This window comes from Marmota marmota, unplaced genomic scaffold, assembly GCF_001458135.2.
Source record: "Marmota marmota marmota unplaced genomic scaffold, marMar, whole genome shotgun sequence".
Taxonomy (NCBI): Eukaryota; Metazoa; Chordata; class Mammalia; order Rodentia; family Sciuridae; genus Marmota; species Marmota marmota.
In genome coordinates, this window is record NW_026000242.1 from 10,863,026 (window position 1) to 10,924,734 (window position 61,709).

The 61,709-nt window shown below is 43.0% G+C and overlaps 1 protein-coding gene across 5 annotated transcripts; it reads right to left on the reverse strand.

Moving 5' to 3' along the window:
• Positions 1 to 13,642: 13,642 nt before the first annotated feature.
• On the reverse strand, positions 13,643 to 60,540 carry Ttc12 (tetratricopeptide repeat domain 12). Of its 5 annotated transcripts, none has more exons than XM_015489870.2 (22): positions 60,466 to 60,540; positions 58,937 to 59,009; positions 51,135 to 51,298; positions 50,550 to 50,571; positions 49,864 to 49,941; positions 48,560 to 48,681; positions 44,054 to 44,113; positions 39,264 to 39,335; positions 34,690 to 34,750; positions 34,016 to 34,204; positions 32,836 to 32,905; positions 31,989 to 32,077; positions 29,300 to 29,468; positions 23,103 to 23,195; positions 21,743 to 21,803; positions 20,907 to 21,044; positions 20,325 to 20,423; positions 19,808 to 19,876; positions 17,727 to 17,828; positions 16,453 to 16,552; positions 15,440 to 15,665; positions 13,643 to 13,808 (listed from the first exon to the last, which is right to left on the reverse strand). In XM_015489870.2, the coding sequence occupies exons 2-22, from the start codon at positions 58,992 to 58,994 to the stop codon at positions 13,733 to 13,735; spliced, it is 2,118 nt and encodes a 705-aa protein (XP_015345356.1). In that variant the 5' UTR covers positions 58,995 to 59,009; positions 60,466 to 60,540; the 3' UTR covers positions 13,643 to 13,732. The 5 variants fall into 5 exon arrangements, with proteins under 5 accessions (XP_015345356.1, XP_048651582.1, XP_048651583.1 ...); XM_048795625.1 differs by lacking the exon at positions 60,466 to 60,540 and adding an exon at positions 60,137 to 60,421; XM_048795626.1 differs by lacking the exon at positions 20,907 to 21,044.
• Positions 60,541 to 61,709: the final 1,169 nt, after the last annotated feature.

The window sequence follows — 61,709 nt, forward strand, 5'->3', positions numbered from 1 at the left end:
CTGGGCAGATTTTCCTTTGGTTTTCTCCTGCCTGCACCCCAGAGCCTGGAGAGATCCTCAGAGATTCCCATCACCATTACCCTCCTCCAGTCAGATTCCTTATGAACACTGACGATGGTTTGTGCATGTTCACATAATAGTTTCCCAAGCAAAGGACAATTCTGATGAATAAAAAATTGCTGGTGAGGCTTCAGGGACCAAAGCATTGAATAATAGGGCTTGCTGTGCAGTGAGCCTTGACTTTGTGTTGGATTCCATTCACAGTGCTCCACTTCATTTAGTCCCTCTCAACAACCCCCTGACATAGGGTCTACTATCACTGCCATTTCTACAAGTCTAGAGAAGCCTAATTACCCAATACCTGACCACAGCACTTGCAACTGGCTTGCCTCTGGCCAAGTCACATGCTCTTAACATATGGCTGGAACAATCTTGATCAAATTGAATATGACTTCTCTATGAGGCTCATTCAGGGCAATGGTGGGTTGTACACCTCCCGGCTAGGCCTGAGCAATAGGTCATTTTAGGCCCTATGTCATCAGTGGAGATTAATGACACTCCCCTTTCTCCTTCAGCCTGGAAAGAAGGGAAAGAGTTTTGACTGAGAGGATGGTGAACTGATTCTGAACAGGTGGAGCTTTGACTAATATTATGCTCATCCGGACTTTGTCAAAAGATATCTTTGAAACCTTTGGCATGAAAAGGTCAATATTAGCTCAATCACATTTGACTTATGGAGAGACTTCAGCAGAAATGCCTCTTGTTTTTCCTCCTGTTGTGGCCAGAAACAAAGAGTCAGCCCCTAGGACTGCCAAAAGTCGTCTTTACCAGTAAGATGGAAACTACCTAAGTGATGATAAATTTGCACCTGGGTGTGGAAACTTGACACAGATGGTGTTTCAGGCTGGGATAAGAGTGCCCTCTGGATTTCATTCTCTCTCCTTAAGGAGTTCAAAAAAAGATCTAGGAGAGAAAGGAGCCAATGGCTGGCTCAAGGGCAATTCTGGTGAGGGCTCAGAAGACAGGAGGACTAGATAAGGTCTGAATCCTCTAGAACAGTGATGGCCAGAAAGCTGATAGAGATGTGTACAGTAAAGGCCACTGGTGATGAGGTCTTACATGGAAAGAAGATCTTATTGGAAATTAGAAAGAAAGCCATCCTTTTTATTTTTTTTTTTTTAATTGACAAAGAGTTTGGCTGAGTTCTGTCCATGTCCCAGGACTTTGTAGAGGGTCAAACTGAAGAGTGATGAACTAGGATATCAGGCAGAAAAAAATCTAAACAGCAAAGCATTCATACTGCTTCCTGGCTACCTATGACCACATAGGGTGCTATGTGAGAACAAGGGAATGACCTAAAGGCAGAATTTATAATTAAAATGGAAGCAGAGCATTAAAATATGAAAAAGCCAAAGCCTGGCCTTGCAAAGAGTGAAAAGGTGTGCGAGGGTACAGCCAAACAACCACTTACTAAGAGATTAGCCTGGAAAGAAGGGATTCAGGTGCGTCATTAGGACAACCGGGAAGGAGCCTGATGGCATTTCAGAGTTCTTCCAGGCTGTCCTGGGCTCACAATGTCAGAGCCTTAAAGCAAGAAAGGGCTTGCTGCCCAGGGCCACCTTGAACTCTGCTTCCTTGACCTCTCCAGCCATGGTTCAAGCAGCACCTAGTGCAGTTCTTGCCACAGCTCCAGAGATGCAAGCCATTTGCCTTGATACATGCACATGGTGAATGCCTTGATAACATTCTGCAGTCACACAGAACAGAAGCACTGTGGAGGCTTCCTCTGCCTAGATTTCAAGAATACATGTCACATGGGTGGAGTTGCTAAGAACCCTTACTAGGACAACACTGAGTGGAAATGGGGAGTTGGAGCTGCCACAAAGAGGAGTACTCACCAGAGCAATACCTAGTGGAGTTGCAGGGTGAGGCTGCCTTGGTACCCACAACCACAGAGATACCAGCATGAAACAACAGTCTAAAGGAGTTATAATCTTGAGACCCCAGGCTAAGGGAGCTAAAGTATGGACTAATCCCCCCCAAAAAAACATAGGAGCAGGACTATCTGAGATCCCTGGAGCCCAATCCTTCCCCCCAGTGTGTGTGGAGGGCAATACAGGGAGTGAAAGATTATTCTATAGCTTTAAGACTTAATGTCTGCCACTGGGTTCTGAACTTGCTTGGTGACTGTTACCCGTTTTTTTCTGACCTATTTCTCCCTTTTGCAATTGGAATGTCTACTTTATGCCTGTTCTGCAATTGTACTTCTGAAGTAAATAACTTTGATTTTACAAGCTCATAGTTGACTTTGGACTTCCATGTTGGTATTGGAGCAAGATAAGACTTTAGGGTTAGTGGGATGGAATGATCCCATTTTGTGTTGCAGGACATGAGTTTCTGTGTGGAATGCTATGGTTTGAATACAGTTCATTTCCTCTGAAACTCAGGATGAAATCTAATTGCCTTTCTGGTGATGTTGAGAAGTGGGCCCTTTGAGAGTGATCAGGTTGTTAAGAGGGATTAATGTGACTCTCGTGGATCTGGGTAAATCTGGTAATTCACTCTTGCAGGAATGAGTGAATTCTTGCTCTCATGGAGCAATACCTCAGGAGGGGTTATTGTAACACAGGGATGCCACTTGTGTTTGGCCCCCTCTGCATGTGCTTGCTTGCCCTTCCAGTTTTCTACCATGCTATGACACAGCCTGAGGCCCTCAGCAAATGCTGCTTCCCAGTCTTGGACTTCTAGTTTCCAGAACCATGACCTAAAATCTGTCCCTGTTATGATTTAAATATTTGGTGTCCCCAAATCTCATGGGTGAGCCAATGCAAGAATGGCCAGAGGTGAAAGGATTAGATTATGGGAATTATAACCTCATCGTGGATTAATCCACTGATGTGGACTAATTGGGTGGTAATTGCAGGCAGGTAGGGTATGGATGGAGGAAGTAGGTGACTGACGGACTGACTTCATGGTTTATATTTTGTACCTGGTGAGCAGAACTCTCTCTGCTTCCTGGCTGCCATGTTCTGAGCTGCTTTCCTCTGCTGGGCTCTTCTGCTGTGATGTTCTGCCTCACCTTCAGCCCAGAGGAATGGAGTCAGCTGACTGTGGACTGAACCTTTGACACCATGAGCCGAAATAAAATTTTCTTCCTCTAAGTTGTTCTTGTCGGGTCTTTTGGTCACAGTGATGACAAACTGACAATATCTATCCTTTATAAATACGTGGTCTGTGGTATTAGACTCTAGCAACAGGGGACTAAGACCATCAGCTTCACCTGGATTCTGTGGTCTAAACATGAGGGAGACATGATTCCTCAAGAAAAAAGTCACAGCAACATTCCTGGAACAGGAGGAATTCCCTCGCAGACTAGACAAGCAAATACCCAAGTCAGAGAGCTAATCATGTTGACCAGCCCAGTGAGGTCAAATTGGGGCCTCTGACTTTTGGTTCATGCTCGTTCCAGAGTATCTTCAGAAAAGATGGTGGCCCACAGAGGGCTACCTTTCCTAGCTTCCTGCTGTGGAGTAAGCATTTCCTGCCACCCCTGCGGAGAGTGATTTTCTTTCTCAATGAGTTCCATGATAGCAACAAACAGTCCAGTTATTTGAAGTGTCTATATTTCAAAGATACCATCCCTACTTCAATGCCTGACGAGAATTTTGTATGATTCCACTAGTTCTGAGAAACAAGACAAAACAACAACAACAAAACCACCTATTTCCTTTGTTGATCTTTTAATGATCGAGAGCCTCAGATGTGTGGCCTATACATTTGGAAAGGACTATGGGACAAGGGTGCCTAAACGTTAGAACTCAGTAGAGGAGTGTGCCTGAGTCAACCTCTAAAGAAAGATGAGACCAGGTCTCTGTAGCTCTAGTTGTCAGAGGTTATCCATTGATGTTCAAGGTGGTTCCTTTTCTCTTGAGTGGGTAAATACAGCAGGTCAAATTTCTTCTGATGTCTTTCCAACCTCCCTGTGTTAGTTTTCTATTACTATCATAGAATACCTGAGATAGAGTACTTTCTACAGAAAACAGTTCCTTAGCTCCCAGTTCTGGAGGTTCAAGGGCAAGACACGGGTTGGCTCAGTTCTGGGGAGGACCTCATGGTAAATGGCATCACAATGGTAGGAGCACCTGTGAGACAATCACATAGCCAGATAAAATCAGAGAGAGAGACTGGAGTTCCATGAGAACTGCACTAATCTCTTCCAAGGTCATAGCTCCAGTGACTGAATGACCTCTTACAAGTCCTCACCTTCACATGGGAAAAATTTATATCATCAGCCAAGATCCTTTCATTTATGAGCTGCTATAATACTGAGAGCAGATAAATAGAATTCTGAAGACTTAAAAAGTTTCCTTTGCTTGAAGGACTCCAGGCACCCACCTGCACCTGGGCTTTGGAGTAATGGCCCTGCCATCCAAGGGCTGGGTTTAGAGAACCTTCCAGGCCTCCCTCTCATGGGATGTTTCTGTAATACTTGACATGGGTTGCATGAATAGGGGACTCAGGCCTTGGGAGCACCACAGGGAGCTTCTGATTGCTTGTGTCTAATTTGTTTTCACTTTAACACTGCCTCACTATAGCTACAGTAGCAGTGGGTGAGAAAATAGGATTCTTTTTGCCCAAAGTGATGTTGGACATGGTGGGTGCCTGCTGAATATTTAGTGAGTGAATGAATGCAGAGCCTCTTGGGAATATGCTGTCATTTAAGTAACCTGGGCAGAGGTTGATGCACCCGCAGATGCCGAACGCCCCTGTAGGAGAACAGCAATGCCTGGAAATCTGAGCATCTCCATTTTCACAGAGAAAGTGCTGTGACCTCCACAGACTTAAAACCACTCAACACCTCCTCTGGCATGCTGGGCCCCACCAGATGTGAAAGTAATCCTTTGCAATAGGGAGGGTTAAGCTGTTATCTACCAGACTGCTGATGGATTAGCAAGGCTTTCTGATAAAACCTTAAAGGGTTAGAGTTTCATTTTCCCCTTCACGCTCAGGGAATATGGGAAAAGATCAGGCTAGTTGACCACATGGAAATTTAGGATGGAAAACTGATGAGAGGAGGGGCAGGGCCAGACAGTGGGCATTGAGGTTCAAGGTGAAGGCTGGAGGCTGGCACTGGTGTAGCCATTATTTCCTCGGGAGATTGTGGACAAGACACTAACTCCCTGGGCCTCTCTCCCCTTAGCTTCAAATGGGAAATACTAGTACCTGCCTGACAGGGACATTGTGCAGATGAAATGAGATCACTGACATGAAAGGCCTTTTGAAGATGTTAAAAGCACTTCCCTGTGCGAGGCTATTATCACAAAAAGGAGACGCACTGCACTGCAAGGCTGAGTCTTGTCCTGAAGTGCCAAGATTCTCTGAGGCCTTTGAGGGCTGGCCTTTGCCCTCTGTTTGCTCAGAAGCAGCACAAAGGGGACCATCTAGTTCAGGGTCATGTGGATATTGTGAGAGAGAATGGAGGTGGCAGCCACATATGCCTCTGAGGAGTCGGGGTAACTGGGTGTGTGACCCTGGTTTGGAGAGTCAAAGGAGATGGGCTCATGCTGGAAAGGGAAGCCGCTCTCTCCACTGGCAACTAATTCACATGCTCTTGAGGGCAGGGTCAAGGGCAGTGCCAAGCACAGACTCAAGACCCTGCCCTCCAGAATGGGATGGCCTTAGAGTAAGTAAGTTTAATAAAATCAGTCTATGCTTATTTCTTGTATACTTATCTGTAAGACTTCCTTAATAAATTTAAATTCTAGTTGGAGAGAAAAAATAAAAACACAGAAGAGAATTTCATAACAATGAATATTTAAAAGTGCAACATACTGCAGAAATTCAGAGACAGGGAAACCAGTGTGGGCTGGAGAGGGCTTCATGTGGAGAGAGGAGTGCCTGGAGGGACTAGATACAGAGCCAGTATTTAATTTCTCTGTGCCTCAGTTTCCTCATCAGTAAGGGGGAGAATAATAATACTATCCACCTCATTAGACAGAATCTGAAACCTACTAAATATTTAACAAAAGGTACTTGTCACTTTGATTATGCTGGGGCTTTGTGAATGTGTAGAATTTAGAGAGGAAAGGAAAAAGGACTTCTTATGTGGGGGGAACAGCAGGTGCAGAAAGCATGGGGACACATGCAGACCAATACTAGGGAGCCAGTGCAAAAGAAGAGAAAGGCACAGTGGGGGCTGTCACTTAGCACATTACTCAGGCTTCCACGGGATGCCGGAACACCACACGGAACCACAAAGACATGGGACCCAGGCTTGATGGCCTAGATGGGAATCAGAGAACATGACCCTAAGACCAAGATTACTTTATGGTTCAGCAAGGTTCTACTGGGTGGGTTATGTGCAAAAGTCATGTAAAATTTTATAGCTATTATTTGTGAGAAAAAGTAATTTGAGGATTAATAATAGATATGTTGTTTATTTTAAATTATATCTAAAACTTATGAATCAGCTTTTACTCATGTGTAGTGTAAAGACTGCATATATATCATATAGTAGTGTAGGTAAAATAATGAGTGCTTTATCAGTAAAATCTTGTGAAATTAGAATAGTTCTGTAGTGTCTCTCTCTCTCTCTCTCTCTCTCTCTCTCTCTCTCACACACACACACACACACACACACACACACACTCTCTCTCTCTCTCTCTCTCATACACACTCATATACAGCAAGGATATTTGCCTTTTGTGTGTGTGTGTGTGTGTGTGTTTGTGTGTGTGTGTGTGTGGTGCTGCGGATTGAATCCAGGGCCTTATGCATGCAAGGCAAGCACTCTACCAACTGGGCTATATCAGCAGCCCTGCCCTTTATCTTCTAGACAATTGTATAAAGGTGGCTGAGAAGAGGTGCAACATACTGAAATAGTGTTTAAGAGGATTACTCTGAGAGGAAGGAGCTCAGGAGAGGGTTGAGGGGAGGGAAAGGGAGGTGCTGGGGAATGAAATTGATCAAATTATGTTATGTGCATATACGAATGTGTCACAATTAATCGTACTATTATGTATAACCGTAAAGCACCAATAATTAATAAAATAAAAAAGAGGATTATTCTGGCTGCAGTGTGCAAGGTGGCTTTAATCTGGGTGAGGTAGGGAGATCAGTAAGCAGGCTATTGCAATCATTCAAGTGAACCAAATCCAATGCCTGTCTTTCTTACTTTCCCCTGATGTTGACAATGTGGTGCAGTGTTCAGCTACATCTAATACCACTGAATGCTCATTTCAATCCTTCCTTCTCTCCCTGGGCCTGCCCTTCACTCTACCTGCATTCCTACCAACTCTCCTCACCAGCCCAGCTCTCCAATTCTGCAGGCCCATCTAAATCTCGATAACATTGAACCTGGAAGTCCACTCCTCTTTACCCTACCTTTGGAATAGGATTATGTAGGAATGCTCCTGACCCTGATTACAACCCTTATGTTTAAGAGCTCCGGAAAAGAGCACACAGAGATGGCCAGGCAGGGGCCTCTGGGAAAGCAGGGAGGCCGGTATAATGGCAGTAGTACCCTCCCCTTCCTCAGGGCTTACTTTGTGCCAAGCACAGTGCAAAGTTCACAAAATCAACCCCATGAAGTAGGAATCATATTTCTCACCCCATCTATTTTTTTTTTTTTGTACTGGGGGTTGAACCCAGCGGCATTTTACCACTGAAGTACATCCCCAACCCTTTTTTAAATTTATTTATTTTTTGAGACAGGGTCTTACTAAGTTGTTGAGGCTGACCTGGAACATGTGATCCTCCTGCCTCAGCCTCCCGAATAGCTGGGATTATAGGCATGAACCACTGCACTGGGCATGTCCCCCTCTCTTAAAGACAAGGCAATCAAGGGGCAAGCAATTCACTGAGCTTATGAAATTGTAAAGAGTGGTGCTCAGCTTTGTACCTGCAACCTGCTGGAATAGGCTACCTCCCAGGGTTTCTAGGTCTGGAATCCTGCCCTGCTATAAACTGTTAGGTCAAGGGTCCTGGAACAAGGAGAATTGCTCACCTGGTCTTTCTGAGTCCCAGCTTTCTGTTTTGTAAAATGAGGACATTTGGGCTGGATATTTTGAGTCAGTGAATTGTATTAAGCAAATGAAATCAGATGGATTCCAATAAAGCTGATATTGGATATGTGATCCCTGAATAATTTTTAGCTTAGGCATTCTAAGAGCCTTTTTTCTCACCACATATTCCAACAATTCTATCTTGCCACGCCTGTGATCCAACCTAAATCCCTACTGAACACCAGCTTACCCGTTTTCATGTGAAAATTCATCTCCTGGCTGCGGAGAGATGAACTCTTCGTGGGCATGCGTACACGCGACCTGTGGCTGGAGGGGAGATGAAGGATCTAAATGAGCAGATGGAGCTGCTAGAGATTAAAAGTGTAAAAGTGAGGCTGGAGATGGACTTGTGACAATGGAGTGATGCTCAGGCTGAGGTGGACAGGCACATCTGGCAGACAGCCACCGTCACACACAGCAGCTTCCTTAAACTGGCCATGACAAGAGTCTGGCTCCAGAACTGGGGGTGTTTGAGATGCTCGGTGGCAGCACAGTGCTCCTTGTCTTCCAGAGAAGCCTGAGCTAGCCTCAGGGCAGATTCAGACCATAGGACAGAATGTTTCCAGGGAGAACTCATTCTTCATTTTCCCTTTTTGAAATCGAGGACAAATTAGAGATCTTGTTAAAAAGAAACTAATCAACCCACCAGTTTCAGATTCTGAAAGCCCAGTGTTTGGCTGTCAACCAACCACTGCAGGACATGGAGCAGGGGACTAGGTGATGGTTCCTCTGGGCTTGGCTTCCCTGTTCTCAGTGATTTGGCCTGTGGATTGGGCATGCAGCTGTGGGACTTGAGGAGTAAAGAACTAACAATAACCTGATGGATGTGCGGTTGGAGTGATAGTTGATGGAATCTACCATTTTCTTGATTCTAAACTGAGGAAAATTAGCAAGAAACAGAGGGGCATCTGTTTGGAGAGGGGGATTTGAGGCACTGATTCTAATACCTTTTGCCACACATGGTGTCCTGCTAATAGAAATGCAGCCCAGCCCCAGGTCCTGGCAGGGCCCAGTCATTTGGTTCCTGGAGAGAAGCACTGTTCCTGGGCTCAGAATATGCTTAGAACACTATCCTAGCCGGGACTAGAGTTCTCAGAACTTGCTGTTTGGATGTAATATAAGAAATCAGGCTGGCAGCTGAGCTTGGAGGGATCCTCATATATGCTTCTCCAGGCATAAAGAGAAAGGTAAACATGCTTGCCTCCAGTGAACTGGAGATAAGCAGATCTGTGAGCATAAAAGAGTGCCTTGTGGTCATTTCTGATAGAAAAGTAATATTCCGGGCCGGGGCTGTAGCTCAGTGGTAGAGCGCTTGCCTAGCACAGGTGAGGCACTGGTTTCGATCCTCAGCACCCCATAAAAACAAATAAATAAAATAAAAGTTCAATTCTTAAAAAGAAAATAGAAGAAAAAGAAAAGTAATATTCACCATGAAACAAATGTCTTCTACTTGCTAGTCACCTGTCCTAGGTACCTCATGAATATTATATCCAACCAAAGAATGTGAGGTAGGGGTTGTTGCTCTTATTTTACAGAGAGGAAACCGAGGCTAGAGAAGGATAATGACTTCTGCAGGCCGCATTTAGTAAGTAGCAAAATGTTTTCTACAAAAAGAGTTAAAACAACATGGGGTCAAATTCTGACTCCCCTACTTACTGGTTATGGGACCCTAGGTAAGGAAGTATCTATTCTCTCTGAGATTCTGTACTCCTAAAATGAGAATTAAATAAAACAAAACAAAAAACCCTGCCTCACCAGGTCCTTGTGAAGCTTACCCTGGGTGCAGAGCAGGTGCTCAATGCACTGGCGGGGTCTATTTTCTCTCTGTGCAGAGCTACAGGACACCAGCCCACGAAGGCAAGGGCCCTCTCACACTGGGAAAGGGAGTCATTCTGAATGTGTTTTCTTCACCTCCAATTATTTCCTCCTCTTACTGGGCCTGGAGGAGAGCCTGTGATTTCAAGACAGAAAAAGTGATCTATGCCAGGTATGGTGGTACATGCCTGTTATCCCAGAGGCTTGGGAGGCTGAGGCAAGAGGATCCCAAATTCAAAGCCAGCTCTAGCAACTTAGCAAAGTTCTAAGCAACTGAGTGAGAACCTGTCTCAAAAAAAAAAAAAAATTTTTAAAAAAGGGCTTGGGATGTGGCTCAGGGATTAAATGCCCCTGGGATACAAAAATGAAAAGAAAGAAAATGAGATCTATTGCAAAAAAAAAAAAAATTAGGGCTGGGGATGTGGCTCAAGCGGTAGTGCGCTCGCCCGGCATGCGTGCGGCCCGGGTTCGATCCTCAGCACCACATACAAAACAAAGATGTTGTGTCCGCTGAGAACTAAAAAATAAATATTAAAATTCTCTCTCTCTCTCTCTCTTTAAAAAAAAATCATATAGGACTAAACATCTTCTGTCCTTCCTCCAAATTCTCTAAGCCACATCTTCTGTCCTTCCTCCAAATTCTCCAAGCCAAGAGGCTCTTGCTGTAGTCAGGCCTCATAAAAATACTTCCAATAGCAGTCCCCTAGCTGTGGCATCACCTTGTGCCCCTCCTGCTATTTCCTCCTGTTATTTAATTTCAGTGTCACTTGGCTGCCCAGTACAACTGCTGATGTCACATCATCTCTGAAGGCAGGGGACAGCTGTTTAGTCTGTTATCTAGTACCTTTGTTGGGTTTCAGCACAGAGACTGAGCTCCATCTTGGTCACATCCTCTTTAGGATGATCCCAGCCCCTTTGTCCAAGGAAACATCAGACTCTACTTTCCCTGAATAGTCCATACCTTGAGGTGGTATGGTTGGTGCCAGTGGCTGCTGGCCCACAGGACATGCCGTAGGTTTTTTATTTTAAATGCTGCCTGGATCCCTTGCATAGAAATGTGCATTAGGTAACAAGATGGGGAAGGGTAGCTCACCTTGAAGTAGCACCTGTTTATAAGACATCCCTTCCCATCTGTGAGAAGAAGGCATGCCTCAGGTGCAGCAGACCCTCCTCCAAAGTGAGAAAGATTACTGCTCTCACAGGTGCTCTGAAGCACAAATAATAAAATTTGACATTCCCCACTTTTCAGCGATAAGATTACACCTATAATAGCCATGTTCAAGAGCCAGGAAGGAGGAGTGCAGCCAAAGAGCAGGAGAAGGAGGGCCTGAGCTGAATCAGACAAGCCTGTCGGGTGTGCACAGAGGCAGCTCTTTCCATTTTCAAAGCTCCACTGAATTCTCACTGAAAAAGCACATTTTGCAGCCTCTAATTTTCTCTTCTTGCTGTTTAGCATCAAGCCATTCTCCCTTTGCAATTCAGTAGCCTCTTGAAGGGTGTTTGTTTGCATGACAGTATTGAGTGGGCAGGTCCCAGCTTCTCTGAGGCCTGTCTCCTGCCTGCCACTCAGGGACAGTACTATGGCACCAGCACAGTGTACTCCTGGGAGCTCACACCAGCCCCATGTGGTACCCCAACCCCAGAGTGAGGGCCTCTGGGTTAGTGATTCTTCCAACCAGTCCCACCCCCCACCACCAAATACCAAACACCATTTAAGCCAATGACTGCCTCTCCTAGGAAGAATCGTCTCTTTGTGTGTGTTGAGTAAGATCTCTCTGGAGGTTTCTTTTCCTAAGTGTTTCAGAAAACATCCAGCTTTGATTCCTTAAAGGACATAAAATTACCCATTCCCAAACCCTCAAACCTAAATCCACTTACATCATAGTAGCCCCCCCCCCATACACACCCCTCAAGATGGAAATGCTTGGTGATATTTGTGTAGTGCTGTAATTCCCTAACATGCCTTCATGTCTGATGTCAGTGTTGTCACTGTACAAATACGAGTTGATTAGCTTATAAAGAGACCGTGTTTATTTTGGCTCACGTTTTGGAGGTTTAGTCCATAATTGGGTGGACCCGCTGTTTTTAGGCCTCTGGAGGTTGGCCAGCATAAGGCAGGCACATGGCTGCCGAGCACACTGTTCACTTCTTGGTGGGAAGCAAAAGAAAGAAGATGACCAAGGTCCCTTTAACCCCCTCTAAGAGCACGACCTTGTAACCCAAAGCTCTCCCACCTCTTAGAATTTCCACCACCTCCCAAGAGTGCCAAGCTGGGGACCAAGCCTTTAACACATGGGTCTTTGGGGGACACTTCAGATCCAAGCTATATACCTCCAAGCCCTAATTTAACCTTCACAGCAACATGAGAGGTAGGCTGGCCAGGTGCCATTCCAGTTTTCCCAGATGCAGCAGTCTGGGAGATGAGGCAACCTACCCAATCACATAACTGGGAGATAGCAGGGTATACCATTCTTTGGAACTTTGGTATGGGACTCTTGTCACAATTCACTGTGCAGTGTTGTTTTAGTTTTCATTGCTGTGACCAAAAGACCTCACAAAAACAATTTTAAGGAGGAAAAGTTTACTTGGCGCTCATGATATCAGAGGATTCAGTTCATAAGATAGCTGGCTCCATTCCTAGGTGCTTGAGATGAGGCAGAACATCAAGACAGAAGGGTGAGGCAGAGGAAAGCAGCTGAGGACATCACACCAGGAAGCAGAGGGACACAGCGCCACTTTCCAGAGACAAAATATATACCCCAAAGGCATACCCAATGACCCACCTCCTCTAGCCACATCCTGCCTGCCTAGGGTTATCACCCAGTTAATCTCTGGCAGGAAATTAATGCACTGATTAGGCAAAGGCTTTCATAACCCAATCTTTTCACCTCTGAACATTCTTGCATTATCTCACACATGAGCTTTTGGAGGATGTCCTCATATTTAAACTATAACAAAAGTAGATCCTGTCTCCTACTCTAAAATGACCAACTGATTGAACTAAAAAGCCAGAGTAGTCTCACTAGACTTTTCACTTAGGGACTTGGAGTCTACAGGTGGCTATGGTCTAAGGTTTTATGGACATGGGTCAATGAAAAGGGAGCAGTGCCTTTGAGAATGGGATAGAAGCGTAAAGTAGGATAGAGGAATCAATGTATGCAAAAGTCAGGGTTCAGTGCATAAATAGAAGCCCTGTTCTGGCATTTTAAGTAGAGAACAATCTAACACACAGCATGGGTACATAGACACCACTGGATGGGCTGCAGGGTGCCAGGCATGGCATCTGGAAATGACTCCCAAGACTGCACAGAGCTGTCCTGACAGCCAGCCACTCTGACCACTGGGCCCACTGAGTTCAAGAGCACGTGCCATAGCTGTGCTGGGTTTCAGAAAGCTGCCACCACTACTGCCACTTTGTCTATTTCAAGGCACTCAGAGCTGGAAAGCAGATGCCAAAATGTCACTGCCAAGAAACCTGGCATTTCTAGCATGTTGCCAGCAAAAGACGGCAAATGGGGCAGGAAGTGGTCTTAAACTGGCAGGATCTGGTTCCCATCTACAAGTGTTGTTGTAAGGGGTCTGGAAAATGTGGCTTTGTGTTGGCTGGGTTCCAGACTACACAGAATGGGAGGGAAGATTCAGAGGCGGGTACGATGGAGTTGAGCTCGCTGAAGCAGTTTCCACTACAGTCACCACCAATGCCCACTCTCTTCTTACCAGTGAAAACACACAAGACAAACACACTGAAAATAAACATTCAGTTCTAGAGTGGATATCTAAGAGAACTTTATTAGCATATCATCACCCCAGAACATATGGTGTGTGTTTACAAAATAGCACAGACACCACCTCTCTCAAGAATCCTGGATGTATTTCACTGTAGAGTTGAGAATTTCCATCCCATGAAGCTCTCTCAGTTGAGCAGTAAACCTGTTGTAATCAGAACACAAAATCCACGTCAGAAATGTCACATTTCCAAGCCATCCCTACCTCATGTGGCAGCTGGCTGGGAACATTAGCCCATCTCTCTGAGTGGGAAGAGAAGTGGCTGTGGCACTGGTGAGCTGAGCCCAAGAGATCAAAGGGAAAGCTCACAGGGAGACCACAGAATGCTGAAAACACTCTTGCTGTGAATGGCAGGTATGACAGGCTGATCAGATGGGACCATGTTCTCGGGGACTCCCCAGCATGTTGCCACTTTGAGCTTCTCTTAGCTAATGTGCCCTGCTTTCTGTAGAAGAAAGATTTTATCTGTTCCTTCCATTTGATCAACCAGACAGAACTTGAAAGGACCTCAGATGTTATCGAAGCCAGCCCTCTCATTCTACAGAGGCATTAGAGGTGTGTAGCTGTAAGGAGCCTACCTCCCCTCAGCCCCAAAGGCTCCCTGCTTCTATGCTAGGGGAACACCCTCCAGACACACACACACACACACACACACACACACCCCAGGATGTTTAAGCACATCAGAACAAGAGCAGAGCAGAGCAGGAACCTCAGCAAAAAGAAGCAATGCACAGAGTTAAAGCCAAGATTTCCTGAGCTGGCTTGCTGGGTGACGTCAGACATGAGTTCTGAATATCTGCTTCTCCATTCTATTTCCTCCAGTGGAAAAATGCCACCCTTACTGGATATTCCTTTGTTTGTTTAGACCCAGGCAATCAATCAACCAACCAACCAACCAACCAACCAAGTAGGAACCTGTTCCGGAAAAGTAAAGAAAAAGAAAGGAAGTTGCTAAAGTTTGGATTTTGTGTGTGTGTGTGTGTGTGTGTGTGTATGTGTGTGTGTGTGTGTGCTGGAGATTAAACCAGAGCCTTATGCAGGCTGGGAAAGTGCTCTACCAATTGAAGAGCATCCTTAGTCCTACAGCTTGGACCTGATATGTCCCCCAAAGGCCCATGTTCTAAGAGGCTTGGTTCCAGTCTGGTGCTACTGGAGGTGGTGGAATCTTTAGAAAGTGGAGCTAATGGAAGGAAGTTAGGTCACTATGAGGATGCCCTTGAAGGTGACATTGGGACTCCAGTCCCATCCTGTCTATCTTTGCTTCCTCGCCACCATGAGGTAAACAGTCCTTCTCTGCCAAATGTTCCCACTATGATATACTGTGCCACCATGGGCCCAAAGCCACAGGGCCAAGTGAGCAAGAACTGAAACCTCTGAAATTGTGAGCCAAACAAATCTTTACTCATTTTAAGTTGATTTTCTCAGGTATTTTGTCATTGTGATGAAAAGCTGACTTACAGAGAGTGAGAGAGGAGGAGAGATGGTGTGAGAAAGAGAGGAAGAATGGGGGCAAGTAAAGGAGAGAAGGATGGAGAGAATGAGGGGCAAAAAGACAATGGTTATAAGTCTGTGGGACCAATGCCTCTTGAGTTGGAAGCTGAGTATTCCCCAGTTCCTTTGAGGAAGACTTCCTGCAGGGAAGAAACTGCCAGGCCCCACAGAGGCCCAGGCAGAAGGCATGAGGTCCCTTGCAAAACAGTGCTTGGCTTGGCCCACTCTTTCTGAAATGTCACCAGCATTTGGGATGGCCTGGCTCGGTGGTGGCCATAGTGTACCTGGGCTCAGCTGTACACAGCTTCCCCAGAGCAATGCCTGCATTCAGCTGCACCGCTGAATTCTGCGAGTCGCTACCAGCCAGCTTTAATAGGACCAGCACCAGGTCTGTCTTCAGCAGAGAAGACGCAACCTTGGGTACCTCCATGCAGTTGCCAAGGCAGAGGGCAGCATTGCCCACCAGAATCTCGTCGTCCGAGCTGAGCAGCTTCATCAGAATGCTGAGCTCTACAGGGAAAGATGAGAACAAGTAACAAGGAACAAGTTCCTCTGGATCCCCTAAAAGGAGCCTGGCAATGGAACATGGGGAGGGGGGCAGGGAGGCAATGGTGGATGCTGAGCTTCCCCAGAAACCCTGGGAAGAATGGGCTCCCTCACACTCAGAAAATGTCCACTGAGTGCTACAACCTCCTCAACTCCTCCTGGTGTCCCTGTGGTATGTCAGGTGCCTAGAACAGCATCCAGCACAACACAGTTGCTGTGTGAATGAGCTGAGTATGCCAAGCAGGTATGCTTTCTCCAAAGTCCCTCCACGCCCCATAACCGTGACAGTCCCACTTGGCAGCCTGAGCGGGAGGCAATGTGCCCACCTCCTGTATCTTCCCTCTGGGTTCCCATCCCTTCATCAGTCACCTGTGGTGTTAGGCTCAGACTCTGTTACTTCCCTTCATCACTAAAGGTTGAAAATGGTTTGTTTTCATTTCCCCTCCCTCTGTGAAGGAAGAAAGCTGGTGCTGGGTCAGTTTAAGCAGACTTAGAAACCCATTTCAGTTTAACTTGGGCAGAGGAGAAGGTTTCCCAGAATCCACCCTGTTACCTTGGAGTGGTCTTTCAGCTGGGCCTCCTCCCTGGGCACTCTACCTGTGCACAGCCAAGAGGCTAATGAAATTCTTTCCTATTTGGAGGTGAACTGACATCTTGTTACGCCAATATTGCAGATGGCCACAGTTCCCTCTACAGCCTCAAGGTGGAGGAACCTCTGGGATGTGGGTGCCTTGATGAAATCCTCACTTACTTTTATCGAGTCTTATCACTTCTTTCCGCGCTTCGTGATAACTATTTGTGCAGATAGCCAGTGTCTTTATAGCATAATGTGATGCAGTCTGGCCTCCTGTCTAGATTTCAGGATGAAATTAAAAAGTAAAATCAATCTATGATAATTCTTGACCAGAAAGCACAGGAAGAAGTCACAGTAGAGCTAGTGGCCTCCTGAGCTTCTAAGAGAAATTCCACTGAGAATACATGTGCTTCTTGGTGAGCGGGGAGAGACTGTCACTCACATACCCTTCTAATAGCCCATACTTCAGGCAAGAACGTAGGCCTGTCACGTATACCTGACAGCTCTAGAAGGCTTTGAGCAAGTGGCTGAGAGGAGAATGATACAGTTGACAGGCAGATCTACCAAGAAGGAGAGGTAAAGGCCCTCCTGTGTCCTTTCACCTTTTGAGAATGAAGCTGACATTCGTTGTAGAGAACATCATGAACTTGGATCATCATAAGAGGTGACAAATATCAAATCATAACCCTTAAAACTACCTAAGGCAGGGTTTTTAAAATGCATGTGTGCACGTACAATTTGCTGTGTGAACTTGGGATCTGCAGCCTCTGCCGGGCTACAGAGGTTGTTTAGAGGGAATGACATCATCGTCCAAGGGGCAGCCACAACTGAGACCCACCATCCTGCCCTCTCCATACCTCCTGCCCCCTCAGCCTAGAGTTTAGTGTTGCTGTGCTAACGTGCCTGGGCCTCACTGGACACGTGCAGGTGGGATCCAGACACAGCAGCCTAATAATGCACTTTGCCCTTTCAGGTGAACCAGTTGCTTGTTTGGCTCCACTGCACTCATTTCAGAGGGAAATTCCCACATCCTCTGGTCACATGGTGACTCTACAGCCTCCATGTCTCATAAATGGAGTTACATCCAGCAATCTCCAGATAACTATTTAAAGCATCATGAGCCCATGAATAAAATAATTGGCCTGAAAACCTTACAAAAAGCCATTCAAGTTGTCTCATTAAAGGACAGAGGCCACACAATTTGAAGTTAGGCTTGAAGGGTAAGCAGTTTTTTTCTGGATGCATCTGAAGAGCAATTTACTTATTCTTTTGCTGATGTTCAGAGCATTGTCTGGGTGGACAAGCTGAAGAGAATCTCCATTCTGGAAGTTTAAAATCTAGCAGGGATGGCACAGGGGCACATTACTGAACAAAGCCCACCTTCATTCTGCTCCCTGAGTAAAATAACACGCCTGGAAATCTTAGAGGTTGTGACCGTGAGGCCATTTTACCTTCAGGAATTTAATCATTTTCTTCACCACTCCTGTTCTCACAGCCTCCTCGATGATGTTCAGAGAGGAAGAAAGGGTCCGGCTTAGAACACCAGCAGCTCTCTGTGTGAAACAGAAAGAGAATGATTAAATGTCTGTTTCAGAAATGCTGACGACCTTTAAAAGTTAACAAGAAGTTTGGCAAGGCAAAAGCAATCATTAGTATCAGAAGCAGAACACGCACCTGGAGTTTTAAACAATGTAATGGCCAAGTCACGCGTGGCAAGCATGGTTATTGTTAATGAAGCTGCGAGGTAGGCAGTTCAAACACTGCCCCCTGGACCACAGAGGCCCCGCTGACTTCAGCTTTACCCAGGATGGACCAGCTCAACTCTGAGAAGGAAAGCCCTCTCTGGTCCCTCCCAGAGCTCCACACCAGCAGGGCCCTCATTAGGAGAGGTTCTGCTTTCTGGATCGATCCTCTCTTTTGAGTTTTCATTTATCCTTATCTTTCTGAATCTTTGTCTTTTTGTTCTACTTTCTGGGAGATTTAATTTACTTCATTTCCCAGCTCTCGTGGCTTTTTAAAAATAATATCAAGTAGTTATTGTCTTATGGGTATAACCACCTTAAATCTTTCTCAGGATGAAACTGATAGTTACTTCTATTTTCTTCTATTTCCTATATATCTTTCTTTCTCTGGGGTCATTTTTTTCTGTTTATCTTTGTTTTTCTATTTGTGTGTGCTTTTCCTAAAATGTCTGATGACCTTAGATGCCCAATCACATTTATGAAAAAAAGCAATAAAGGTGTGTGTGGGCGTGCTGTGTTCATGAGAAGTTTGTTGACAGGCAGGCAGAGACAGGGCACCCTTCAATACTACAAAGACCTCAGTTTTCTCTGGACTTCCGATTTATTAGAGAAAAAAGTACAAGACTTAAGTTCTAAGGCTTAAAACAGTGGACAATATGCACTATCCAAGGACCAGATTCCCAGGATGAAGCTGCTGCCCTGGGCAGCAAGCTGGGAAGCACCCAACTGGGACATGCATGAATTATAGGAAAATCTGACCCAAGAGCTTCCCTGAGGACACAGACCCAGTTTTAGGTCTGAATCACACAGAAAAGCCCCAGGCACTTGAGAATAGTGGTACTGACCACTTTGAGGCGGGTCATGGGCCTCTTCTGAGGCCCCTCTTATAAAATGTATGTCCCTCTTATAAAAATGCATATACACTTGGAATCTACACAATTTCCCAGGGTCCAGGGAACCTGAAGACCCACCACACTTTCATGGAGTTCAGGTTGCTGCGAGTACTTGCCCTAAACAAAGTAGGTTGGATCTTTGTAGGAGAACCATTTTTAAACCCTGGAGCCATTCACCAGCCTACAATCCTTGAAGGGCTAGTTTCCCAGACTTGCCTTGAGTATGAACCTGACTTTTGCTCTAAGTTTTAGGTCCTGCCCTAACAGGTAGGAAAACAGGGCTGAATCTTCCTAACGTAAGAGAAGAACATGCTCTAGGATGATGGCGAGTACCTCTTAAATCACCTCTTAATATTCTTCTCCTGATGCCCTGTGCTAACATAAGCCTTCTCCATCTTGGCCAAATGGCAGGACACAGAAAGCCTTTCTAGCATGTGTTCCCAAAGGGTCCAAACCATTAAGCATAAACAAACTCTAAGATCTGTGGCTTCAAACATGTTTTTCTCAATGATGGAAGAAAGGGATTGTAAATAAAATCCTTTGGGCCTCTCTGGTCTGCACATGATCTCTTGAAATATGATAAACAGGGTAAGATTATATATATTATCTGGTTAGATTCCAGAATATACAGAAAATGTATACTTATCTTTGGTTCATGGACTACAGGGGGTCTACAGATGCACTCTGAAAGCAGGTCACCAAATATCCCAAACTGTAGGCAAAATTCAGCATTTGTGTGTTTGTGGGCATCATTCAGAGGTGCACATCTACTCCATACCTCAGAGAGGAACCAAATTCTCAAAGGTGGTGACGGCAAGAAGGTTGAGATGCACTGACAGCAAAGTAGAACAAGAACAAGAGCAAGGAAGCCGCTTCTGGACTCCCTGGAGAACTTACTGTTAGGATTCCTCCATCCTGGCAATTCAGTAGAGTCAGGCACCTTCTGCTCACCTCCATAGCCCAAACCTACAAGCACGGTGAGAGGGGAGAAGGAGAGTTGAACACCCTGATCATTGGAATCCTCTGTAGAGTTGCTTCTGAGCAATCAAACAGAAATGACTCCCTTCTCCCCGCCACCACATGCTGTGCAGATGTCCCCCATAATGTCTTTCATTGCTCTTCTTCCTTCCTTAACTCTGGGCAATGCTTTGACAACAGGGGCCATACTTTATTTGAATTTGTATTCTTCTCTGCACCCTGGGCACACAAGAAGCTTTCTGAATGAACGTGTAACTGAGCAATTTATCTTGCCCTCAGCAGAGCAGCGTGACAGCTTCCCTCCAGCCCTCCACATTCCCACTACTAGCATTCAAGTCTGTATGCCTTGGTTGTCTTTGAGAATGTGAATGGTTCTATGCAACAGGATGAGTTTAGGCTGTTCCAGGGCTCAGGGAGGGAGATAAGAAGGCCATACCTCTGAGACAAAGGGGACCTGAAGACACAGGTTCATGATGAGTCCCAAGAGTGTGTATGTGATCTCTCTGAATAGGTCCAGGTCCTCCTCACACCTGGCCTTGGAAACAAAACAAGGTAAACAATGACCTTGCTGCTTGACAGCTTTTCATGGTCATTTCTTCCCATAGACAGAGTCTCAAAGATACTTGAAATTGTCAATGTTATGAATTTAAGTGATGGTGGAAGCCCAGAGACCAGTTCTGTGAGTTCACGTTAATCCAGGAGCTGTGGAAGGTGTCTCTGGTCCTCTGTCAAGGCTCTCTGGCTGGGCCTGTCCCTAGGTTTAAAATGAAGAGTGATTGCTGAAATGAATGATCAAGTCGGTTCTACCAGGAAATCCTACAAATATTGACAGGGTGGCTGAGACTTGATCTGGAGAGGCCTTTAAGTCTAGCAGTCCATAAAATCTATGGTTACAGAGGGACTAATAACTAGTGGCTCCTACACCTTGAGAAACAGAATTTTTGAAAGATAATTAAAAAGGAGATAATGCTCATCTAAAAAGATAAAATTCCAGCTTTGAATAGAAAAGCCAAAATACCAGGAATCCCAAGCAGGCATCCCCAAAGTCTTCACAGGCTGCCATGTGCTTCCGGGTGGCAGGCTCAGCACTGAGGTTCCCCATGATGGCAATGCACTGGCAGAGAGCTGAGGCATTAGTTACCTTGGGATCCCTCTTCTAAAGTAAAGCAAGAGAAAGCGAGGCCTCAGAGAGCAGGCAAATGTCTGCTAGGAGCAGCCCTCACTCAGCAAAAGGCTGGGACTCAGAGCTTAATGCCACACGGGGACATCAATTGGGGTCACCCTGGCAACACAGTGAAGCCTAGAAGGGCTTTGTCCCTCCCATGAACCAGCTGGGAGGACCTGGGCAAATCCCTTCGCTTCTCCATTCCCACAGCTGAAAAACTCTGGGGTAGGATTACACCCCTGGAGGACCCTGAAGCTTCATGACTATCTGGGTACAACTTGCTCTCCATGGTGGACCCTTACTGTCCTCTGCCTGATCAGCTCCAACTGTTACCTTGTCCTCCTGAAAGAGATGATTTCCTTTCAGGGGACAGGTGCAGGTTTTCCTGAAGATAAGACTTTATGCCAGGAGGGGACTGATGAAGACTGACACCCCCCACCACCATTGTTACCTAAGCTGCAGTCCACTTGCAGTTTTTTCTCCTCTGTGACTGACCCTGATCATATGCCACCTCTACCTGTCCAGTCTGAAGTTGTTTTAATAATTGACACTTTTGTATAAATTGCAGCTGGGAATAATGTTTAATCAATCTGAGAGACAGAGTGGTTCCAGGGTGCAAACTGTGTTTAAACAGCTCTGTTCAACTCCTGGGTGCCTGTCATGGAGGCTAGAAATGAGGGTTTGCTCACCAGAACACCTATGAGTGCCAGAAGAGCACCTGGAAGGTTGGCCTGGAACCGGACTTGGAATCTGTTGAGAGAATAGCAGCCAGCATTACTTCTACATGGCATAAGCTATAAAATACAACATTTTGGGTTATCCACTAGGCTCCTGTGATTTATAGCATGCATGAAGAATTCACTCTGAGCCTTGGCCCCCAAAACGGTCACTGAGTATGTAATATGGCTTTAGTTTTTCTAAGTCTAGAGAATTGTCTTTGACGTCAAACACCAGACTTCAGATGGCAGATCTTCTGAGTAGAATTCCCGGGCCTCTGGCGAGTTGACTCTGCACCCTGAGTCTATAGGTCATATGTGTGCTACGCAGATGGGAAATACAATGTAAGCACATTGACTTGTCACAGCCACCAGGAGGGGCCCAGATGCATACATGTGTCTATGTGCTAGAGCACACCACACTCCAGGCCAGGGCCAGATGCCTGGCTTGTCTATAAGCACCAGCAGTTCTCAATCACATGACCATTTCTAGGCAAGATGAGTGATTTTTTTAAAAAAAATCTTAAGAATGAGAAAAATAAGATTTTTACTATTATTCACCCCAAGTGCTAATCAAAAGAAAAATACAAAAAACAGGCAGGAGGAAGAGTTTACTCATAACATCACTGGCAACCCAAGGGGAGGCTGCACCTTACACTCATTCTTGCCTGCTTGCTCATTCATGTTCATTCCATACAAATGTGCTGGGCAGTTACTGTGCACCAGGCACTAAGGGGAAGAAGCTTCCCTGACACTTTGCAGGTGCACTTACTGTGACAGGCACTGTTCTAAGCAGCCACCCTCCTATATCTGTGAGAGATTGGTACCAGGACCCACGTGTATATCAAAATTCAAAGATGCTCAAGTCCCTTATATAAAATGTAGCATATAACCTACACATATTCTCTTGTATTCCTCAAATCATCTTTAGCTTACAGCACCTCATACAATGTGAATGCTGTATAAATAGTTGTTATACTCTATGTTTAGGGAATGACAAGAAGAAAATATGTATATGTTCAGTACAGACGCATGTTTTCCAACATTTCTGATCTCTGGTTCATTGAATCTACAGATGTAGAACTCACAGGTATCAAGGGCCAACTGCATGTTACTTACTGCACCCAAACCCACTGAATACTGACCTTCCCTGAAGAGAGACTGAGATAGGAGCGAAAAACCACAGCCTCTGGAAGGCACTGGCCCTCCTATTCAGCAAACCTTGTGATGCTCGGTCAGACATGGCTAGCCTATCTGTATACTGCACATGGTAAGAAAATGACAGTTCAACACAGGCAGAAGAATTATCAGTTTCTGGAACTAAAAAAGTTACCTTTCATCCAGAGCCAAGTCTGTGAGCAGTCCCATGGCAGTGTTGGCCTTCTTATCTAAGAAATCAAGAAATGACAGCAGGGCTTCCAATAATCTGCAAAAACCCATAAAAAGCCTCAGAGGGGGCTGTCCTCCAACTACCAGCCTTCCCAACAAGGTGACCGGGCAAGGAGTTCAGGAAGGAGTTGGGAGCCTGGTGAGAGAAGCTGAAAAGGTGGCCTAGCCATGCCTCGCCAGGACGCCCAGCTCCAGACCTGCCTGAGAGAGACAGACACTGTCCTTTCCATGGCTCTACCACTTAAAATGAATTCCCTGGGGTTGAATAGTGTTAACTAAAGTTTACAGATCACCAGACACCAGCCTGGGAAGGAGTCTCTGGGGCTCTGCTCTGTGATTCTGGCTCAGTCAAGTTCATTAACTTAGATGACATCTAAATGGCACACTTACTAATATGCTGATGATTAACGTGGGAGGCCCCCTAATAAGGCAGATGATGGAATAAGGATTTAACAAGATCTTGACAGGCTGCTGAACACATCAGATAAAATTTGATAGGATTAAGCTCAGACTCCTCTACTGAGAGCTGGAGATTCTGTGTAGTAACAGCATTGGGAGACCTGCATTATAACTGGTTCACACAGAAAAGGGCTAAGGGATTTTAGTCCACTACAAACACAGTCTGGCCAAGCAGTCTGGAGCAGCTGCCAAAAATGCTACTGAATTCTCACACTGTCCAAATGGCTGTACTGGCACCAGAATAATGGTGCAAACCTGTACTGGGCATCTACACTGTGCTTAGTACTGTGCTCAGCACTGACCTCCGGTTCCCCACAGTGATACACATGCAAATAAATAAGGAAGAGAAGTTGTGTGTTAGAAACAGACACATGTTGAAGACTCAAGAGTCTACCTGGCAGGAGGCGTGGATGATGGCAATGAGGAGGGCCTCAACAGCAAATGACATTTCAGTGTCTCTTGAGAGAGTAGCATTACCTATTCATTCCTTAATCCATTCAGTCAGCAACACTGAATGAGCACTGACCATACCAGGCAATGTGGCAGGTTCTGGGGCCATAACAATAAAACAAGACTGTGACCTGGCTCAGCCCTAGACAGTGTCCAGGGAGCTTGCAGGCCAGCACTGGGCATATGGGGACAAGAAAACAGCATGTCAGGCAAAGTACCCTGAGGCAAGTTTGGGTACTAGTAGAAGCTTCTTATAATTAGTGCTTAGAGTAGGAGGGGAAGACAGGGACAGTGAGGCAAGAGAGCTAGACAGACCCAGATCATGGTGGCCCTCTGTGGTCTGCTGGAAAGTTTTCACAACTCTAGAGGCCTGTGTTCTCCAAAGTAGAGTTGGAAGACATGCTTAGTGTGGTCACAGAGGAGTAGCAAGGATTCCCAGGCCACTCTCAGCCTCTGTGTGGGAGAAGACTCCAGGATGCTGCATTTTTAATCAAGTACTCAGGTGACTCACAATCACTGTATCTTGGGAGTTGAAGAAACAGTCATATAGGCAACAGAGAGTCATTTTGCAGCATTTTAAGTAGGAAAATAACAGGACAGATGTGTGTTTTTTTTGTTGTTGTTTTGTTTTTGGTAACGGGAATGGAACCCAGGGGGAACTTAACCACTAAGCCATATCACTATCCCTTTTTGTATTTTATTTAGAGACAGGGTCTCACTGAGTTGCTTAGGGACTTGCTGAATTGCTGAGGTTAGCTTTGAACTCGCAATCCTCCTGCCTCAGCCTCCTGCTGGGATTATCGGTGTACACCACCCACTCAGCCTGATGTGTATGTTTTTTAAAATAATCCTTTTGTTGACAGGGCAGAAGCCAGATTAGAGCATGTGGGATGGGAAGCAGGGAATCTAACCAGGGAAAACTGATTGTCCAGATAATAAAAGTGAAGAGACCAACTGTCGCAGCTACAGGGGAAGCGGTACCATCAAAAAGGAGGTACTTGTAAAGACTGAGAAGGAATGACTAAGAGATGGAGGAGAAATAGAATGAAAACAGGAGCAAGAATGGAAACATACTGTCTTATGGATGTGGTAAAGGGGGATCCAGTCACCTCCAGGATTCTGGTTTAGGCAACTGGATGGATAGAAGGTCCTCTGCAAAGACAGGAAGTTCAGGCAGAGGTCTGGACTGAAGAACCACACTTTGATTTATTAAGTTTATGGCACTCATGGGCACTGAATTAGAGATATCCAGTGGTAGAAGGGTGTTGTTATCCAGTACTTGAGAGAGGGACTCAGACTGTCTCTTAATCAAGGCCACAGTTGAAATGAGGACCATGGGTAGGATTCTGGAGTCTCTGACTTAGAAGGGAGAGCATAAAGGGACTGATGAAAGAAGACAAGGAGGTGAAGCCAGGAGTGAGCAGGTGGGCCAGGAAGGGGGATGTCCTGACAGTAGTGGTTGTGGAGTTTCGAGAAGGGTAGGGTCAAGAGGATCCGATGGCACAGGGCAGCCAAGTGAGGGAAAGACAGGAAAGAGCCCATGAGAATGGGCAGTTGGGAATGTGGCATCTAGTCACTCACTCTTAGGGTATGAGATCTGCCTACCTAGGAGATCTTCCAGAAGAGGCATGGAAGCCAAATCACATGAGGAAGCCAGGGTGCTTACCCTATAAAAGGCTGGTGTCTTCCTACACCTAAGGCACTGGAAAGCAGAAGGATCTGAAGCCTTCTCTAGGCCTTCCGAGTCTGGACTTGGCTTCAGCCCAGAATGCTACGGGGCAGCAGTTTGTGTTCGGTGTAAGGGAATGACTTCTAGACCTAGGTTGGAAGTGGACAGGCTGCCCTGGGAGGTGAGCTCCACGTCCTCACTAGATGGGGAACGACTTGCAGTCTGTTAGCTGTGTTAGTTCCCATCTCAATCAACTGAAAATGCTGGCTCTTCCCTGGGGATCATGCACAGGTGTGCTGGGATGCCACAGAGGGACATCCAGGCTGGGCAGGTCAGGTTGGTTTGTCACCAAGGTCAAGGGAATGCCAAGCTTCTGCAAATTCCTCACTTCCTCAGGAGTCTACTCCAGTGTTCCTGCTGTCAGATGATTTGTTTTAAAGTTAGGTCAGATTCCTTCTCCACCAATTTAAATCTGTTTTCTTGGTCTTAAAGATGAATGCTGATGAACCTGAACAGCAGAGAGGATGAGACAACAGTCTAAGATCATTTTGGTTTTGTCTTGGGAGATATACACAAGTTGGCGCCCTCACCATGTGACAGAGTTCTCATGCTGAGTGCAGTCATTACTAGAGAAGACAATGTGTCCCCTTCTAGCTCCTCTCATCCCCTCTCGCTCAGAGGCAGATTTTCTGCTCTGTTGATAGGCAGCTGTCCCTGTGGACGCACCACACAGGTCAGAGAAAGGTCTCAAGCAACCTGTAAAGGCACTACCACCTCAGTTTAGGACCCTGAAGAGAAAAAAAAAATGATGACAGAAGTAAGCTGCATCCACGCCAAGTCCAGGCATGATGCTAAAGGCTGTTTGCTCCTAACGCCTCACAGTCCCACTCCCTGCCACTCTGCCTGACCCAACATAGAAGCTGGGGCCATTTTCCCTACCAGGGGTGGCATGTGACAGAATTTTGTTCGAACATACATAAATAAACAGTGCTTTTCTTAATAAAAAGAATGGATCTGGCTGATCTGTTTTAGAAAAGGAAGACAGGCTACAGCAAGTGGGGAGTGCCCAGGGGGAAAGGTTAGAGCACAGAGACTTGGACTTCAACATCTTTAAGTCATATTTTAAGTCACAGGTTACTATGCTTAGTCTTTCCTTGTTTTGTGAGGAAAAAAGTAAGCAAGGCTCTATTTTGTTGAAGCTCTTTTTGGTTGAGCATTCCTTCAATGCTGCAGAAAAAAACTTTAACCAACACAGATATATCATCCCTCTTAAATGTTATTGTAAGTTTCAGTTGCAGATGAGATGCTCTGGCCCATCAGGGCTGAGTAACTTCTCTGGTCATATAATTAGAAAGAGACAAGCAGAAGATTTAAGCTCGGAACTGCTTGAGTCTAAAAACCCAGCCCTGTCTACAAAGTGACAATGACCCTTGGCCAGTTCTCATCAGTGAACATTGACTCCCTCAGCCTCATGTATGAGGGGAAGCATTTTGGGAGGAATGTAATTATGTGTGCCTCGGTGAGAGTCGTGGGACTGTGTGCTGCCCTGTCCTGCTTCTGCCCACTTAATTTCATTGTGGAGAATCCATTGTATCTCCTTCTGGTTTAATTGAAGATGGACATTAGCAAGACTAGTGGGCAAAAAAGTAATAAGCTGAGCTTTCTCAGTCTAAAGAGTGTGGGCAGAACTGCATGAGGTGATTGTAAATGCCACTCTCCAAGACACTGGAAAAATGCAAATTGAGACTCAAGCAATTCAAAGATAGCTTGAGGGAGAAACATTTATGATAACTATAGCTATATTTACTCAAAGAGACAAAAACCAAATGAAAAAAAAAACAACAAAACACGATGAGGGCACCAAGAAAATAACCGCAGATTCATTTGAAAAATAAAATGTGCTTTTGGAGAATTTAATTCCACTGACAGTCCACCCACCAGATGGACTGAGCTTTAGGGGCCACCAAAGCCATGCTGGGGGGCACTGTGGCAGCAACTAGATGATGATGGGGAGACAGAGAGAGCCACAGCTGGGGTTTACTGACCACCCTGTCCTTAGCACACAATGAACCTCCTCAGGATGGGACAGGTGCCAACAAGGCTGCAGATTTGGCTCCTTTTTTCTTCCAATTGGGACCAAAGGGCAGAAACCAGGTGCCAAGGAACAACATATGGAAGAGAGGAGGGTAAGTTTCCCTTGGCACTTGCTGTAGCTTTTCCTGCTCCATCTGTGAAATGGATTAATAACACTGTTGCCTGCATCTCAGGACAGGAGAGATAAAAAGAAATACTAGTGAGAAAACTGGAAGGCTAACTACTAGTTTTAGGTTATATCTGAAATGCTTACAGAGCAGGCTGTAGTCATTGCTACTCTTTCCCTTAGGCTGAGCCACATGATATGGCTGACATGCATCCTTTCTGATATAAAAAATGGCAATTTCCTATGTTTGAATCAACAACCTAAAGATAAATAAATTGAAAATTAATAAAAAATAAATACTCTAATAAAATAAACAAAATGATTAAAGAAAACTGAAAAGTACTGAGCACAGTCACTGTGGTTCAGGTAATTTTTTAGGGAAGTGTTGGAAAAGAGGGACATTCCATTCTTATGTGATTCAACCTTAAAAGCTTTTCTTGGGAAAGCATTTGTTTTATTAATTTATACTCTACCTTCTTTTCAGAAAGGAGTACAAAATGAGGTGGCATTGCTTCAAACAGGAAAGAAAGAGAAAAGGTAAGGGCAAGAACAGGATAGGGCCAGGCCTGAGGTTAAAAGAGCAGAACCAAGTGACCCTTTTCAAAGCAGAGCTCCAGATTTGGCTTTAGAAGTGCCACCACTGACATCATCTACAATATCTGTGAGATGGAGACACATCAGTTGTGTGGGGACAGTGAACTGTTCTCGGTACTTGTTATGGTTTAGATAAGAAGTGTCTCCAGAAGCTCATGTATATGACAATGCAGGAAAGTTTAAAGGTGGAATGATTGGGTTACAGAGCCTTAATCTAATCAGTATATTAATTCCCCAATAGGAATTAACTGAGTGGTAACTGTAGGCAGGTAGGGTGTGGCTAGAGGAGGTGGGTCACTGGGGGTGTGCCCTGGGGGGTTTACATTTAGCTTGTCCATGGTAAGGGGAGCAGTCTCTCTCTGCTTCCTGGTGGCTCTATCCTGGGTTGCTTTCCTTCTTTACACTCTTCCATCATGATGTTCTGCCTCACCTTGGATGCAGAGCTAAGGAGCCGGCCATCTATGGACTAAGACTTCTGTGACTATGAGCACCAAATACTTTACATCCTCTAATTGTTCTCGTTGGGTCTTTTGGTCTCAGGGGTGAAAGAGCTGACTAAAACAGTACTGAATTCAGACAGGAACTTATCCCAGAGCTGCTTGGGACACAGCATTACTTTCAAAGGCTCTTTCTGCTACTGACCCTTCAGGAAGCCTGATAGCAGTCCATACACAACAGCAGCATAAGGAGCTGAGGCAGGCCCCTCTCCATTTGTCTAGTGAGTGGTGACCTGAGATGCCACCATCAAGACCCCTTAGCAGAGTCTTACCGGGTCAGGTCAAGGTGGCTGATGACCAGGCTCCGTCCATTGTCTGTCTGGGCAAGCTGTACCAGTAGTGCCAGGCTCTCCTGTTGGATGGCAAGGACTCTGGATGCCAAGAGGGAGGGCACCAGCCTGGCCCAATCTGGGTGCATCATAAGCAGACGCTGGTTTTCCTCTGCAAAACATAGGGGTTATCTGCTTGGTTCATGCCATGATGGCAGGTAAGCCTGTTTTATCTCCTACCCTCCCAATGGGAAATCAATTCTTATCTATTCATTTGAGAGGCAGGATAATGATGTGTCAGAACAAGCCTCAAGAGCCAGACTGCTGGGTTTGAACGAACAGGGAGCAACCTTAGCCAACTGTCAACTCCTATGTCCCTCAGTTTCCTTATTGATAAGATGAGGGCAATGACTCGCCTCCTAGAGCTGTTAGTAGGATTTAATGAGTCAATATCTGATCAGGCCAGAATGGCACACACTCAATGGCTACCATTATTGTCAAAAGGTTCCTTGGTATATAGTATCTGGAAATGGGAGGCACAGGTAAGACATATGCTTAACTGTGGAATATCATTAGATCATCAATCTTCATATAACAGCCAGAGTAAACATTTGAGTTCTCTCTCAGAAACTGGAATGTCACATAAGTTAATTAATAAAGCATGCCCTCCTCCTAGACTATGAGCTATTTCAGAGTAGTGGCATAGATTTAGCTCCTTACGCTTGACCAGGTATTTGAATTTGTCTGAGTACAGAGAGGAACAGACAGGAGTATGAGACTGAGGTACGAAACAGGGCACAGCAAATTGGATCTCAGCAGGATGAGACCCATTGCTATGCCTCATTAACCTGAGCTCTCCTCCCTACCGTGTTAACTGCCCATTTATACATGGCACACAGCATTCAAGAAGAGGACACACCAGGGCTCTTCAGGGTCTAAAAGAGCCAGATGCAGAAGCATAGGATCTGACTTTCAGCCTACCCATCAAGCTACCATGTTTTCGTTCAAACATTAAATTTCAATCCTACAGTTCACCTGTCTATGTAAAATAGGATCTACTGATCTTCAAAATGGAAAGATTCTATTGGTTTGTTTAGTTTACAATTTTTTTTTTCCTTATACTGGAAAAGTAGCTTGTTGTAAGTCATTTAAAGAACACAGAAGTAGTATAAAGCTGAAAATGAAAGTCCCTTTCCTCAGTGCCCCCTTCAGGTAAGCCTATTTTATAAGGAGCTATTATTCACTCTCACAAGAATAATGTTAAAAATATTACTCATTGGGGCTGGGGTTATGGCTCAGCGGTAGAGCCCTCGCCTTGCAAGTGCAAGGTCCTGGGTTCGATCCTCAGCACCACATATAAATAAATAGTTATTGTGTTCAATTACAACTACAAAAATAAATATTTTTAAAAAATACTACACATCCTATCTGTAGTTGGCTTCTCTTCCCCACTCAACAATATGTCACCAACATATTTTCATGTTCTCATTTTTAAGTGTTTCATTTCCCATTTTAAAAATTTCTCTGTATTTATTGGGTTAGATTTATCAATATTTCATGGATCTGAGATACTTACATGTTCATCTGAGGCTGTGTCTGACAATATTTTTCAGATGTTAAAAAATGTAGCTCCAAGGTTCACAGATACCAAAGTAAAAGTGTTGCTATTTCAGATTCACACAGAGAAAACACCAGCACCAAGCCCTGCCTTGCTCACACCCCTGCAGGTGCCTTTGCAAACACACAACCCTAAGCCAAGTGGGGTCTTAACGCAGAAGAGCAAGGCACCTAGATGATTCCTCTGGGTAGAAAGTGTTTTAGGAACTAGTTTCCCTGATTGTCTAGTTTACTAGAATTTTTTTTTCTTAAGTTCTTGTGAAGAGTCCACTCTATTAACTCAAGGAGGAAATATATTATCCCACAGTCAGCATTTATAGGATATTCTGCACTCATAAGATCTATTAATGGCTCACCAAATAGCACTGAGAAAAGGAGATGCAACTATCATTATCCCCATTTTTACTGTTTCATGTCCAAGGTCATACCTTCTTCCATGAAACACTTCTTAAAAATGAGGGAAATATTTAAAACCTTTATTGACATTGAAGTTAGAAAGGTAATTAAGAAAGATTATATATGAACTTAATGAACTCCAGAAGATACCAGCATGAAGAAAGGTAAGAGCTGACTTGGAAAGTAAAATGTCCACACCATTTTATTGTCTCAGTATTCAACACTATCAGTGTGTGCAGATGCTGGCCGGTCCACATGGTACATCTCAAGATACTGAAAGTGGTACGATGGCAGCAAAATGAAATAACATTTTTAGGCAGACAAGAAAGGAAACACTGTCCATCCCATGGACAGCACATGAGAAGTAGTCATGGCTTGCAAAGAGGGGAGAGGGAGCCAGGTGAGGTGACCACTCCTTATGCAGACAGTGACCTGGCCCACCATCCTCTGCGCAGCTCTCCCAAGGTTGGGAGGAGTGTGCAGGCAGGATGCTACAGACAAAGCTGCAAAGCAGACCCTGCTTCTGATCCACATGATTTTGTGGGGAGGGGTGTGTGTGAAGGTCTACACCAATTCTCTTAGGCCTGGCCTTCTGGAGCTGGGGGACAATCCTGCCAAACCTGCAACTTGCACATCACCAGCGGTGAGCCGGTGATTAGCGATGGTGATCTGGGCTTACCATTCTCACTGCACACTGCTTGCCAGAGCTTCAGAACAGACACACAGATCGTCTCTTCAACCACATCTTTCCCTGTCATGGAAAAGCACCTACAATGGACAGAGAGAGCAACACAGAATTTAGAAATCAGTCCTGATTTTCTTTTCACTTGATTTTATTTCATTCCCAGATTTGCCAAATGCAAATTTAGAAAATTTGTAAAATCCAGTGCCACAAGTCACCAGGATCAAGGACTGGCCATCAATGATCCAGATCATGGACATAGGCTGAGGAGGTTAGGGTTGCCCAGGGGGTGGGTGGTAAGCCAGGGGCTGTGGGGATGTCTGAATATACTGGCACATGCTGGCAACTCAAGCCCATGTCAGGGTCCTAAGCCTCAGGAATTATACCAGAATAGCTGAAATGTTAAATGCAAATAAGTTCAGCAAATCACCCCCTACCAGTTGGTAATTTATTCTGATGAAATTCTAAATGGATGGCCAAGACCCAGCTGATTCTACTTCTTGATGTGATTAGTAAATTCTAAAAGAGGAAAAGAACAGATACCAATCTTGCAGAAAGTGGTGAGAAACCAGCAAGAATGGTCTTTTCTCTGACTTTGAAGTGCCTGGAGGAGCCCTAGCTCTTCTCCTACTCTTCCTCCTCTCCGACTGCTAGCTGCAGCATGACTCAAGTGACCTAAGGTTCCAACCTCAAGGGTGTTAGTGTGGGAGCTCTGGGATCCTGGAGGGGCCACCACTGCTGAACGAGGGACAGGGACACAGTACCATCACTGTATGTGTAGTCATTCCCAAGAAATGGTTCTTTCCTTGCTTTGATGCTGGGTTATCTTCCCAAACATCCCTACCTTCTTATGACTTCATTGTCACTGATGATGCGGAATCCACCATGTATTCTGAATAAAGTTCGCTCTGTGCCTGAGACAAATTCATAGGAAACCCAATCAGGCTCCTGAACTGTCCATCTGGTGTCCAGCACAGCACAGCAAGCTGATCACTAACTCCTAATATGGCAGGTCCAGGTTACCAAATCGACAGTTTGGCAGCAACAAATACCTCGACACTTCGAAAATGTAACTGTCATCAGCCACTCAGTGCTGCAGTCAGAGGGACTACCTAGAGAAGGAACTGGGGTGGCATCATGGGTAAGCAGCACAATTCATCAGGTTGCAATCCTTAGAGAGAGCCTCCGGGAGCTGCTTAACCACCGTAAAGGACTGGCACTCCCATCTGTTCTTAAATATTTATTCTGAAGTGATTTCCCGGCTCTAGAGAGGAACCTGTAATCTCCAAAAAACTGCTGAAGCGGGTATTTGAGTGCTCTGAATTGTACACAAAGGCAAGCCAGGGATGGCCATCCATTTGTGCAAGCAACATTCTGTACAAGTAACAAAAATTGTTTAAGCCCTGGCATCAATGTTTACAAGAGCTGGTAAAAGGAAGTAGCACAGCTCTCATGAGTAGAAGGAGTGCCAATGCTTCCTCTGAAACTCTCTTCACATTCTAAGCAGTCATTAAGTGTATCTGGTGTGAACGGGGCAGTTTATCCTACAAACTTCTACCTTTTCTTTCTCTACAGGGAGGAGGTTGTGTGCATAAAGAATGTCTAGGGTGGGCATAGGAATGTGTGGGGTGTGTGGAACACATGTGAGGACTAGCTGTGTGTAGAATATGTACACTGATACCAGTACTTATGGTGTGTGTACATGTGTGGAGTGAGTGTGTGTGTACGGTGTGAGAACATAATATAAATACAAATGGAATGAGTGCGTGTCAAGCATGTGTTTTATGTTTTGTTGTGTGTGGTGGTTACTGTCTGTGTGCTGAGGATATGCATGGTCTGAAGAGAGGATGGAAGAGGGGTGGGGTTTTTTTTTGTGCACCCCCTTTAGTACATACATTAGAGTACATCTTCAATCAATATTTGTATAAGGGACGGAGGGATTCTTTGCCTTATAAAGCCATACCTCCAAAACCTATCCCTTCACACTGACAGTACGCATGAGAAAGAACACATCTCTGGCTTACAGTCCTTCATCATTTCCGTCAGGATCTCCATCCCCCCTGCATAGAACAAGGGCATCTGGTCAGGTTTGGAAAGGGATTCCAGGAGGTTTTTGGTTGTCACAGCTGTGTCCTTTCCTGAATCCAGTAATTCACGGGCTTCCTGCTCTTGAAGGTCTGCCTTCTCCTGAAGATGTGCTTGGTTCAGGTGCTCTAGCAAAACAAGCAGGAGAAACCCAAACTCAAACAAAACCCTAACAATCAACAACACCACATAAGAAGTCACCTTTCCTTCCTCTCCCTATCTCTTCCTCCCTCCTTCCCTTTCCTTCTTTTCCTCCATCCATATGGGAGGCTGAGAAGCATAAACACATGAAAATAACTGAAACTTTTCTTCAGCAAGAGAATTTTAATAACAATGTAAAGTCTACACCAAGAATCTTAAACATTTCATCTTGGGGACTTAGAAGATTAGAAGTCTCTACAGGAGGAAAGCAGAGGAAAAAAAGGAAGCAAAAATTGGGGCAAGCAAACAGAAGGAAGAGGAGCAGAGCAGACCTATTAACACAGGGCTGGAGTATAGAAAAGGCCAGGCTGTGGCCTTATGGCCAAGGGCAGGGACGGTAGGAAGGCACCCTTGGGAGGAGCACAGAGGGAAATGAGATCAGAAGGAAGGGTATCAGCAGGAGCATTCTCACCTTTCATCTGTGTCTGAAGCTTGGGGTTTATTTCTAAGATCTTCTGGTAACACTCTCTAGACTGGAAAACAGACACAAGACCTTGAAGAGTGGTTAGCGGGTAGCTGTGATTACAAGAAGGATACAGGGCATTACAGGGCTTGGCTTCTTCATTATTTCCTCCTGGCCTCCTCCTGCTCCCAATGCAGGAAGCAGGCATGAAAAACACAGTGTGCATTTGACGTGTTGTTTAGGCTTCTCTGGATCTGTATGGTACCAGGTATTATTTCAAAATTCATTTTAAAAAGTTGTGTTGTCAGATATAGACTGTGATGAAAAATATCCAGTCTTATACTTTTGTGGATAATGTCTGTCTGGGACAGGAATAATCATAAGGTAAATGTAAAACTTAGATATGATATTTGCTCTAAGAAAAAAATAGGAGTCTACCTGACAGATATGCCCATGGGGAGTTAGCAAATAAATAAAGCTGGAGACAGTGTTGACAGACTCAGGAATAGGAAAAGAGGGCTGCTCGTGAAACACACAGACTGCTCAGAGAGCTGGACAGGGGCCCACTCACTGGCTGCAGCTAACTCAGCCAGAAACCAGGGAGGGGCTCCCATTGAGAAAACTGTTGGATAAGAAATTTCTGGAATAAGAAAGATTCCACATCATGGGGATTTCTGGGCTAAGGCAATATTATCTATAGGGATGTAAGAAATGCCCAGAGGATAATCCACCCAGTTACCAAGAGAAAAATACTAAGGAAAAAAACCAGTAATGAGATATCTTGAAGGTTCAAGGTTTATCTAGAAGACTAAGATAACTGAATTAGAGAAAACACATCAACATTAAAATAAAATAGTAGTGTCACCGGATAAAAGCATATACATTTAATCCAACGTCTCTTCAACCCCAGATTCAATCTGTCAGCAATTTTTGTTGGCTTTGCCATCAGTATGTATCCATAATCCCATCATTTCTTACCACCTCCATCATCACCATCTAGTTCAGGTCACCATTACCTCTTGTTTGGATGCTTATTTCCTATTACATAGACTTTTTTCTACTTGGTTCTCTGTTCTTGTTTTATCTTACCTCTGTTCTTATTAGCATCTTGCCATGCCAATTATTTTGGGGGGAGATGGGGGCAGAGTACCAAGAATTGAACTCAGGGGCACTAAACCACTGAGCCACATCCCCAGCTCTATTTTGTATTTTATTTAGAGACAGGATCTCACTAAGTTGCTTAGTGCCTCATTGTTGCTGAGGCTGGCTTTTAACTCGTAACCCTCCTGACTCAGCCTCCTGAGCCACTGGGATTACAGATGTACCACATGGCACTCAGCACCATGGCAAAATTTATTCTCATAAAGAAGTCAGAGTAATCCTTCGAAATACAAGTTAGATCATGCCACTCTTTGCTGAAATGGCTTGTAGATTATTCAAAGTGCAAGGCCCTCTGCTGAAATGCCTGGAAAACTCTACAGGACCAGCTTGTGCCCTGCCCTGTGGGCTCTCTAACCTCCTCTTCCTCTCCCCCTTGTCTTCATTCTAGCCTCTACTGCCTGGAGTCCTCCTGTTTTTTGTATCCCATGGTTTGCTCACTCCACTCTCTGCCTTCCTTCAGAGAGGCCTTTCCAATCTCACATTCACTGCTTCCAGATTTATTTTTCTCAGTAGTACTCATTCCTACCTAACATTAAACCTACTACCTCTAACATGCTACACACCTCTACTTATTTGGTTTCTGTCTCCCAACTGTCCCCATGCCACAAATGTATGTTCCATGACATCGAGGACTTGTCTTGTTTGCTGCTGTGTTCTTCTTTCCTGCACTGACAGTGCCTGACACACAGGAAGCAGGCAATAAATATCCGCTGAATGAATTGATTAAACTGAATGAGTAAATAAACTTTGGTGGAGAAAGACTAATAATTTCTTTATTCACATATTTTATTCAACTTCATAGTAATAAACCTGTATTAGTTTTACGATTCAATCCCACAAAGTAACTTTAAAAAAAATGTACAATATGAAGCCATTTCCTTTAAATATCTAATATCGTACAGATGGAAAGATCTCCTACATTCATGGATTAGAAAACAATATTTTTCAAATGGTAATATTCCCTGAATTAATTTACAAATTCATGTACTATCCATCAAAATTCTATGTGTTTTCTTTGTAGAAATTGACAAGATGATCCTGAAGTTCACATGAAAATTCAAGAGAACTAGAATAACTAAAACTGTCTTGAAAAAAAAAAAAAAGAGCACAGTGGGAGGATTCATAGTTCTCAATTTCAAAACTTACTTTGAAGTTACAGAAATTAAGGCAGTGTGTGGTATTGGCACAAGCATACCCTTGTAGATAAAATTCAAAGTACAGAAAGAAACTCATCTATTTATGATTAACTGATTTAAATCATTCAAATGGGGAAAGAATGGTCTTCAATAAATGGTATTAGGAATAATCAGATATCCACATGCAAAAGAATGAAACTGAACCCATATTTCACTCCATATTAAAAAAAATGGATCAGAGCCATCAAACTCTTAGAAAACAGGTGTAAATCCTCATTACCTTGGATTAGACATGACACCAAAAGCACAAGCAACCAAAGAAAAAATAGGTAATTAAGACTTCATCCAAATTAAATTTTTTTTGCTATAAAGAACACCATCAAGAAGGTAAAAGGCAATACATAGAATGGAAGAAAACATCTATAAATCAATATATCTGATAAGCAATGTGTATCCAGAATATATGAAGAATTCTTACAAACTCATTAATAAAAAGGTAAAAACTACTTTTAAAATGGGCAAAGGATCTGAAAAGAACATTTTTCAAAAAAAAAAAAAAAGATATACAAATGGCCAATAAGCACATGAAAAGATCTCAACATTATTAGTCATTTGGGAAATGCAAATTAACACCATGATGAAATCACTTCACACCCACTAGAATAGATATAATAGAGAAGAAAGACAATAACAAGTACCAAAGAGGATGTGAAGTGATTGGGACACTCATACAAGGCAGGTAGGAATGCAGCATGCTGTAGCCACTTTGGAAGACAGTTTGGCAGTTTTTCAAAAAGTTAACCCAGCAACTCTACCCATAGATACATATACCTAAAAGGATCGTAAACATGAAAAACTTGTACATGAATGTTCACAGCAGCATTATTCAAAGTACTCCGAAAAATGGAAAACACCCAAATATTCATCAAAATGGATAAATAAAATATGGTATATGTTTTGGTCAGCTTTCTCGCTGCTGTGACTAAAGGATCGACCAGAACAACTATAGAGGAGGAAAAGTTTATTTGAGGGCTCATGGTTTCAGAGTCTTAGTCCACAGAGGGTGAGCTCCATTCCTCAGGGCTCAAGGTAAGGCTGAACTTTATGATGGGAGAGTGTGCCAGAGGGAAGCAGCTCACTTCAGGAAGCAGAGAAACTCCAGCTCCAGATACAAAATATATACCCCACAGCCATGCCTCCAATTAACCACTTCCTCCAGCCACACCCCACCTGCCTCTAGTTACCACTCAGTTAATCCCACAGGGATTAATTCACTGTTGGGTTAAGACTCTCCAAATCTAATCATTTCTCCTCTGAACCTTCTCACATTGTTTCACACAGAGCTTTTGGGAGATGCCTCACATCCTAACCATAATAATATACCCATATAATGGAGTGTTACTGGGCAATAAAAAGGAACTGAGGCAGGAGGATTGCAAATACAAAGCCAGCCTCAGCAAATGAGTGGGGCTCTAAGTAACCTAGCAAGACCCTGTCTCAAAATGTATATATATTTTTTGATACATATTTATTTATTTATTTATTTAAAGGGCTGGGGATGTGGCTCAATGGTAAAGCACAAGTGGGTTCAATCCCTGATAACCGCCCCCCCCCTCCAAAAAAAAAGGAATGAAAAACTGATGTATACTAAACATTTATTAAATAAAAAACATCCATCACAAAAACAACATATTGTATGATTCTATTTTATATGAAATGTCTAGAACAGGCAAAAAGATTAGAAGTTGCCCAAGGTTGAGGTGGGGATGTTGAGGAGAGTAACTGCTATTGGGTACAGGTTAGAGGTGAAAAAAATGTCTGAAAATTGACTGTGGTGATGGTTGCCCAATTCTGTGAAAGTACTAAAACCCATCAATTGTATACCTTCTATATGTAAATGGTATGGTATAAGAATGATATCTCAATAAAGCTGTTATTAAGAACATGTATCTTAGCACACATATGTGTATATAAGATAGACAGACTGGCTTTGGGGGATGAGATTAAAATAAATTTTGTTTTCTCTTTTTGCTATGTCTTTTCTCCTCAGTGAATGAACACTGGTAAAAAAAAAAATGTTGCCAAGGAGATTCCCACATCTGGTGGGGTTGCATTAGCTGACACCCAACATCCTCCCCACCTATAAGATCCTGAGATTTACCTTGGAAAACACTAACGGCTGGACTAATACCTAACCAACGTGGAGGACCATGGTCCTTCTGTGGGACAATCCAGAGCAACATTCTTGTGATGAAACATGCCACTTACATTCCTCTCAGAACTTACCGCACTATAGTTCTTCAGGGCCAGGTGAGCTTTCCCCATGTGAAAATATGCCTTTGTGCATTTTTCATCACACTGCATAAAAGAGAATGACTGATCAGATATTTCAAAAGATTTAAAATCATTAGCCACTTCCCTCCCTGCCAAGCTAATAGAGTGAGGCAGAGCTTGGTTCTCAGGACAGCTATCCGAGTTGACATTAAAACTTTTCTAGGCATCTGATGCCTGCAAGGAGCCTGGGTGCACAAGTAAGCTCTCTATCAAATTAATGATACCTGCCAGTTTTCATTTCCATTTAATGAGTCCTACTCATGAAACAAACCAGAAAGTCTTAGCTTAGAAGAGCTCTTGACACTAAGTAAACATTAGAATTCCTAATCAGGCTGCACCCCACGCCAATTAGATTATTCTCTGGGATGGAGCCCAGACATAAATAATTTTTTAAGTTCTTTAGGTAATGTAACTGTGCAATCAAACTTGAGAACTACTAGTTTATTAGAATAGAGAGAATTGATTCTTGGAAAACAACTGGGGTTACCAGTAGATCTTAGTGGCCCCGGGGAAGGAACTATCCCCAGATAAATTGGGAACCCACCTTCATATCATTTAAGATCCAAAGGGCTGCCCTATTAAAGAGGCAGGATTGAAATTTATGGCTAAGAATATGTCATTGATTGTTATAATTCTGCAAGGAATAATTTGGCACAGACATGAACTAAAATTTAAAATATCCAGTTAGTTAACCTTTATTGACCCCCATTTAGGTGCAAGGCATTGTGCCAGATCAGGTGCTCCTTAGGGTTTAGATTTAATGAGGTTGGGGGTCCACCTCAGAAGTCTAAAGTGTTCTGGGTAAATCCTTGTTCTGCCATTCACTGTAGAAGTGGGCTATTGACCAGGTCACCTGCCTTTTTGGACACTTATTTTCCACATTGGAAAGTGAAGAGAATAATAGTATCTTTCTCTTAATGCACAGGTTGTAATGAGGAAGAATCATGTAAAACACTTTGATTGGTCTGGTTAGCTGCTGTTGCTGTGGTTACAACAACAGCAATTCATTTCAGAGCAAAAGAGAAGATTTAAAGAAAAGGAGAACAGTAGTAAGAGAGGGAACAAGAATGGCTGAAGAGGCCTGTAGAGCTGCATTTTCATGTCTGTCATTTCCCGACTCACAGTTAAGGGAATGGGAGTAACGATGACAAGAGCACATGGGACTTCTCAGTCCACTCCATGTTCTAGGCACTGAATTGATAGTTCTTGTGATCTCATATAAGCCCTTTAATACCTCAGTGAAGCATGCACAGTTCTATCTTCATTCTACAGATGAGAAAATGAGGGTGGAGAGCTTCATGACCTGGATAGTAAGTGAACAGCTGGAATCTGAAATATGACCATTTATAAACTTGAGACCCAAGAAGGGCTTAAAAAGTATATCAGATCTCCTTTATAAGTGTGCTATAGATAAAAGCATATAGATGCTATAGAAATGCTATTGAAAAAGTTCAGTCAAAGAAAGTCTGGTCTAAAGAGATGTAGTATAAACAGGGACTGAAAGGAGGTGGGATTTAAAGCAGATCTTGAGTGACTGGAGAAGTGAAGAGAGGAGACAGAAAGAAGGGGTTGAGCAAGGTCTGGAGGTGGGAGAGTCCAGAGGACTTCTGTGGATAGTCCAGCTGAGACTGAGGGGAAGGTGCTGGGTGGAGGGAAGATGGGGCTTGAAGGTGAGCCAGACATGATTCCATATGGAGGCCTTGAGTGCCAAGCCAGAGAAGGGTGAGTCACTGATGGAGGCAGCATGCAGAACTGACCAAAGGAGGGAAAGGCAGGGAGATGAGTGAGGATACCAGACAATCACATGGAATGAGGGCTAATGTCTGAAGTCATGGTGACAATGGGAGTGGAAGGAAGTGCAGAAACCAGAGCTATGTCAAAGAAACACCAGCACCAACTAACTCTAAATGGTAAAGCTAAAGGAGGACGTAAAGTCAAAATTCGGTGTGTGGCTGCCTGGAGAACATGATATATCCTGAGCAGGAGGTCACTGAGGGAAGGTAGAGGGAAGGCTGGCTTCTAGATTTCAATGATGCCAAGACAACTGAATGGACACTTGTAGAAGGTGCCTCTAAGCAGCCCTGGGGCTGGGGGTCAGGGAGAGAATGGTTAAGGAGGCCAGAGAGCCATTGGCAGAGATAATAGCTGTACTCATAAGAGGAGATGAGTTTAGAAAGGCAAAGAGCAGAGCCATGAACTTAAAATTCTTGAAGGGCAAAACTGAGGATGCAGGAAAGGAAAAATGGGAAATCCAGCACTGAAGCTCATGAGACATGAATGCTCAGCACATTCCCTGGTAGAGCACTGGGGTTACACAGAGGAAGCAAGTGAGCCCCAAGCTCAGGGCCCTGGCCTTATGCTGAGTCACCAACAAGTGCGTGTAGTTGTGACCTTGCCAACTCTGATACCCATGCAAAGGGCCACTGACTTTCTTATTACTGGGCCTTTCTCCTTTGATGGTGTGTCAGCCCTTGCTAGGAGTTTCTTGAGTAAATCTCAGCTTCCCTTTAAAGGAATCCTGCCATCAGAGGAAGACACATTTCATTTATGCAGGAAGTGCTCTACCAAGAAAGGAACAATTCTTACTAATTGAACCAAACTTCACGGCTTTATCTTCCTCCACAAGGGACATCAGTCCTCAAAGATCACATGAGCTTATCTCTACCAACTCAAAGATACCAAAAAATATTAAATTGGCATGAAAGCACTAGTCCTATTAATAATGGAGTGCCAGTGATGATTGCTACTGATATTTTAAAGACTTTCAAAGAAAGTGAAACTTTTTTTGATCTCATGGTTTCATAAGAACTGTCACTAGTTTTTAGAATTTCTTGTGCATCTTTTCCCACACCTCCAAGTGTTTACGAAACCTCTTCAAGTGGGAGCCTTGCTGGGCATTTAACAAGACTGGCTGCTGAGTGTCAGCGTTTTTTAATGTCAGCTCCATTGGGCCTACTTTGCCTTGGTTTCACCATTAATTACACTGTGCTTCAGCTAACATTTGGGAGCAGGCCAGTGTGTTCTCCTGAGTCAGCATGAGGGTATATTTACCTTTTTAGTCCTTGCAGATAAGAAAAGAGATTCCTGGAGGCCCTCAAGGAGATATTGTTTCTTCCACAGAAGGGAAATGAGATCTACACCCAGGGATTAAGGGGCTTAAAGTTTCAGGAGAAAGACCATTTACAATAGATGGTTATGAGCATGGACTTACAGTAAGACCCCTACTAGCTCTGTGATCCTGCTTAAGTTACTTAATTCATCTCCAAGGCTAAGCTTCCTTGTCAGAAAAATAGGGAAAATAGTAGTATTGAACAGAACAGGACAGGATGTTGTGAGAATGCAGCAAATCACAGGTTTTGCTGTTATTGTTGCAACAACCAAGCAAAACATCCCTGCCTTTCTCTTCCCTTACAGAATGGTGGTTAAAAAAAAGAAATCATGATCAATCAAGGTGACAAAGTAGGTTAGAGGATCTATGCTAGATGTGCAAAGATTTGATATTATTACTTGATATTATTATTCAGCTTTGGGCAACCAACCCTCACACCTTAAAGAACCTCCACAATGCAACAGGGCAATGCTTACCACACACTATATCTCCTAAGAGATAAAGAAACCAGATTCTCCAGATGTCGATTTTAGAGGAGATCCTGAATGTTTTATGAACTATCATAGGCAAAGGTGAATTTCTAGCTCATCCCTGTTTCTCTCGCTTCCCCCTCAATAAAAAATAAATAGATGGAGCCAGTAGGTTGCTATGGACTGTACTCATGGTATAGGCCATGATCATTAGACTAGGCTAGGTGTACTGTTCCAAGGAGTTAAATTCTATGGGATATACCTGGTATATTCTCCCACCTCCTCAATTTTCCTTGATTCTAAGTTGTTTAAAATAATACTGTTATATTAAAACAAAAAGAAAATTTTTATGGAGTGCCATGCAAAATTCCCAAGGATGAAAAAGAAATTCCATGTTTCTTGTTTGTAGACCCTCCAGGGGCTCAAGTTCATTCTCCTCTGTTTTAGAACTTCTGTGCATAAATTTGAAAAGTGATAGTTTGGTTATTTAATTAAAGCCACCTGTGACAGAGTAACAGGAATATAGATAAGGGGCTATTTAAATATTTACTCATCTGAAATAACTTGTCCAAGAAGTGATCATGCCATTTTAGGGAATCAAAGGGAATCAAACAGAACATTCCTTACTTCTCTGTACCTTTGATTATTTTAGCAGATTTCAGAGGGAACACCATGTACAGCCTGAGGCTTGACTGAAGTTAAACAATAAGTATTCTTCTGATTATTCCTCTACAAAGACAGCATGCTATAGTTCTAAATTGTTCGGGCTGGAGGGGAAATGCACAAGCTGATGAGGAAGAATGGCAATACTGCAGAAACAAGCTTCAGGGCTCCAGAGAGGTGTCATTGCCACCAAGGCATGGGGCAAAGCATCTGATGACACAATAGGAAAGAAAGAGCTGCCACAGTATAAAACCTTAAAAAACCAATAACAACGTGGCTTCTCTGGAGTGCTTAATAGGAACCAGGTACTTCACGTGCATTATCAGGACCCTGGCAACAATTCTATTCTATCCCACCTGATAGGTCAGGAAACTGAGGCTTTGTCTGCAGAGCCTTTCCCAGCATCATACACTGGCAGCTCCCTTCTACCCATTTCACGACTAAGACATCTGGCCCAGCAAGCCTGACACTATCACAGGGGAATGGAAATATTCTCTTACCTTCAGAGCCCAGTCACAATCCCCCAGTGCCTTCTGGTAATCTCCAAGTTTTATATAAGCCTGTAATGAAACAAAGAGCTGACACTCACACACAACTCTGCATTACACAGTCTTTAGTCAACATAGAAGGAGAAGGGTGGTGAGGAGTGATTGCTGTCCCCTGAATCAGGAAGATCCCATCAGGAAACACTGGGCAAGCAAGGAGTTTGTTACAAGGACTAACTGCAAGGCGAGGGCAGGGCTCGGGGGAACCGGCAAGGGATGTTACAGAACCTGGGCTAGCAGTGAGCAGCCATCACCACAGCTGGAACTGGGGAGGCAGAAAGAGGGAGCGATGTGGAAAACAGGAGAGAACATCCGTGTGAAACGAAGTGCCTGACGTGAGCCGAGACCTTTGCTGGAGCTAAAAGCCAGAATAAGTATCCCAGTCTCACTCTCCTCCTTCCTTCTGATCTCACTGGTTGAATCTAAATGGAAACAAAAGGGCTGGGAAGCCAAGGTACCAGTCTACGTGGGCCAACCCCCATGTCACAGAGCAGAGCAGAGAAGGACGGAGAGGCACAAACAGAAAATGTCCAGCACAATAACCACAGCTGCAAAGGAAGAGCTAGATTCTGGAGGCTACCCTGTTTGTGAATGTTCCAGAAAGACACCAAATAATAAAGGGAATCAAAAAGGCAGAACATAACAAGTGTTGGAAATGACATGAAAAACCTGGAACAGCTTGGAGGAATGTAAAATGCTGCAGTCACTTTGGAAAAGTGTGGCAGTTCCTCAGGTGGTTAACTGTAAAGTTACCAAATGACTTTGCAATTTCACCTGTAATTAGATTATAAGAAGACTGTAAACATAAATCCACATAAAAACTTGTACTCAAATGCTCATAGCAGAACAATTGGTAATAGTCAAAAAGTACAAAGAGTCCAAATGTTTATGAACTTATGGATAAACAAAAATATTGTAGAAAAATATACAATGGAAAAATAATTCAGCAATGGAAAGGAATAAAGAACTGATATACCCAATGGCTTGGGAGGCTGAGGCAAGAGTATCACAAGTCCAAAGCCAGGCTCAGCAAAAGTGGGGTGCTAAGCAACTCAGTGAGACCCTGTCTCTAAATAAAATACAAAATAGGACTGGGGATATGTCTCAGTGGTTGAGTGCCCCTGATACTTCTCCCTCACCAAAAAAAAAAAAAAAAAAAAAAAAAAAAGAACTGATACATACTACAATGTGAATGAACTTTGAGAATTTTTTATTAAGTGAAAGCAGTCACAAAAGGATAAACATATGATTCCATTTATATGAAATATCCAGAGTAGGCAAATGTACAGAGATAGAAAGTAGATTAGTGGTTGCCTAGGGCTGGGGACCAGGAGGAGATTGGGAAGAGTAGAGAGTGACAGCTAAAGAGCGTGGAATTTCTTCTGAAGATAAGAAAATGTTTAAGCATTGATTGCACAACTCTGTGTTTATACTAAAAGCCAGTAACTGTACACTTCAAATGGATGAATTGTGTGGTATGTGAATTATATCTCAGTAATGCTGTTACCAAAAATTAATAAGGAAAACATTCTGCTCTGTCCTTATGAACCTATCCGAAAGGAAGAAATATAGGAAACAGGCTGATATTTAATAGCCCAGTACCATGAACCCTCAGTAGAAGTGTCTGGAAACTCTTTTGGAATTTTCTGAAATTGGAGAAAATCTTGACATTCAAGAATTAACTTAGAATTTGAATGAACTTAAACTAAACCAACTTGAGGATTTAAATCAGTTAAAGTTTCCAGAACTAGGGGCAAATAAAAAAATGAAAGACTGTTTAAAGATAAGCATAATGACTACTATAAGCTCTCTACTAATTACTGGACACAGTAAGTGGCCAATAAATTCTTACTGAGAAGCACTACAAAGATTAGAGTTCCCCAAGAAGTAACAATGATCACCTCATGTAAGAAAGGAAAACTAAGCATCTGGAGGATAAGTAGATTTTCTAGGGTCCCATCAGTCACCAGTAATAGAGCCAACACAAGTAGGCTTCTTCATGATCAAAACTGTGCCAAGGCACCGCAACATTCTTAACAATAAGATGAGATAGTTACATGAACAGGCCAATTACAGGGTCAGTGCTGGAACTCATGGGTGAATCTAAGCTCTCAGCCAAAGTGAGGAAGGAGCAGGGAACAGTCAGTTAATGAATCTCTGCAGTGTGGCTCCCTGCCACAGAACAGAAGCTGCAGTGCTGTTCCTTCATTATCTTGGGCTCTGTACTAACTGAAGAAGACAACCCTTTAAGCTGCCTGCTCTATAAAACACCATCCTTTCCTCTGGGTCTTAGATTGCATTTGAAAGCCAGAGGATGTGAGGAAGAACTTAGCATCCTTCTAGACAACTGTAGCCATGACTCTATGACACTGATTAAGGATACACGCAGACCCTGAAAAAGTCTTCCAGGGCTTCAACAATTTTACCACACGGCTTTTTACTTTTTGTCCTTTTTTCTTTTCTTTTTTTTTAAGGCTTGGATTCAACACCCTGTAACTTTTCCATTCTCTTTTGCTTTTCCACATTTAAGAAGAACTACTTTTGCCAAATGGCAATTAAACTCTAGATTTATCTAAATTACCCCAGCAATCTATTGATCATAACATTTGCTTCAGGAGAAAAATAAAGCGATAAAAGGGTAGGTTTTTTTTCTTTAGCAAGCAACATTCAATTCACAGGGTCCTTATTAAGTGTTTTCTAGCCCTGCATGCAAACAGGGGAGGAATTTTAAAAATAGTCAATGGTTCAAATGATGCCTAACACTAGGCAACACATTTTGTGTTTGTCTCTGAATAAGCTTTCTCTTCGGGAAAGCTGGGAGAAATTACTTTCCCAAAGCTTTTCATTGCATTTACTTAAATTTATCCACATTCACTCCTAATGTGATTCTTCAGAATTAATCAAAAAACTGTTTAAAATTGAGTACAGTAAAAAAATGTAACTAATTTAGATGAATTAGGGAAGTCCGATTAGACATAAGTCTGAATTATATAACATTTTAAAAACAATTCAATTTTATTGCTTTTGAATCACTTCAGAGCAACAAGACTGAACAAGCGCCAGTAGGTAGATGTTTTTAGGGGCCAAATTGGTGATAAACAAGAAGGAAATGTAATTATTATACTAATTGCTTACATTTAAATGATTCTTCTGAATCATCAACAGAAGCTTAATTCCTTAAATGGTCTTATTATGCTTCCAATGTTATGTAACTCAATCAGAATTTAGGGAATGTCCATTATAAATAGAGCACTGTGGGGAAAGATATAGCAGTTTTTGCCCTCAAAAGATTCACATTTATAGTCTAGTTAGAGTGATAGGGTGATAAAATGTAAACTGCCAAATCGGCCTCAGGCTACCTTATTTATCAGTTCACTTCCTTTAACAAGTTTTCTCCACAAATGGAGGTAGATAAATGACACCTCAACTCTAGTGCGATGTATTCAAACCGCTAAACTAATGAGGTTACATCATCACTCCCTAGACTCTGGCTTCCCAATGTCCTGTTTCTTGCTTTCCATACTCTTCCTCAATACACCCCAACCAGACATTTAATCTTGAGTTACAGAGATTGGCAATGACAGGGACTCTGCTGCACACTCTTCCTCTGGAGAAAGATGTGGTATCCAGTACACCTCACACAGGTCCTTGCTGACAGGTCCTAACAATCAGACAATCATGCCATGAATCTGCCAGTTTTTCAGGCCTGACCAAGGAGACCTCTACCCCATAAAAACTCAACTACTTTTCAATGATGGGGTCACAGGTGACATTCTTGTTTCAACTAAGAGCTATCAGCTTTGTCCTGTAATTAAGTAGCAGGAAATGAACACCTGTGATGGTTTTTACCTGGTGTTCCAAGTGACTGTGAACCCCTATGATACAAATCTGAGATGAAAGGGATTTTAGAAAATCCAAATTTCTGAGAAACTGGCTCTATTTCCATCAGCTACCTAGTTTACTTCAGTCACAGGATTTCAATCTTAAAGAGGGATGGATATGATGAATAAGACAGTCACAAAGGAGTAGCTTTTAGGAGTTAAAGATTATCACCAAAAGAGGAGGCCGGTGGAATTGAGTGGTGGCAGAATGACAAGGTCTCACAGGTTATTACATTCTACTGGTTTTCTCCTTTATCCACATAGGAAAGCGCCCGGTCATCCTCAGGGATGTGCTGGGGAGGATGTACTCTGTGGAAGGAGCTGATGCCATGATGCTATATAGTTCCTCCCAGTCCTCCTCCTCCAGTGACCTCCCATCAGGAACTTAAAAGTAGATTGTGGTGTTAATACTGTGGAAACTGGTACACTCCACATACAAATCAAGGGCCAGCTGGTAAACAGTTGGTTTACCTGTTAGGCTGGTAAAGCCTAAAAAATATCTAGTTTTGTCTTCAACTGTTTTTCAAGTTCAGGGACAACCATTCTCTAAGAACCCTGGGTAAATCCGCAGCTCACTGACCTGGGCTCGGTTGGTGTACAGCACTTTCATGTCCTTCAGCTTCTCCAAGCCCTGGCTGTAGTGCAGGATTGCCGTCTCATAGTCACCTTTGACAAAGGCTTCATTCCCCTCTTCTTTCAGGGCTATGAAAATAACAGTCATACAACTGAGCTCTCACTGTACATTAGAAAATTCTTCCCTGATTTTTCCAATTCCACTTGAAGATCTTAGCTGCCATTGACCCAAATGGCAATTAACTCTTTTCTCTCTGCATGTATTTCAGGACTATCTTCTTTGTTTTCCTTCTTTTTTTTTTTTTTTGTAAGACTTTTAAGTAGCTTCTTAAAGAAAGTGACTCTTTTTGCATCAAGGCTCAGAACCACTCCAATACTGTCACAGAGACCAATGTCTCATAAACGGGGTCCCATAGTTAGTGTTCTAACAAATATGGACTCATGCAGATCCGCAGCACACAGACCACTGGCGACATAAGAAACTGTGCCGCAGTCTGGCTGGGCACCAAATAACCGAGCCACCACACAGCCTTGTAGATTGAGCAACTCTTTATTCCCGAACTCTCACCGATACTCTGCACGCACATTCTGGGAAAATACACTCCCTCCACCGGGCTCTGCATACCAATTTTCTCAGAACCCCGCGAGAACTCAACGGGAACTCCAAAAAGCGGGTGCCTGAGACAGCAGGATATGCCCTAATCCCAGCAGGATCCACCCTAAACCTGGAGCTGCCCTATTCCAGCAGGATCCACCCTAAAACCCTAATCCCTGAGCAGGGTCACCTTTCAACCCAAAAATGCCATGCATCATTCCTACTTGGCTATGGCTCTCAGCAAAACTGAAAGCACCTGTTGGCATAGGTCTCTCACCCCCAACACATGACATGTGTCTTTCTTATCCTTTATTTCTCCCTTCCTTTCTCACAATTCTGTTTTCTCATTTCATTTTTCTTTCTGACTTCTTCATCTACACCTCATACATAATACACATCTCAGGCTACTGGTGGAGCCACTCCCTTCCCTCCCTACTTTCCAAGCACTCTTCAGGAATCTGATCCCCTAAGCCCATATGCTTTAGGAGGTGGGCTGACTGCGGAGGGCGACTAAGGCTGTGTCCTACTAGTTGTGCCTTGATGCAGGAGCAGAGAACAGACCCCCAATGACTTCTGCCTGGTCAGATCCCACTGCCATAGGCCCATGATGAACCCACTGCCTGGGACTTTTAATATCCTCAAACATCATAACAGACTCTCGAATGCTCTTTACAGCATGAATCCTTCAGCAATGAAAAGTAAAGACTGATAATTACCATCTGCTAAGACTTTGTTTTCCCTTCTTCTCTTGGCTCGCTCCTTCGCATCCTTCTCCACAGATGCCAAGAAGGCCTCTGATGGCAGAGTAATTTCAAACAGCCAAAAGAAAAACCCAAATAGTATAATCAGTTCTTTAACTCAAATGCCAAAAAGAGAGTTTTACAGCCACACTTCTCATGCACACACACGTAGGCACAGGCACACACATGCACACATACGGTTCTGAGGCAGCTAAAATGACATTTTTCTTAATTTGACATTAAATGGTAATCTGCGTGATGTATTATTATACATGATGGCTATGACTATGCTTCAAATTTGAATTATGTCTTTTAAAAGATTTTTTTCTTTGAAGAGAGACATTTTTTTTTTTGTTCCATTTAGCATAATGAGCTGTGGAGCTGAGCAAGACAGAAAATATCTGAATTCCCTAAGAGTAAATTGGATGATGTATAATAACTGAAGTCAGTTTACAGAAGACTGGTCAGGAGAAAATACAGAAAAGCGTCTGAGCACTTTTCCCTCTGACTACTAGTACCAGAATTGTGTGATCAGTGGATTTTGTTCATTGGTTATTTGTAAGCCTAGAAACTATAATTTAAAGGTCTAGAAGTTATAATCAATAAAAAATAAATGATCCTAAACAAATAATACTCATTGGGAAAAGAGATGCTGTTCTTACCTGGGCTTAATTCATCTGCATTCTGTAAGACACAGGCGTTCATAAAAACAAAGAAACAAATTTCAAAAACCACTCTCTGATTTATAGGTATACAAACCAAGAAGGCAAATAGATTATAAATGAGGAGACAAGTCATTTCCTTTAACCACTAATATGGAAAGGTCCAAAATTTAGGGAGCTTGCTTTAAATTAGGAGATCTGGTTGTGGGTGCAGTTGTTATGGGGTTGAGTTTGGAAAAGCAAGGGTATCCAGGTTAAGGGACTCCATCTGTGGCTGCATGAGTTAGAAATATGAATTAGTAGAATTTATTACTTTAACAGTGCAGCTTAAATATGGCATACATGCTCAGGGGGTAGAGGCCAAACTCTCATTACAACAAACACAAAGGTTGTTTATAGATGATCCAGAAAGATGAAGGGGGCAAAAAATCAAGAGTTTATACTTCCTTATGGAAAATGAGTCTGGTGAATCTAAGGAATAAGAGAGTATTTCAGCTTCACCAGATAGCCTGAAATTAAATGACTGCCTCAATGCAGGTCTTCCTGCTGTACCTACTTATATAAGTCTGCAACAGAAAAAGAAACCTCTGCAGGAGCTTGTGGAGGACTGATCGTCGTCTTGTTCAAGGTGGTCTTGCACCCGTCCTCCTCTTGGTGTTCCTCCAGGAGCAGTAGTCTCTTCTCTGTCTCGAGGACAGCTTTCTGTTGAACAACTGGGTCATCAGAATTCATCTCCTGAATTAAAGTGGCTAGAGGAGAAATCAGATGTGAATCAATCAAAAGAGGTCTTCAAAAGGAAAGACTCCATTCATTAGAAGGACAGTGTATAAAATTAATGGGGGGGAACTTAAAGAAGGAAAATAAGGCAATGAGAAACAAAACAGAGCAATTAGAACCAATATGAAACAATTCAGAACAGGATTTGTTTTGCATGGAAAAGGCTACAAAAGAATTTAACTCTGGGCTTCAAGGAATAGTTTTAAGCCGTTAGTCAATTCAACAATAATTTTTGGAGAGCTTATTCAGAGTTAGATATTGTGCTGAATGCTGCAGATAACTATGATAAATAAAAATATCCTGTTTTAAAAGAACTTATAATCTTGTGTGGGAGTAAGGTACAGGCAGCTCTGAGATCACAAAACAATTTTCATAGTACTGCCTCCAAACTCAGATTCCACAGTCCGCCCCTTGGCAGCCATCCTGCCCTCCCATCTCACTTAAGCCACACAAAGTTCCAACTCTAGATGAATCCAAGGATCCACCTTTCTCAGCCTTTATTCGGGATGCTGGGTACTTATAGAGAAAGAAAGATGCCTGGGAAAACTGGTCTTAACTCCATTGGACCTTCAGTGATGGCCATCAATCCTACTAGCAAGGCATTCTACTATTCCCCAAGGACTTTCAAGCTTTTTGCAATTAAAACATCACTATCCCAAACAGATGATCCTACTAATTTACTCAGAGAGGGAAGGGCTGACATCAGAAAGAAACTCTTTCAACAACTTCCTGTCATCAAAACTATAAAACTGCCTACATCTACACCCATCCATTCTTCCTACCACAAGTAAAAGGTGTCCCTCCTCCCCAGTGAGGTTTATCACTCATCTTGTGCTCAGGATTCCACCATCCTGATCCCATTCCATCCTGTTTAACATAAACAGGAACCCTGCATCACCAATTAATTATTCCATCTCGGCAATATTTCCAACCCAGTCAATCAGCTTCCCCCTAAAGATGTTTTACACACTTTAACTCCCCCAACCCCCCTGTCTCCTCTGTACATGAATAATTTTTTAAAGGTATTTTCTCATTACCATTTCTTCATTTCCCACTAACTTTCCAAGGAAAGTTACTTCAAATTTTAGTTGTAAAATACTTTAAATATTCATAAAATGAGGTACTTTTTTCCATACCATCTATCAGTTCATATATATCCTTTCTCCAGCATGTTTTACTGTCTAATATTTGTACCATTGAGTTTTTGCTGTATAACAGACCATCCTGAAATTTACTGACTGAAAAACACCATTTGTCTAGCTTTATTTAGTTTCCAATTCTCTGGGTCAGTCATTTGAATTGGACTTAGCTGCTAGTTCTCCGAGTTTCAGCTGGGCTCACGTTTCAGTTATCAGTCATCTAAGTTGCTCTGCTTGGGAAAGTTGTCTGGCTTTGGCTGGAGCAATAGGAACATTTAGGGAAAGGGTATCTCATCCCAGCAGGGGTAGCCAAGAAAGCAAGCCCCAATGTTTGTGCTTTTAGGTTTCTGTTTGTGTCATGTTTGTAAACATCACTTTGGCTAAACAAGTCACATGGCCAATCCAGGACTCCACCCTTGATAGGAAGAAGAGAATTCATGACCATTTCCCCAATCCATCAGAGGATCTGATATGTGTGTGTTTATACTTTTTAATAAACAACTTTATAGAATGTGCATTCTTCTGCTACCTACTTTATCTCTTAATATGCTTTAGAGATTTGTTCTTGGTGCATTTGGCTCCGGGTAATTCACTTTAATCATTGTATGTACCATACTTGATCCACTCTTATTAACATATCCAGGTTACTTTTTGCTACAGCAAATAAATACAGCATACCTGTATGCATACATTACCTTGTGCACATGTTATATATTAAGATATAGCTACACCAATTTTTATTCCTACAGCAATGTACAAAAAAGTCTTCCCATTCCTCCACATTTTTGTCAAAGCTTGCTAATATCAAACATTCACATTGTTGTCACTCCGGTGGATGGGAAAGGTATCTCATTAATTTGCATTTTGCTGAATATGACTGGGATTAAGTCTCTTATTGATTTGCAGACCATTTGGACAGCAGCTTCTGTGAAGTATCTGTTCTTGTCTTTGGCCAATTTTTTTTACTGGTCATTTATCCCTTTTGTATGTCTTTATATGATTCCTTGATATATTCTAAACTGGTTACCATGGATTTGTAAACATTGTCTCCTTTAGTATGAACTGTGTTTTCATTTGTTTGTTTGAAACTTTTGTCAAAGAGATTTACTTTTAATTTTAATGTTATATACATCAATCTTTTGTGATTTATGCCTTTTGTGCCATTAAGGTTACAAATGTGGTCTCTTCTTTCTAAAGGCTTATTTTTCCCGTTAATGTTTGTGATCCACCTGGAGTTGATTTCTGTGTAACATGGGAGCATCTGTGGAGGCTCCTGTTCTCTCCACTGATTGTGTCTTGTCCTTGTCAGCCTGCTGTCAATCTGCTCTAGGCTCTTCATTCCTTTCCACTGGACTGCTTGTTTTTCCAACCCTAAACCTCCATGCTATAATTACTGTAGTTTTATAATAATCTTGAATTGTGGCTAGGAAGAGTTCTCCCTCTTTTTTGTCCTATAGAAATTTCTTAATTTTTCTTGATCTTTATTCTTCCATATGAACTGTGGAATCACCTTATTGAATTTTAGCACAAACCACTTTAGGGATGTTCTCAATTGTATTGACTAGATGAAATAATTTGAGTACCAAATGGATCTTCCCATTCATGATTTTAAAAAGTCTCCATTTATATGGATATTATTTTGTCTTTTACTTAAAATTTTTATTAACTAAACTCCACATTTTATTCTAATTTCATTGGTTTCTCTTTACTGTCTTTTTCAGTTTCAGGATCTCATCCACATACCATACTACATTCAGTCATTCAGCTTCTCGGGGCCATCACAATTTCTCAAACTTTCCTTGTTCTTGATGACCTTGATAGTTTCAGAAGTGCTAACCAGGCATTTTGTACAGTGTCCTCAATTTGGGTTTATCTGACATGTTTCTCATGGTTAGTCTAGGATTACAGTTGTGGGAAGGAAGACCAAAGCACACCATATCAAGGGTACATGCTATTAACATGATTTATCATGTTAACCTGGATTACTTATTTAAATACTGTTTGCTTATCAGCTCTTTTCCATTGTAAAGTTATTTTTCCATATTCCTTGTCAGACTGTGTTCTTTAGAAGCAAGCCACTTAATGTATCTCATTTGTATGTATGAGGTGGGAAGTCTTGCTCCACCTCATTAAAGAAGGATATCTACATAAATTATTTGGAATTCATCAGAATGAGAGATTTGTCTTACTTGTTTACTTATTTATTTATTCAATTATATATATCAGTATGAACTCATGGAATTTATTTTATACTTTGGATGATAACCAAATACAATGTTGATTTTGTTACTCAAATTGTTCTAGCTTTTACCACCGGGATCTGTTGCAATTAAATTTTGTAATTTTGTAATTTTCTCCACAGAGACCTTGCATATATTTTGATAGGTTTATTTTGGCATTAGAACTAAAGTCTTGCTTGAAACCAAAAATTTAAAAATAGAACTAGTATATGATCCATAAATCTTATTTTTGGAAATGTATCCAAAAGAATTAAAATTAGTATGTTGGGAATCTACATTCCATATTCATTGCTGTATTGTTCCCAGTAGCCAAGATATAGAATCACTCCAACTGTCCACCAACAGATAAACAGAAAATGTGAAGTGTAGGTCTGTGTATACTATTAAGCCTTAAAAAGGAAGAATCTTGTAATTTAGGACAACATGGTTAGAACTGAAATCACAATGCTAAAGGAAGTAAGCTGACACAGAAAGTCAAGAACTGTATGATCTTACTTATATGTAGGATCCAAAAAAGTTGAATTCAGAAGCAGAGTAAAATGGTGTTGGGTTGGGGATGTGGCTCAAGTGGTAGCACGCTCGCCTGGCATGTGCAGGGTGCTGGGTTCGATCCTCAGCACCACATAAAAATAAAATAAAGATTTTTTTAAAAAATGGTGTTTATCAGAGGCTGGGGGTGGAAAGAACAGGAAGATATTGGTCAAATGGTACAAAATTTCAGTCAGACAGGAGAATGTTTTGCAGCTCTACTGTTCAGCGTGCCTACTATGGTTGATAACAATATACTATATATCTTAAAACTGCTAAGGGAATAGTTCTTTGGTGCTCTCACCGAGAAAAAATAGTAAGTATATGAAGTGATGAATAGGTTAAATTAGCTTGCCTTAATCACTTTACAACATATGCATACATCAAAAAAGGGGTGGGAGGGGAAGGGAGGAGGCATGGGGTTAGAAATGATGGTGGAGTGAGATGAACATCATTACCCTAAGTACATGTATGAAAACACGAATGGTTCGAATATACTTTGTGTACAACCAGAGATATGAAAAATTGTGCTCTATATGTGTAATATGAATTGTAATACATTCTGCTGTCATACATAACAAGTTAGAATAAAAAAATTTTAAAAAACACCATGCTGTACATCATAAATATAAATAATTTTGTTATTTAATCCTTATATAAAACTGAAAAAAATTAAGTATGGCCTTGGCTTTAAAGTCTTTTGTCTAATATTAATATTCAACATCTATTTTGAATAGCACTTTCCAATTCTCAAGGTTTAACTTTTCTGTGTTCTTAAGTTCAGACATGCCTCTCCCAGGCTCAGAAGAAAAAAGAGCCAATTGTTCTCTGAACATCTTTCCTAAGAGATCTTACTCATCAAACCTAATATGTCCATCTTCTTTCCTCATAAGTCTGTTCAAATGCCCCTATCTCGGCTAATAGCCCAATCTCCACCTGCCATTCAACTCTCTGAACTCACCTCTGAGTCTTCGTTCTCCCTTACCCCAAAAGCCATTGGACGCCAAAGCTTGTTTGAATATAACTTCTGAATATGTCTCAAATTTGTCTATTATGTCCATTCCTACTGCCATCACTCCCAGCGCAGCCATTATCTCTTCTCCTACAGTACTGTAATGGCCTCCTCACATCTCTCGTATGTTTCCTTCTCCACTCCAGTTCACATTCCACACCACGGCTGAAGAGCATTTTCTAAGGCATAAATCTGATCATGCTTCGGTTCTAAGCAACCCCTTTAAAGGCTGCCCATTGCTTTTGGTAAACACAAATTCCTTATAACAACTTCCAAGTTCTTCCTTATCTGGCATCTCCTCACTTCCTTATCTGGCTCTCTTCTCTCTGGTCACATGGGACTTTCCATTCCTTCCCTTTCTAAGAAGCACCACACTCTGTCTGCAGCTCCCAGCTTCCCTGCCTTCTTATTTCCCATCTGGAAGACTCTCGTCCTCTCCCCAATGGCCAACTCCTACTTGTTCTTCAGTTATTTCACTTCTTCAGGCAAACCTTATTTTACCACTGCTATGGACTGAATTGTGTCTTCCTCCCCACGCCCACCCTCCCCCAAAAATTATGATGAGGCCCTAAATCCGGATGTAACTATTTTTGGACAAAGGGCTTAAAGATGTGATTCAATTAGGTTAAAAGGTAGGGCCATTATCCAATATGACTGCTGTCGTTGTAAGAACATGCACAAAGAGATAATTATGCAAATCCCAGCAAGTAAAGCTGTCCATAAGCCAAAGAAAGAGGACTCAGGAGAGACCAACCTGCTAACATTTTGTTCTTGGAGTTCCAGTTTCCAGAACAGTGGGAAAAAAATATAATTCTGTTGTATAAGCCATGCTGTCTGTGTACTTTCTTACAACAGCCCTAGAAAACTAACGTGATCCCCCAAACTGTGATCCTCTCTCTTGTACTTTGCATGCCTTTCTTTTTGTCATATATCATCTCAAAATTTCTTACTGTTTTTCTCACTGAACTATAGATATAAAAAAGGAAAATAATTATTTTACTGTACCCTATAGTGTTTAGTAATACTCAACATAGTGGAAGCCCAAGAAATAAATGTATAGAATCTGTACTTGTAGCTCTATGTTTAAATTTGTTCTAAATGAAATAAAATGAGAAATTCAGTTCATCAGTCATATTAGCCACATTTCAGATCTTCACTAGTCACATGTGGCTAGTTTGTTTACCACAGTGGAAAGCGCAGATTATCAGACGTTTCTATCATCATAGAAAGTTCTAGTGAATGACACTAGTATAAATGATTCCCGAATGAATTTTCAGTACGAATAAAAGTTAAGACAGGTAAAAAAGGAAGGGAAAGCAGAGGAAATGCTGCTGCTTAAGTGTGAGGTAGGAAGAGATGAGAGAGGTAAGAAAAGGTCATGTGAGGACTGAGGTCCTGATGGGAGTTTGGAATTTATTTTGACTGCAAAGGAATCCAAGCAGAGAAGTGTCTGGCCCACATTTGCATTTTAGATACATTACTCTGTGGGAAGTACAAAGCTGATGGCAGAAACAACAATTAGGGAGTTGTTGAAAGTCTGCTGAGAGGAATGGCACAAAGAGAGGGCTGGAAAGGATGGTGCTGGGCAGAGAAACCAAAGGTCAAGGCTGATTGGAGATGAGTTGAGAGGGTTAGATTTCTAGAGGGAGGGGAAGTTAAGAAAGGCAGGGTTCATTGGGAAGGAAGAGAGCAGAGGATAAAAGGGATGATGATTCAATTCTAGACACATTAAGGCTGGGGTATTTTGGGGACACAGTGGATGTGGCAGTTGACCATAGAAGTCCAGGCTCTGAAAAGAAGCCTGGGTAGCAATTTAGATGCAGGAGTCACCAGCAAGCAGGTGGAGTTAAATCCATGTGAAGAGGCAGGTGAGCACTGGGCCAGGGCCAGAACTCATGGACCAGTGTTCAAGGATGAGCAGAGGAGCGGTCCATGAGGACATAAAGAACATACCAGTATGTATCAGTTTGAGATTATCCAAACTACTTTAAAAACATTTTATTCTTTGTACCCATACAATCCACTGGAAGCAGCACTTTATAGTATTTCTATTTACTATGTCAGGTTGTTTTCTTGTTGGCTTGTTTGTTTCTAGCATGGAACAAGTTCCCTGAAATCTCAAGAGGAACTGTCTGGCTTAGAATATTGAATGCAACGTGTGGGATCAGAGTACACTTTTTTTGAGGTCCCTTCTTCACGTTGCAGAAGGGTCTTCTTGCCAAGAGGGGAAGAGAAGAGGATAATGATCATAAGTCATCCAGGTCCTTTGATGGACTCTGAGGGAAAGCCTTTCATTTTGCATCTGCAGCTCAAGAGCAGAAATGGCTCTACTCTAAAACAGAAGGGCTCCCAGACTGATCAATGGTCTCCTTGAAGGGACAGCCAGGCTCACTGGTGATGAGAAAAGAGCAGCTCCTCTTGATGAAAGGGAACAAAATATGGAGGAGAGCTGTCAGCCTGAATTCTAATCAGAAGGTTAACAGCTTCTATGCTACCAATTAACAGCAGAAAATACCGCTTGAGGCTATAATATAAATTTCTCAATATTTTTTCTGTTTAACTTCAATTACATTTTTTTTCTTTAAATCATAAATCTGTCAGACAACCCAGGAACTAACATAATCATTTCTCTTTAGCCACACCACCTCTCCAAAGCAAAATTTAATTTGTATATGATTTACTGTTACTTACTTATTTCATCCACATTTTTTAGAAATTTCTGCAAATCTTTCTCTTGATCATCAGCCATTGTAGACCAGAATCCCTAAGGGAGGCAGGATAAATGATGAAATTAATAAAACACTAAACAGAACTGTCAGGTTTATTAGCCTTCTAAAACCAAGAGTCAAGTGATTATTGTTTGGGACATATTTGTGTTTATAAATAAATGTCATGAATAACAGCAGGGTGATCCATTTCACTCTGACTGCTGTTTAAGTCCAAGGGATACTCATTTGTGACAATACTTCAGAAAGCTGCCAGCTGCCTTTGCTAGAAAAACTGCTCTGCAAATAATTACTCTAAAGCCAACAGCAACCACTGTGATTGAGGGACCTGGGGAGAAGGAGATCAGGAGAGCAGGTAATAGGACACCAGGGATAGAGGGCACTAATTCCTGCTTTTGGTCAGAAAAGACCCAGAGTCAGAAGCTTGGACCTAGTGGTGTAACAGGTAACCAGAGATGGGACAATGTGCATTTCAATGTCCACACTTAATGATTCTGGCTTTTTCCGGGAATGAAGCTTTTTTCAGGGAGTGAATCCTTGCCTGCAGGATTCGAACCTGATGCCACATTGCACCAGCATCTCTTCTCAAATCCTCTCCAAGGTACTTTGAATTTACTACCCCACCTTTGGTTTTGAGTGGGAAGGAGCACGGTGTGCTCAGTGGTAACCAAAGGTTCATCTGCACACCTATAAAGATCTTCTGAAGCTTGTAGATTCCTCAGAATTAACCACAGAGATTCTCAGTCAGTAAACCTGGAATAGGGCCCAGGTACTTTAAATACACTCCAGGTAGTTAATTTTGATTCACAGGTTTAGTGCGGTAGTAGTGTAAGAAACCTACAATTGCAAATTAGAACTTTGCCAAGAACAAGCTGTGTTATTTGCTCTGAGTCCAAGTCCTTATCTCCACAAGTTACAAGTTGTATAATCTTGGCTAATGCCACAACTCCTCAGAGCCTCAGAGTCCTCCTCTGAGCTACAGAAACGGTAATATAAATCTGGGGGTCATCTTGGGGATTAGTATAGCACCAGATGCACAATGGGTGACAAGTGTGAGGCCCTTATCTGTTCTTCCCAGCTCAAATATTTAACTCTTTCAGAACGGAGGAAGTGCGACGTGAATTAACCTGCCTAAGGGTAAAAGGTCAGAAGACAGGCTCGGCACCTCGTGCACCAACCCCTCGGATCCGGCGCAAGGGTCCAAAGACGCACGCCGTCTGGCCCTTTCCACCTTCCCCAGGATGAGCACAGGGCGACGGTAAAAGCGTTGCGCGCTCCTGCATCAACCAACTGGGCCTGCGCTCCCACGCTCGCGTCCCGTTGCCTGGCAACCGTTCCCCAGCGTTCACCGACGCTGTGCCCTCCACGGAGGTCCCAGCCGCGGCTGTTGCCGTCCCAGCCGCTGAGGCCCAATCTGGCTGCCTCCACTCAGCTCTGAGAGCCAAGCCAGCCCCGGTGCCAGGAGAGACCCCGAGCCCACCCCACTGCACTGACCTGCGGCGCCCAGAGTTGGACAGGAAATGGCGGTTACTGGCGGATATGGACTGTCCTCGACGGCGGCGAGGAGTGGCCAGGGGCGGGGTCAAGGGAGGGGCTTGGACCAGCGCTCAAGTTCCTAGCCGGCTGCCTAGTTCAAAGCCAAGTTGGGGGCTCGGTGAAGGAAACTCTCGCGCGAGTAGGAGAAAGGAGCAAAGGGCTAGTCTCTAAAGTTGCGCCAGGTTCTCACCTTGTTTCCTTATGAGGACAGGGGTCTCAATCCCATTGGTTGACCCACAGGGTTTAAGTCTACAGTGTTCTTGGGAGAGACTTGTCTTGGGTATGAATAAATTTTGTTTATTGATAAATGTATGGGGTTTTGGCTCAGTGGTAAAGCATTTGCCTCATACATGTGAGGTACTGGGTTCCATCCTGGGCATCATATGACCTTCAGACAGTTGTGTAATCTCTTTGATCCTCAGTTTTTTCATCTATAAAATGGAGAAATGACACTTTCTCATAACGTTTATAGCTAAAGAGCTGGAGCCTCATGCTAACGAATTAGTGGTAATGAACATCCAGGGAATCATAGGCTTAAGAAGTAGAAAGAGATAATGGACACATACATTCCAGAGTGTATTGTTGAAACAAAAATTCAACATATAAGGTTACTATGGTAGAAAAGCAGGTTTGGGGGAAATTTAGGTTTGATGCTTAGAATCACTTGGGACTTCCTGACAATACAAAAATCAGTTTGATAGGGATTAGGAGTCTATAGGGTGGAAGTTTCTAGGACAGAGGAGCTCAGACATGGTTGGTTAGATCCGATCCAACACTGGTCCCAAGCAAGACTGGCTTATAGCCTAGGTTCCATAGCATGCGTACCTGAACACTATGGAGATCAGAAGGACTTTTTGAAGTCTGGCAAAGCATTTGTACACATGCAGTCCAGCTGGAGTACCTCCCAATGGTATATGGCATGAAGGGCCGAGGTATTCTTTTTTGACTACACAATGGTCTTTAGCACATCAGCTGCAGCTGGAGATAATGGGACTGGTTATCCACAGCACAGCTGCTCCAAGAGACCAATGTGCCTCTTAAGTAACAGAGAGTGGCAGTGCTTGCCAGGAACAAAGTCATTGGTAAGCACTGGTCAGATATACTCTGGGTAATTCCAGAAAGATACGAGATGCTTAGAGCATGTGGGAATTGATGGAGACAAGAACCAGTGACATTTTGGTTATTACTATTTATAGTAATCC

Excerpts from the sequence above, each read along its gene's own strand:
- Ttc12 (XM_015489870.2), bottom strand. The coding sequence starts at position 58,994 with ATGGCTGATGATCAAGAGAAAGATTTGCAGAAATTTCTAAAAAATGTG. Across the intron at positions 44,114-48,559 it reads TGTACACCAACCGAGCCCAG|GCTTATATAAAACTTGGAGA; the intron begins GTCAGTGAGCTG and ends GTTTCATTACAG. Across the intron at positions 32,078-32,835 it reads GACAATGAAGTCATAAGAAG|GTGCTTTTCCATGACAGGGA; the intron begins GTAGGGATGTTT and ends TGTCCATTGTAG.